This window comes from Puma concolor, chromosome A1, assembly GCF_028749965.1.
Source record: "Puma concolor isolate L17-30 chromosome A1, mPumCon1.1.hap2, whole genome shotgun sequence".
NCBI classification, from domain to species: domain Eukaryota; kingdom Metazoa; phylum Chordata; class Mammalia; order Carnivora; family Felidae; genus Puma; species Puma concolor.
This window is the reverse complement of record NC_141667.1, coordinates 208,619,903-208,691,991: the sequence shown is the minus strand read 5'-3', so window position 1 is coordinate 208,691,991 and position 72,089 is coordinate 208,619,903. Positions and strand designations below refer to the sequence as shown.

Here is a 72,089-nt window from a genome sequence, read left to right as displayed (position 1 = left end):
CTTTCAAAATGTTACTTGTGAGGGTAAAAGCCTTGGAAAACTCTCTCAGGATACAGTTAGATCTTACAAAATATAGCAAAGGATTTATATCACAACTGTCATGACTCATAATTTCAAGTATTCTCTACTATATCTTCTGTCCCATTTTCAAATACCACCATATAAGATTTTCTCTTTAGTCCTTTGATTATATTTAGCTGTATGTGAGTGGTAGAGAATAAGAGAGGATAAGTTAACCATCCCAATACGCAGCATATTATCTACTGCATTCTAATTCTATATTGATATGAAACTGAAAAAAATAACAAAACAACTAGATTTAGTAAAGCAAAATAGAGATTTTGGGAGGACTTCTCAGAAAAGCTAAAATGTTTGTTAGCTGGAAAAAATACCTAAATAAGCATGCATTCCCTCAGACAAAAAATCATATATTCAATATAGTATTTTATACAAACATATATTTATGGAACTATTGCTTGTGCCTATTCTCACAGAGAAAATTTGGGTTAAAAACAAAATCAGTTTAAAATCATCTTATTTCTTTGTATATTTTCAATTTATTTGATCCTGGGAACAGTAACCACACTACATCACAAGTATGAGTCATTAGGGAGAAAAAACGACTAGAAATGCAATAATGATAACAATGTTTCTCAATAATTAAGTTGCAGTTTACTACTAGAAGTCGAGAGACAGAAAAGGTCCAACATATTATCCACAGTGTTCATGATCAAAAACTATTTCACTGTTGCTAAAGAAGCTACATAAAAATGTTTCCTCTGCTGATATTGAGTGCAACTTTCTTTGCTTTTATTTTTCCTCTTTTTCTACGTGAACATAATGATTTTTTTTTTCTTGTGGCCAAATCATATTGAAAATGTTAGGAAATATTAGGAAGATGTTCATTATGTTTGGAATATGATTTAGATAAAGCATAGGTCTGAAGGCATAAATAGAATCCTCTGGGGGAGAGACTGAAGAAGACTTTAAATAAGTGAACTTCTCCAAAATAAGTGAAACTATATTACCTCTGAAGATGCCAATTTTGATGAAGAAATGTGGAAATGTGTGTCACATTCAGCTGGATTCCAAAAGTAGAAGAAACAAATTAATTTTTAATATAATCAACAAATGGTAGTCACAGTGGTAGATGTTGTGAAGGCTCAGCATTCATTTCTAACTGAGCTTCTTTTCTCTTAAGAAATTCCACATAGATGGGGCACCTCAGTCGGTTGAGTGACCGACTTCAGCTCAGGTCATGATCTCACGGTCTGTGAGTTCGAGCCCCACGTCGGGCTCTGTGCTGACAGCTCAGAGCCTGGAGCCTGTTTCAGATTCTGGGTCTCCCTCTCTCTGCCCCTCCCCCGTTCATGCTCTGTCTCTCTCTGTCTCAAAAATAAAGAAACGTTAAAAAAAATTAAAAAAAATAAAATGTAAATAACAGGGGCGCCTGGGTGGCTCGGTCGGTTAAGTGTCCGACTTTGGCTCAGGTCATGATCCCATGGTCCCTGAGTTCGAGCCCCACGTCGGGCTCTGTGCTGACTGCTCAGAGCCTGGAGCCTGTTTCAGATTCTGTATCTCCCTCTCTCTCTGACCCTCCCCCGTTCATGCTCTGTCTCTCTCTGTCTCAAAAATAAATAAATGTTTAAAAAAGAAAAGAAATTTCACATAGAGAACTGAAGATTGAGAAGAAGCATGAATGGGCTGGTTTGATGATGGACAACTATTATTCAGAGCAGGCAGGCCAGGTAGTCAAATGCATTTATCCTAATGAATGTAACAATCAAATCATTACCTTATTCTAATACTTCGTATTTCCCCAGACTTTTCTGGTGTATTATCTCTTCCCCTGCAAAGCTTAGGTTTACAACACGTTGATACAGGAGAAAAAGTCAGGGTGAATATTTTTTTCAATAGAAAAAGCTAAAGATGGACAAAAAAAACGAGTATTATTATATCGTTGAGTATTTTCCTAGATACAATTTTCTGATGAGGAGTAGAAGGTGCTTTTAATAGCAGGACTACATCTCTTGATGATTTCTTGATTCTAGAACCATTCAACTCAAATACGAAAAACCAGGAATGGGGATTCCTAAACAGCAGCATGTATAAAATTTAGGGATAATGATACTAGTTGTAAAACTTAAATTTTAAGTTCATGCCATTGTCAAAATATTTCAAATAGTTACATGAATAATATTAGATCAATCATAAATCTGTTTCAAAGCTTTGAAATGTTGAAATAGTGTAGACAGCACCATTTCAATGCACATAAGTAGAAAAAACCCTCTTCTTGCCCAGAAAGAAGTTCAAAATTCCATAACACTGAGATACTTCTTTCAGTTTGAGGAGTTTGCAAATTAAAGTCAAGAACTATGTACTCATCGTATAAAAACATATGGAATGAGAAAGAAAGGTCTCTTGTTTCTGATTTCTTTGAACATACACAACTTGTTGCAGTCATAATGACATCTTTGTTCTCCCAGGTAATTGAATTTTTTTTGACAAATTACACATAAAGTATAACATTATTTTAACATGCCTACGAGATGGAGTAATTTGTCAAATATGGTATCACGCAATGCACTCCTTGTAAAATATAGACTTTAAAATGTGTAGTACAGAGTAATAGAGAATGATAGTATTTTTGTGTGTATGAAAGAAAGTTTAAAATATTAAAACAGCATGGAACTCATGCCCATTGAGACAATTTAGACTTTGAACACACACACACACACACACACACACACACACACACACACAGGAAAAGTAACAATGAAACTTTGTGTTGTCCTTTATTTTCTTGTTTATTTTGCGTAAAGGATACAAAATATCAAACTATGAAGTCAATTATCTCTTAGGTTTTGCACAATTTTCTCTGAATATATAGCTTACATAGCTTACAGTATCCCTGTTATTTTGTTTATATTATCAACTGACAGAAGTAGAATTTCTGTTTATTTCCTTTAGCCAGGTACTGACAAAACATCCTATAATGTGGATACTTAGTATATAGCACTTGATAAGGAAGATAATGTTCCAATTTAAACTAGAATATAATGCATCCCATTCAGGATTTCCTATTTGCTTTCCTTTTCAAAGAATGACAGTGTTCTCTCACACACTTTATACACTCAGTATACACAGAAACTGTAACATATTCTGAATGATGTTACGGAAATTCAAAATTGTCTGCATAGGATACAGAATGTTATCAAAGTTAGAAAACTCACTGCTGTGCTGTACTCTACTCCGTAGTAGCTAGAAACAGAGACATAGCATTTTCTTCTCAGAGGCAGCCCAAAATGCCACAGATTCAAAGCAAGGAAATAAGATTTCTTTCAAGTATTTTAGAAGGGTTCTTTCCCTTCAAGTTACCATCTTCTGTTGCTAAGAAGGAAGACAGAGAACACCCAGCAGTCTTTCAAATTATACCAATGTTAAAAAAAAAAAAAGTCTCTAAGCTGAAATTAGGTATATCTGATTTTAGGTGATTGCATTCCCTGCATCTTTTCATTATAGGCAGAATCAAGGTCACAAAAAAATGAGTCAATCTTTTTATTGTCTTTTTTTATGCAATTTATTTTTTAACTTAATTTTAGTTAGTTAACATACAGTGTGACATTACTTTCAGGAGTAGAATTCAGTGGTTCACCACGTGCATACAACACCCAGTGCTCATCACAAATGTCCTCCCTAACACCTCTTACCCATTTAGGCCAGCTCCCACCTCTCCTCAACAACCCTCAGTTTGTTCTCTATCATTAAGAATCTCTTGTGGTTTGTTTCCTTCTCTTGTCTTCCCCTCTCCCCTTCCCATATGTTCATCTGTTTTGGCAAATGAGTCAGTCTTAAATGAGGAGCCATATAATTTGTCTTCAGGCTATTTTCTATGGTCAGTATTTGAATGTGACACCACGTTGAAAATAGCACAAATTTAGGCAAAGTTAGGAGACTCTTGTAGCAGTTATTTATTTACTATCCTATGGCTAATCAGCATATATCAATTTAGATAGATATGCACACTCTAGTATTTTTATAGAACAAGGACTGAGAGTGCCTGTGCTTTAATTTTTTAGATAAATTACTTCAAGTATTTTGCATATTTTTCTTTGATGCATACAATTGTAAAGTCTTAGCAAGTAGATGAGCTATTGGGTTTGATGTTTAAATATTATTTTTAATAAAATATCTGGATATTGAAATGGCATCTCAAATGCAGTTAAATTTACTTTCGTGTTTGAAAATTGTAAGTTAAATTTAATTCAAAATATATGTGCCTAAAATTTGTAGGTAATAAATTATTGATGTACTTTTTTATTACACCCAAATGACAACTTCTAATAAATGATAGCACTCTACAAAAGCCTAATAGTTTTTCTTTTATGGGAGATTTAATTAGTAGACTCTCAATTCAGTGATATACTGCCACCAAATCTGTTCTCTCACTGAATCTCTACAGGCCTCCTGGGTTCTACAGATGCACAGATTAATCTAGATCCTTCAGGGGAAATTGTGTAACAAAATTCCTCATTTCTGATTGAAGAATACCATGCAAACCGCTGCAAGTTTTTGTTTTTGGTCCTGATTATTGAAGCTATATGGTTAGTATTCTTGATGTGGACTCTAAAGGATTATACCCAAAAACCACCTAGTGATTATTCAAAAATCAGGAAGGATCTAGATTGACTGTGGTGATGGCTACAGAGCTGAAGAGGGGAAGGACATGATCATTACTTATGTGTTTCTCACTTTCGTATTTTCATGGGAAAGTACAGCTTAATGTCTGCAACTGAGACCTACTTTAGCTAGTAAAATGGAATTAGCTTTATTATGAAAGAAAAGCAGTTGAATGAGCCAGAGAACAAATTGTCCATATAATGTTTTATTATGTATTAGTGTATTTGGCTTTTGTAAAAATGCACACTATTATATATCATACACACACGTGTGTGTGTGTGTGTGTGTGTGTGTGTGTGTATTTTTCCTGAAACAAACTAGTAAATTGGTTGTGCATTATTAAAATGATCTGTGTGGCTCTTTCTACCCATTTATTTTTTCTGACCTCCTATCCCATAAATTTCAGTTGAATTTCATGATACTTAAGAGCCAACAAGGCCTTAATGACTTTATGAAGAGGCCTCTGTGCACCTGAAATGGAGGCTGGCTTTCAAGGACAAATCTTCATTTCTCTTTAGATTCAGGTTTTAACTTACTTAAAGCAAAGTTCAGGGGCCCAAGAAATTAAAGTTCACCCAAGCTCCTACATCTTATTGTAAGAGAACAGGAGATACTTTATCCTACCTCAGTGAGGAAACAGGATGCAGGAGAGAGAGGCTGATGTTGGTGATGGGCATAGGGAAATACAGAGGTAATTTTACCAATATATACTGTTTTGACTGGGGTTGGCTGAAATTTTAAGTATGTCAAGTCTTACAAAATTGGCATCACAGATAAAACATATGTTAAAGATAAACATATGTTAAAACATAACACACAGATAAAAAAAAAAAATGACCAAATAATCAGACTGTTTTTTTTCTGGAACCAAATCTTCTCTTTTCACTCAGCAATGTGTCTGTCCTATATATCCTTTATGGTCATAGGTTAAACACAGTGCCAAAGGTTACCCAGAATATGTCAGAGAGATAAATGTCCGTTTATAATGTCACTATAGGCTCACATGCTGTACCAGCCATTAAATATTTCTAATATTAACTTCACATTCAGATATAACTGACCTTTTATTAATAGCTTCATAGAACTCCATTTTATGGTTCTTCTTTATTTAAGCATGCCGAAATTACTGGCTCCATAGTTTTCCAGTATGGGAAATCCTATGTTAAACATCTTTATAGCATATCTTAGCATACTTGACTATTATCTTCTTGGGACAAATTTAACAAGTGGAGCTAGTGGCTCGAATTAATTTTGATACCTATTGTCAGAATGTGCTCCGAAAGAGTAGTTCTAATTTACATGGCTTCCAAGATTGTATGAGACTACCTCTTCTCCTTAATCTCTGGGAGGACTGAAAAGTAATATCTATTTTGATTTCACATTCCTCTTCTTTTTTTTTTTTTTCAAATTCTCAGTAATATATTTCTTTAATTTTCTTAAAATAAGTATGTGCTACTTTGAAAATCACACATGCACAAACGACTAAGAATTTTTGTTAAGAATAACTCCAATGTAGAACTGCTTCCTACCCATTCTGAATCGTAACAGACTTTGGAAATGATCAAAGCCCAAGCCATTGGCATTGATAATAAAATGGAGACATCCAAGATGCTCCAGTCTGACCAGACACATCCCAGAGCTGACCATAGAGCCACATCTCTAAATCTCAAGAAATTACTACACCAGGGTCCTCAACCAATTCTAGCCCCCCCGTACAGCCATCTGGTCAATGGTTGACAGCTTCCTCTAATGGCAACATTTACTCTCTTTACTGATAAGGACTGAAGAGAGATAAGACACTTTGAAAGACCAGCAGAAAATTTAGTTAAAAGGCAAGCCTGGATTTAATGAAAATGCACATTACAGGGAACCACTTTCATTCTCCTGGAAATTTGCTCCTAATGACCCGTAGTGAGTATTACTGTAAAAATAGAAGAAACTAGGCAGAGGCAAAACTTGGTAGTGAATTATTAAAATTCATTGTAAGGCCAGGATCACATTATGTTATGGTTTTCATTTCTGAACTTTAAAATATTTTTCTCCTTTGGCACAATTTTTGTACATTTTTATATTAGCTTGTTCATTTTTTTTCTTATGGATTTCTCTGGTAGTTAGAAGATGTTTACACTTGGGGGGGGGGTGTGGCTTGCTGTTAAGCTTATCTATCTCTTCCTACTTTGTGTCTTTTATGTTTATTCTTTAGGTTCACAGCAAAGTTGTGAGGAAAGTACTGGGAGTTCCCATATACCACCTGCCCCCACATATACATAAGTCTCCCCACTATTAAAAGCCCACGCCAGAGTAGTTCATTTGTTACAATCAATGAATCTACACTGAAATATCATTATCACCCAAAATCCAGTGTACCTTAGGGTTCACTCTTGATGTTTTACATTCTACGGATTTGGACAAATGTATATTGATATGTATCCATGACTGTAGTGTCATACAGAAGAGTATCAGTGCGCTAAGAATTCTCTGTGCTTTGCCTATCTATTCCTCCCTCCTCCTAACCCATGGCAACCACTGATCCTTTTACTGGCTCCATAGTTTTGCTTTTTTCATTGGGTGACATAATTGGAATCATACTGTATTGTCTTTTCAGCATGGCATCTTTCACTTAGTAATAATAATTCAAGGTTACTTCCGTGTCTTTTCATGACTTGATAATTCATCAATTTTTAATGTTGAATAATAATCAATTTTCCAGATATAGCACAGTTTACTTACAAATCATCTGCCGAGGGACATTTTGGTTTCCAAGTTTTGGCAACTTTGAAAAAACCAGACATAAGCATTAATGTGCAGTTTGTTGTGTGGTCATGTTGTTACCTCCTTTGGATATATCCCCAAGAGCATGATTGATGGGTCATACGGCAAGAGTATGTTTAGTTTTGTAAGAAACTGCTAAACTGTCTTCCAAAGTGGCTGTACCATTTTTGCATTTCTACCATGGGTAGATGGGAGTTCTTCTTTCACATCCTCACTGGCACGGAGTGTTGTCAGTGCCTTTTGTTTGGGGCAATTGTAATGGGTATGCAATGGTATACTACTGTTGTTTTAATTTATAATTTGCTAATGACCTACGATATTGAGTATCTTCTTGTCTGCTCTATATCTTCCTTGGTGAGGTGTCTAGGTCTTTTGCCCATTTTTTTTAACTGAGCTATTCCTTTTCTTATCATTGAGTTTTAAGAGTTCTTTGTATATTTCAGAAAACATTCCTCTATCATACATGTCTTTTGCAAATATTTTTCTCCCAACGTGTGGCTAGTCTTCTCATTCTCTTGACAGTGTCTTTTGCAGAGCGGAATTTTTAAATGCTAATGAAGTGCAGTTTATCAATTCTTTCTTTTATGGATCCTGACTTTGGTATTGTGGCTAACAAGTTTTGCGTATGTAAGTGGTCAAATCTATCATTTTGAAAAAAAGTCAGTCAGATCAGTCTCATCCTTTAATATGTCTTCTCTCCCAACCTCTGTAAAAAATATGCACATATATTTTCTTTAGCGTGTTACAAATACCAAACCATTAAACAAATCAGAAAAGAAAAAGTATGAAATTGTAGAATCAGAGTCAAAATATATTTCCAAGGAAATTCATGCAATATCTATATGTTTTAATTCACTAAAATAATCCTTATGGGGTGCCTATATATTTTGGTGCTAAGGATGTAAGTACAAATAAAATAAACCCCCTTTATTCACACAGTTTACAGTTAAGAGAATAAAAATAAAGTATGGTTAGCTAAACAGAGAGTACACGGTGGCGTGGGTTTGCGAGAAGCCCTCACTATTAAGATGAAAATGTAACGGAGATACGAAGGCAGTAGTCATAAACACATGTGGAGGATGAGTCTTCTCTGCAGAGGTACTTAAAGTTCATAGGCTATAGGAAAGATGTGTACTTGCTGTATTCACTGAAAAATAAGGAGGCTAATGTGAGGATAGTGGAAATTTAGTCAGAGATAAGGGGCGTTGGGGAAGATCCATTATGACCTTGTCTGTCTTTGTAAAGGTTTTGCATTTTACTTTGTTAGATAATAAGATATGGGAGTATTTTGGGGCAGAAGAGAGACATGGTTGAAGTTATATTTTTAAATGAGCACCCAGCTAATCATGTTGAGATTACATACGTGTGTGGTGGGGAGAAAGATGTCCTAAAAAGTACTAGAAGGAGTCTGGTATACATCCCAAGTAAGACCTCAATAATAACAGAGTTGTTAGGACAAAAATAAAGAACTGACCCCAAGATGTCAGTCAGACATAAATTTGTAAAGGCATTTATGTTGATTAAAATGAAAATACCTTTCATCCTTTGTATTTTTTCCTCTTATACATATCACTTGTGTAAAATAGAGTTGCTTTGCCTTTTCCTTTTCTTTTTGCCTTTTACCACCCTAAATGGATTCACCTGGTAGAGAACTTCCTTAAAATTGATTTAGGTCTTGGGGCACCTGGGTGACTCAGTTGGTTAAGCATCCGACTTCAGCTCAGGTCACGATCTTGCAGTTGGTGGGTTTGAGTCTTGTGTTGGGCTCTGTGCTGACAGCCCAGAGCCTGGAGCCTGCTTCAGATTCTGTGTCTCCCTCTCTCTCTCTCTGCCCCTCCCCCCACTCATACTCTACACTCTCTCTCTCTCTAAAATAAAATAAAATAAAATAAAAATAAAATAAAATAAAATAAAATAAATCATTAAAAAATTGATTTAGGTCTCCATCCAGACCTTTATATATTCACATCAGAAACTTTCAGGAGTAAAGTTACATAGAATTTTTGGGGTCTCCCATGAGCTACATGTCTTTACTGCACCATGTATATGACCTATATAGGAATGAAGAAAAGTTCATGGTGATGCGGAAGGAGTGGCAGGCCTGGGAAAGGGTGGGAAACGTGGAGATGAGGGAACCTGATGCACTCTGCAGCTCCAATTGCTATTTTTTCATTTTCTTCTCATGATGATTGCCAAACCCACTGCTCTGTGTATGTGGACTCAGAACCAGAAGCATGTCCTAATTCTCCTCAGAGAAGGATTACATTTCATATAATTCTGAATTATAACTTTTATTATTTTCTTCATAAATTTAATTTCCTTTTTTCTTCCTATAATATCCATGGTCAATTTAATTCTACAATGTTATTATTTTTTTCATAAAAGCACATTTCTTCTAATTTTGATAGTAACATGAAATAGAGGAGTGATATATACTAAGTGATAGTATAGAGTGAAATAGAGCAGTGATATATACTAAGTCTACTTGATGCAAGTAGAAACCTAGTTCTTGCTTACACCATGTTTATGCTGTGCCTGCATGCAAATGAATAGGTTCCCCATCAGAATGTGGAGCAAAGTTTATGGCACACATACATACGTGGTTCTAGAAACAGAAGAACACTGGATTGAAACTACAACATTAACAGCATAAAATTGCCAGTTTTCTTTTTTTTTTTTTTTAAATTTTTTTTCAACGTTTATTTATTTTTGGGACAGAGAGAGACAGAGCATGAACGGGGGAGGGGCAGAGAGAGAGGGAGACACAGAATCGGAAACAGGCTCCAGGCTCTGAGCCATCAGCCCAGAGCCTGACGCGGGGCTCGAACTCACGGACCGCGAGATCGTGACCTGGCTGAAGTCGGACGCTTAACCGACTGCGCCACCCAGGCGCCCCTAAAATTGCCAGTTTTCAAGGTTGGAATTATCTGATGAAAAGGCTGCTACTGAAATAATTAAATTATAATAGTTGAATGACTCTTGGATGATATTCTGACAGCATTTAAACCTATTGGTCTAGCTCATGAAAACAGGCAGAATATTGAATCTCTTTTGTTACTTTAAAGCATTCAGTATATTAAGTCAAACACACTTCATGGCATTTTAGTAACAGGAGCATGTGTTAAAATCGTAAGTATGTAAATCGTCATGGACATAAAAGTAAAGTAAATAAATGTTAATGTTTTCAGACAAGCAAAGGGAAAAGAGAAATTAACAACAGCAAAATGGCTATATTTAAGGTTACTATTTAAAAAGCACTTGTCAAATTTAAAGAGCTCACTAATTAAAAGAATTCTAAAAAAATTACTTGAAAATCTTATCATTAAATATCTCTAGCTTTCACTAGGTCCTTTTATTTATCTACATAGTTCCCTACTTTTATTCTCTCTCTCGTCTTAAAAATGTACAACTTAAATGAAGTGGAAACACTACTTCATTGACATAGACCTCAAAAATCTGAAAATTATATGAAATTGAATTGATAATTATAAGCAAATTTTTCTAATAAATACCAACAGAATCACATAATACTAGAGTTCAGTTTAAATATCAAAATTTCTGCATTGTGCTTCAAAAATTATATTAGTATTTCTTCTCGAGGACCTCAATGGGATGGGAATGAAAATACTTTTTTTTTTTTTTTTGCAAACAATCAGTGAGTGATTGATTATGCCTGTCCATACACATGTCTGATGGATTTAAAAGTGATAGTATCTCTAATTGCAAATCCAATACCTGATTAATGTTGTTCTGAAGTTTAGTGACCTTTTAAAATAGAAAAGTATTTCACATCAATCACTGCATTGTTACTCATCAGAATATCCATTTTCACTCATTTGGATATGTGCTGCTATTGGGCAATGTGCCATTACTCCTTAACAACTGAGGCTTAAACTACTAAATTGCTTTCATATAGGCAAAAAGAAATGCAGATGTAAGCCATGTAGACTCCTCTGATTCACAATATTCATTACAAGGAGAATGTTCCTTTGGCAAAGAGAAATCTGAGGAGAGCAGTCTATGATAGATTTTGGTTCACGGTGAGCTACAAACCACCCTAGACCTTAGCAACCTCTCTGGATAAAATAAAGAAAACCTCACAGGTGTATTAGTGATATGCACATAATAGGAATTCATTAACAATTGTGTATGAGCAACTATAAAACTGACATTTTATGCAACCATGCAAATTTATGCAGTGGTGTCAGAATAACAAACCTAAATTATACAGGTAGATGACTTAACTACAATGATTAATAAGCAGTTGCAAGCATTTAGGTTGTTTTTAAGTAAATGTTATGCAAATATGCTTGAATCAAAAATTAAAAGCTAAACAAACATGCTAAACTTTCAAGTAACTGCTAACATAAATGTTAATCTGACACAAATACTCTTTTGTTATTTATTTTACTTGTCAGACCCTCTGTGACCTACATTAAGGAAAAATCACTTGTGTGCTCACATATTACAAAGAGAATAAATCTACATAATTTTAGTTCTCATTTTTAAAATAAAGAATTAAAATGGAATATAACCAAAAAACCACAAGTTGAAACTACATATATATTCTAAAATTTTATTTTTATAACTCTATTGAGTTGTAATTGACATCCAGTAATTAAATAAAGTTTATGATTTGATGTTTTGCTATCTGTATACAATTATGAATCCAACATCAAAATGGTAAAGAACATATCCATCACCCTCAAAAGTTTCCTTATTACCGGTTTAATCTGTTTTGTCTGCCTCTTCCCACATCCCCCAACCTATCACCTTCCCTAGATAATCTGTAATCTACTTACTGTTACTAAAGATCAATTTGCATTGTATAGAATTTAAGACAAATGAAATTTATACAGGATGTACTTTTTTTAAAGTTCCTATAAATCTTTTTTCCCCAGTTTTTTTGAGGAATAAATGACATACATCACTGTATAAGTTAAGGCATAAATCATGATGGCTTGAATTACATGTATTATGAAATGATCACTACAGTAGGTTCAGCTAATGCCCATCTTCTCAAATAAATACAAAAAAAAATATTTTTTTTCCTTGTGGTGAGAACTCTTAACAACTTTCTAGGAGTGTTTCTATAGTTTCTATAAACAACTTTATAGCAGTGTTAGCTATAGTCCTCATGTTGCACATTATAATCCCTGATGCTTATTTATTTTATAACTGGAAGTTTGTACCTTCCTCAAATTCCTCCTCTCTTCCATCCCTCCACCTCTGGTAACTGCAAGTATGATCACTTTTTCTATAGGGTGGTTTTGTTTGTTTGTTTTTTTTAATTCTACCTATAAGTGAGATTATACAGTATTTGTTTTTCTCTGTCTCACATATTTCTCACTTATTTCACTTTGAGTAATTTCCAATATCCCATCCTCCAGGTTGCTGATTCTTTCTTCTGCATGGTTGAGTCTACCTTTGAAACTCTGTTGAATTCTTTGGTTTAGTTATTGTATTTTTCAACTCTAGGGTTTGTTTTTTTCTTTTTTTTTTCTTTTTTTTCTTTCATTCTTTTTCTTTCTTCCTTCCTTCCTTCCTTCCTTCCTTTCATTCCTTCTTTCTTTTTTTTTTATGGTAGTTGCTGTTTCCTTGTTAACTTCTTGTTTTGTTCATGCAATAACATAATAAATATTCTTTTTGTAGTATCTCAAGGAAATGTTACCAAAATTGATGAAAGGTGAGCTCTGAAGAAAGTCTCCACCAATTTCAGAGAAACAAATTATGTAACATATGTTTTCTGGCTTCAGTGGAATTCAGGTTGAATTCAGTAACATGAAATAATTAGAAAACGTATTATATATATATTTAGTTGGAATAATAAAAACATGTGTCAATTCAAAAATTATGCCTTAAACATATACAGTGATCTATATCATTTATTCCTCAAAAAAACTGGGAAAAAAGATTTATAGGAACTTACAAAAAAGTACATCCTGTATAATTTCATTTGTCTTAAATTCTATACAATGCAAACTGATCTTTAGTAACAGTAAGTAGATTACAGATTATCTGGGGAAAGTGATAGGTTGGGGGATGTGGGGAGAGGCAGACAAAATGGATTAAACAGGGTTTAAGGAAACTTTTGAGGGTGATGGATATGTTCTTTACCATTTTGATGTTGGATTCATAATTGTAAAATATAATGGATATATATAAAACGTGTGTGTGTGTGTGTGTGTGTGTATGTGTGTGACAAAGACATGTTCAAGAATATTCATTTATAATGGCCCCAAACTAGATGCAACCCAAAGCTTCTGCAATTGTGTGTGGATAATAATGTTATATCTTAAAACTGCATATTATAGTTCGATAGCAATGAACAGATGACTGCTACATGCACCAAAATAGAAGAACTTACATATATTAAGCAAAATAAGCCAAATACAAACATATTGTATGATTCCATTAGTGTAAGGTTTAAAAACAGGCAAAACTAATGCATAGTGATATAAGTCCAACTGAGAGGTAACTTTGGGAAGTGAAAAGAGGGGAGGGAGACTGGGAGAAGGTACTGGCAGGGGATATTGAGTGCTGATAATATCTCACTTTTGGGTCTGCATAGTAGTCATACAAATGCTGATTTTGAAATAAAATAATGAACCATACAATTTCTTCACTTTTATAAATGTATTCCCATAAAATATACTTTAAATAAATATCATTACCGATCTTCACCTCTTTGTCTCCTGTCATCACTGATATACTCTCTGCCTTACCCTTTCGTTACTTTTACCTTCTGTGAAAGGTATAGTGGTTTATGCTCTAGGAAAGAAGTCCAAATGTATAGAAGAGAGATGTGAAATCTTTTCCACTGAAAACAACAAAGTATCCATAAAAACTCCTTCCAACTTGCCTCTGTTATTCTTCTAAAGTAGAGATAAGAAACGATGGATGTAAAGGGGACCAGAGAGAAGACAAGAAGGGAGGGACACAAGAAAGAAAGAAAATGAAGGGAATGTCAAAGAGAATAGCTGTGAACTGAGGATTAGGACAATTAATGGAACTAAGAAAGCCCAAAGGACAAAGAAAATAAGAAAGGGAAGCCAGAAAATTTTCCATTCAGTCTTTTCACTAGTATTAAATACTGTTTATAATTTTGATCATTATACACATAGCTAAAAACTATAATGACTGCTGTTTTTCATTTTACAGGATGCCATGTAAGTAAATCTATAAGTAAATGTCTTCTTCAATTTCATAGGCCTTTGATAGGAATCCTTCCAGTGTCTCATTTTCAAGGTAAATCTCATGATACATTGTAAATTAAAATTTTCCCTTTGTTGGGATTTTTTACTTTCAAAGTTTTAATAAAATTATATGAAAACTTCTTATATCTGCATGAGTATAGACATATATCTCCTTATATTTAAAAGCTGTGTATTTCTAAAGTTTTTTTATCAGTGCATTAATAGCATCAGTTTGGGGACACCTGGGTGGCTCAATCAGTTAAGCATCTAACTCTTGAGTTTGGCTCAGGTTGTGATCTCACAGTCTGTGAGATCTCACAGTCTGTGAGATCTCACAGTCTGTGTCGGGCTCTGTGCTGATAGCATGTAGCCTGCTTGGGATACTATCTCTCCCTGTCTCTCTCTGCCCTTCCCCTGTTTTCTCTCTCTCTCTTTCTCAAAATTAATAAATATTTTTTAAAAGCTTCAGTTTTGAGTATGTTTTATGAAGAGTTGATATTTCTCTAAAATTTCAATAACACTGGCTTATATCTATATTACTAATTAAATATTTTAGGGAGAACTTTTAGGTTTTAAAATATACATGAGATTTATTGGGACACATTTGGAAATGTAAATGTATATATTCCAAAACATATTTAATACTTACTAGTAACTATACTCTCAACAACAAAAAGTACCATGCTTAGTAGAAAAAAATTTATTAAGTGAGGCAATTATATCTGTATTCTAGGATAAAACCGTTACCCGATATACGCAAAAACTTATCACATTGATTCTATGTGAATATTTCATTGATGCTGAGAAATGTATTTTTGCACATTTTAGTATTTGTAATAGTGGGATGCATCTGACAATTGTTGTCACAATTGTTATAGTCTTACAATCACTGTAAGACTGTTAGCAGTTATGACAGAGCTGTCATTACCTGCCATGTATGACCTTGGTCTGAGCTATTCATATTGTAATTACTTCAATCGAATCATATGCGTTATTGGAACTACACATGTCAAGTTTGATTACCATTTTAAATGTCTTTTAAAATGTCCAACTATGTCTCAGCATTGAAATACAAAATGGTATTGTGTATGCAGAGGCACAGAAGCAGAACCACAGGGCATAAATAAGACATTAGTGAAGCAAATATTCATCGTTGAAGGAATGTGGCTGCAATTTCAAATTTTCTTGAAAGCAACAAGCAAATACTTTATGGGACTTGAACAAGGAAGACACTCCCAAGTAGGGAAGCTATCTTATTTTATTTCTCTGAAATATGTAAAAGAATTTTCAATCACTGGCCATGGGAAAAAAATGAAACGAGAAATTATCAATTCCTAGAAAAATTTGGACTAAGGGAGGGAGAGACTACTGTGGGAAATTATATATTATTTAAGTTATCAGTTTGTAGAACTTCCAGATGATTTTGTGCACAGAGGCTTAAATTCCAGCAATAAGTAATTTTCTTGAGAAAAAACAAAACTATGAATATGGTAAAATCAAACACACTTATGTAATATCAGCATCTAAATTTGAAAAATGGGTTTCAGTGGCTTAGAAGAAAATTCTCTAGACAATAATTCAGTACTTATCTATAAAAGCTGGATAACCATGCTCTTGAGGGCAAAGAGTAATGCATTATGTAGAAACATGAAATTGTTGACCGTGATTGCAAAATTAATATACAAGATTTAGGCTATGAATGAGAGGGAATATTTAGCAATCTCTAATTTATCTTTCATGTATGCATTTTTGTTTATATGTGCCCTAAATTGATATATATGAAAAACATCTATTAAGTTTAAGGTAGCTCACTCAATGACTGTAATATTTCTGTCTAAAACAAAGTCAAAATTTTACAAAACACATCCACGAACCCTGCTAAAGAAGCATTTATTTGTGAAAGTTTGCAGAAACAGGAACAGTATCAGAAACATGGGTTTCCCTTGACCCATTGTATTTTAGGCCAGAATGCAGTGATTTTGGCAAGCGGAATGTCAGAATGTAGAAGAAAAGCTCTGATTGTGGTGTTTTTAGCTGCATAAAGAAACAGACATGTTCCTGAAAGAAGCAGATATTTAGCAACAGATGACATGGCAGCAATACAGGTCCTGTTCTTTTTTCTCTTTCTTTCTAATATTTATTTTATTATTTTTAAAGTGTATTTATTTATTTTGAGAGGGGGTAAGTAGAGGGACAGAGAGAGAGGGAGAAAGAATCTCAAGCAATCACGCTGTTAGCACGGAGCCCAATGTAGGGCTTGAACTCCAGAAACGTAAGATCATAATCTGAGCTGAAATCAAGGTTCAGACGCTTAACTGACTGGGACACTCAGGTGCCCCTGTTGTTTTAATTATATTTTACTTCAGTATAATTAACATACAGTGTTATATACAAGTTTCAGGTCTACAGTATAGTAATTCGACAATTTTACATATACTCAGTACTCTTTATGATTACTGTATAGTTACCCGTCACCAATTTCACCCACCCCCCACACACCACCCCTCTGGTAATCAACAGTTTTTTTCTCTATATTTCAGAGTCTGTTTTTGTTTCTCTCTTTTTTTTTCTTTGTTCGTTTCTTTTGTTTAGATTCCACATGACTGAAATTATATGGCATTTGTCTTTCTCTGACTTATTTTACTTAGTATTGTACGTTGTACATCCATCCATGTTGCTGCAAATGATAAAATTTCATTCTTTTTTTTATGGCTGAGTGATACTCCATTGCATATGTGTGCTTATTCATTTATCAATTAATGGGTACTTGAACTGCTTCCATAGTTTGGCTATTGTAAATATCGCTGCAATGAACATGGGGATGCAAATATCTTTTCAAATTAGTGTTTTCCTATTCTTTTGGAAAATACCCAGTAGTATAATTTCTGGATCATGTGGCAATCCTATTTTTAACTTTTTGAGGAACCTTCATACTGTTTTCTACAGTGGTGCACCAGTTTGCAGTCCCACCAGCTGTGGGAATTTTCAAAGGTGGCTTTTCCTCCCCAGCCAATACTTCTTGTTTATTATCTTACAGATTTTAGCCATTCTGACAGGTGTTAGGTGATATTTCATTGTGCTTTTGAATTTCATTTCTGTGATGATTAGCAATGTCGAGCATCTTTTCATGTGTCTGTTGGCCATCTGGATGTCTACTTTGGTCAAAATGTCCATGTCTTCTGCTCATTTTTAAACTGGATTGTTTTTAGTGTTGAGCTGCACAAATTCTTTGTATCTTATAGATACTAACACTTCATCAGATATGTCATTTACAAATATTTTCTCCCATTCAGTGGGCTCTCTTTTTGCTTCCTCAATTTTGGGTTATTGTTGTTGTTGTTGTTTGTTTGTTTGTTTGTTTGTGTTGCTGTGCAGAAGCTTTTTTATTTTGATATGGTTCCAATAGTGTATTTTTGCTTTTGTTTCCCTTGCCTTAGGAAACGTATATAGAAAAATGTTGCCACAGGTGATGTCAGAGATATTACTGCATGTCTTCTCTTCTATGATTTTTATGGTTTCAGGTCTCACATTTAGGTCCTTAATCCATTTTGAGTTTATTTGTGTATGATGTAAGAAAGTGGTCTGGTTTCATTCTTTGTCTGTAGCTGTCAAGTTTTCCTCACACCATTTGTTGAAGGGACTGTCTTTTTTCCCCTTGCATACTCTTGATTCCTTTGTTGGAGATTGAGGATATAGTTGTGGGTTTATTTCTGGATTTTTTTATTCTATTCTATTAATCTATATGTCTATTTTTGTGCCAGTACCAGACTGTTTAGATTATTATAGCTTTATAATATAACTTGAAGTCTAGAATTGTGATACCTCAAGTTTTGTTATTCTTTTTCAAGATTGCTTTGGCTTTTCAGGGTCTTTTGTGGTTCCATTCAAGTTTTAGGATTGTTTGTTCTAGTTCTGTGAAAAATCCTATTGGTATTTGGATAGGGATTGCATTAAATCTGTAGACTGCTTTGGGTAGTATGGGTATTTTAACAATATTTGTTTTTCCATCCATGAGCCTGAAATACTTTTCCATTTATTTGTGTCATCTTCAATTTCTTTCATCGATATTTTCTATTTTTTAGAGTACAGTCTTGCATCTGTTTGGTTAAGTTTATCCTGAGGTGTTTTACTGCTATTGGTGCAACTGAAAATGGGATTGTTTTCTTAATTTCTTTTCCTATCACTTCATAATTAGTGTATAAAAAATGTAATAACTTTCTGTACATTGATTTTGTATCCTGTGACTTTACTGAATTCATTTATCAGTTCTTGTAGTTTTTTGATAGTATTGTTAGGCTTTTCTACATAGCGTATCATATGCAAATAGTGAAACTTTTACTTCTTACTTACCAATTTGGATGCCTTGTATTCCTTTTTCTTGTGTGATTGCTGTGGCTGGGACTTCCAGTACTATGTTAAATAAAAGTGGTGAGGGTGGACATCCTTGTCTTGTTCCTGACCTTAGGGGAAAAGCTCTCAGTTTTTCTCCATTGCATATGTTAGCTGTGGGTGTTTCATATATGACTACTATTATGTTGAGATATGTTCCCTCTCAACCCTTGTTGAGGGTTTTCATCATGAATGGGTGTTGTCAAATGCTTTGTCTGCATCTATTGAAATGATCAGATGGTTTTATTCTTTCACTTGTTGATATTATATATAACACTGATTAATTCGCAAATATTGAGCCATTCTTCTAACTCAGGAATAAATCCCACTTGATTGTAGTGAATGATTTTTTAAATGTATTATTGGAATCAGGTTACTAATATTTTGTTGAGGGTTTTTGCATTTATGTTTTTTTTAGAGATATGGGCCTGTAGTTCTTTTTAGTAGTTTCTTCAATGGATTTTGATACCAGGTAATGCTAGCCTCACAGGATGAATTGGAAAGTTTTCCTTCTTCTTCTATTTGTTGAAATAAAAGGACAGCTTTGAGAAGGACAAGTATTATGTCTTCTTTAAATGTTCGGTAGAATTCACCTGTGAAGCCATCTGGTCTTGGATTTTTGTTCCTTGAGAGTTTTTTGAATACTGATTTCATTTCATTGCTGATAATCTGTCTGTTCAAATGACCTATTTCTTCCTGATTCAGCTTTGGGAGATTTTATGTTTCCAAAAATGTATCCATATATGCTAGGTTGTCCAATTTGTTGGCATTTAATTTTTTATAATATTCTCTTAAATCGTTTGTTTTCTCTGCTATTAATGGTTATTTCTCCTCTTTCAGTTCTGAATTTTATTTGAGTCCTGTCTCTTTCTGTCTCGGTCTCATCTCTCTTTCTGTTTCTTTCTATCTCTTTTTTATGAATCTGGCTTTCAAAGAACTAGTTCCTGGGGCACCTGAGTGGCTCAGTCAGTAAAGCATCTGACTTCAGCTCAGGTCATAATCTTGAAGTTTGTTAGTTCAAGTCCCACATCAGGCTCTGTGCAGACAGCTTGGAGTCTGGAGCCTGATTTAGATTCTGTGTCTTCCTCTCTCTCTGCCTCTCCCCATTTGTGTGCTCTCTCTCTGTCTCTCTCTCTGTCTCTCAAAAATAAATAAACATTAAAGTTAAAAAAAACTAGTTCCTGTTTTCATTGATTTTTTTTTTTCAGTTTCTATTTCATTTCTGTTCTACTCTTTATTATTTACTTCTTTTTAATGGTTTGGGGTGTTTAGTTCTTGTTTTTCCAGCTCTGGTAGGTATAAATTTAGGTTGTTTGAGATTTTTCTTACTTCTTGAGTTAAGCCTGTATTGCTATAAACTTCTCTCTTAGGAAACCTTTTGCTGTATCCCAGACATTTTGGACAATTGTATTTTCATTTTCATTTGTTCCAGGTTTTTTTTTTTTTATTTCCTCTTTGATCGATCAACCTCTTGGTTGACCTATTCATTATTTAGGAGCGTGTTAGTTACTCTCCATGTATTTGTGTTTTTTTCGGATTTTCTTGTGGTTGATTTCTAGTTTCATGGTATTGTGGTGGGAAAAGATGCATGGTGTGACTTCCATCTTTGTGCATTTGTTGAGACTTGTTTTGTGACCTAACATGTGATCTGTTCTGGAGAATGTTCCATGTGCACTTGAAAAAGAATATGTATTCCACTGTTTGGAAATAGAATATCCTGAATATATCTGTTAGATCCATTAAGTCCATTGTGTCATTCAAAGCCACAGTTTCCTTGTTGGTTTTCTGTTTGGATTATGTATCTATTGATGTAAGTGCAGTGTTAAGGTCCTCTACTATTATTGTATTACTATTGATTACTTCCTTTATGTTTGCTAATAGCTGCTTTATGCATTTGCCTGCTCCTATGTTATATGTATAAATATTTATAATTGTTATATATTCTTGTTGGATTATTCCCTTTAAGATATTATAGGGTCCTTTTTTGTCTCTTGTTAGAGTATTTAATGTCTATTTTATCTTATAAAAGTATTGCCACCCTACCTTTGTTTTCACTTAAATTTGCTTGGTAAATGTATTTCTAGACCTTCACTCTCAATCTGCATGCGTCTTTAGGTCTGAAACGAGTCCCTCGTAGGCAGCATATAGATGGGTCTTACTTTCTTATCCATTCCTTTGCCCTATGTGTTTTGATTGGAAAATTTAGTCCATTTATATTCAAAGTAATTATGGGTAGATATGTACTTATTGTCATTTTTAAATTTGTTTTACAGTTGTTTTTGTACTTCTTCTCTCTTCCTTTTTTCTCTCAGTCCCTTCTTTCACATTTTTATTTGTGGTTACTATTTATATATAACATCATATGCATATAGCAGTCTATATTAAATTGATGGTCCCTTAAGTTTGAACCCATTCTAAAAAGCATTAAATTCTTACTCCCTCACCCTTCCCCCACCCCCACACACATTTTTTAGGTATATGGTGTCCTACTTTACTTCTTTTTATTTTGTGAATCCCTTGACTAATATTACTGTTTCTGTGCTTCCTGCTTTTCTTACTCTTACTTATGGTCTTTCCTTTCCATTCAAAGAGTCCCCTTTAACATTTCTTGTATGGCTTATTTAGTGGTGATGGATTTCTTTAACTTTTTTTTAAAGTTTATTTATTTTGAGAGAGAGTGTGGATAGGAGAGTGGAAGAGAAAGAGGGAGAGAGAGAGAATCCCAAGTAGGCTCCATGTTACCAGTGCAGAAACAAATGCAGGGCTTGAACTCATAAAAATGCAAGATCATGACCTGAGATGAAATCAAGAGTCAGGTGCTTAACAGAATGAGCCACCCAGGAATGCTGGATTCCTTTAACTTTTATCTGGAAAACTGTTTATCTCTCTTTGTATTCTGAATGATAGCCTTTCTGGATAGTCTTGTCTGCAGGTTTTTTTTTTGTTCTTTGTTGTTTTTGTTTGTTTTATTTCAGCACTTTGAATATATCATGGCATTCTCAGCCTGCAAAGTTTCTGCAGAAAAATCAGCTAATAGTCCCTTACAACGTTTACCTTGTATGTAACTGTTTTCTTTTGCTTCTCTTAAAATTCTCTCTTTATCAGTACTTCATGCCATTTTAATTACTATATATCTTGGTGTGGACCTCCTTGGATTGATTTTGTTGGGAGTATCTCTTTGCCTCCTAGACTTGGATTTCTCCCCCGCCTCTCCCAGATTTAGAAAGTTGTCAGCTATTATTTCTTCAAATAAATAATCTGTTCCCTTTTATCTCTTCTCCTTCTGCAAATGTTATTACACTTGATGGTGTCATTGAATTCCCTTAATCTATTCTCATATTTTATTATTCTTTTTTCTTTATATTGTTCATTGCTTGATTACTTTCCATTACTCTGTCCTCCAGGTTGCTGATTAGTTCTTCTACTTCCTCTAGTCTACTATTTATTCCCTCTGGTGTATTTTTTTTATTTTTTTAATGTTTATTTCATTTAAAAGAGAGAGAGAGAAACACAGCAGGAGTGAGGCAGGGGCAGAGAGAGAGGGAGACACAGAATCTGAAGCAGGTTCCAGGTTCTGAGCTGTCAACACAGAGCCCAATGCAGGGCTTGAACCCACGAACTGTAAGATCATGACCTGAGTTGAAGTTGGTCGCTTAGCCAACTGAACCACCCAGGCGCCCCCCCCCCCCCCCCGCCAACTAGTGTATTGTTAATTTCACTTATTGAGTTATTCATCTTTGTTGTTTTTTTTTTTTTTTTATGTTCTCTATCCCTTTGTTGAGGTTCTCACTAGATCCTCCACTCTTTTCTCAAGTCTAGTGAGTATTTTTGTGAACATTAACTTTTCTATCAGGGTATTACTTGTCTGTGTTTCACCTAGTTCTCTTGCTGTGATTTTGTCCTGTTCTTTCATTTGGGACATCCTCCTGTGTCTCATACTGTCTAACTCTTTGTCTCTGTTAGGAAAGTCAGCTACTTCTCCTTCTGTTGAAAGTAGTGGCCTAATAAAGACAAGGTCCTATGGTACTCTGTAGTCCAGTGTCCCCAGTTCACCAGAACATGATGCTTCAGGGATGTCTCCTATGTGTGTTATGTGTGCCCTGTTGTTGTGGCTGAGTTTTGCTTGCCTCAGTCCAGTCATCTGCCATGGCTCTCTTTGTCTGTTGTGGGCAGGTTTTGTCTGATATTACTCAAGCTCAAGGTGGCCTTGTATTTTTAGTGAGACAGTCTGGGGCTGGCTTGGGCTTGAGTTGGATCAGAGCAGGCATTTGACAGAACTATGATCACACCAAACTGCAGGATGCTTTCTTAGTGCCCTTTTCATTGGTTGATGGGGCCTACAGTCAGGCTTGACTATAGTCCCATTGCTGGGACTATAGTTGGGCTCTGTGTGTGGTTATCTTCCCCTCTCCCCTAGGCAGGAGTCAGTTTTCAGTGGTGCTGGGCTTTGTGATTGCTTTTTGCACAATGCCAAGCTCGTGGCGTTGCTTTGCATGGACTCCTGCCAGAGACGTGTTGTATTGAGCAACTCTGCAGGAAAGCACAGGGTCAGGTCATATGATGTTAATGTTTGCAAAGGTCTGCTATTGGAGGAGACCTGGAGTTACTTTGGAGAACTCCTGAGATGGTGGGTTGTCAAGAAAATGTATGGGCAGGGGACACTATTAGCAAGCAGGATGGAGAGTATTCACACTAGTTCCAGTGTTGTATCTAGGCTGGGGGCTGGGAGAGGGAAATGGCTCTTTTGTTTTGGAGAAACCTAAAGATCCCTGCCTCTCTTGCAAATGTTCTGACATTAGCAAATAAATCTCTTTGCCATATACCCCAGGCATTTTTCAAACTGCTGTTACTATGCTGTCTCACAGTGGAGTTATTTGATATGCTATCTTTTTAAGGGTGGATACTCAGTTTCCTATGGCCCTCTGGCTCTCCCGGATCCAAGCCTGCTGATTTTTATATTTCTAGGTGTTAAGCCCCGCTAACTGTATGAACTCACAAAATTAGAGGCTTCTGGTTTTCAAAGCTAAATGTTATGACAATTTTTCTTTCCAGTGTGGGCCCCCAATGCCCGTGGTGCTTGATATGAAGTCTGCTCCTTTATGTCCTCTCTGTTTGCAGTGTTCCTCCCTCCTGGTTCAGTTTGGTTCCCAACGTCTCTGCCTTTCCTACTGTTTTCAATGTGGCTTCTCTATTTGGCTGTGGAGCGTCTGTTCTGCCAGTCTTCAGGTGGGTTATTTTCTGGATTATTTATACTGATTGTGTGTTATCTAGGTGTATCTATATGTTGAGGTAAGCTTAGTAGAATCCCTCAACTCTGCCATCTTCCCTGGAGGTAGACCCAACACAGGTCCAGTTCTATATTGAAATCTCAGTATTAATAGTTTGAGGAATATTGGTTTCTCCCCAGCATGAAAGGGAGGCATAGGCCTGATACCTATGACTTGGGATTGTAACAGGAAAGATTGTCATAAAATAACAAGATTGTCATAAGGATTCACGAGGAAAAAGAAAGAATTGGGTTATAGTTTAATTTGCATTATTCTTCTCATACATAGTAAATTTATAGAAAGGATCATTATATGATTAAATGTATCTTAGAATTAATAAAATTATCCATTTTGTTTCTCCATTGAAAAAAGGTGATAGTCATATGGCTTTTGTTTCTAATATTGATTTATACTCACAGATATATCTGCAGTATGCTAAACTTGTACCATAAAATAATAAGAGATATTAGGGAGAATATATAACACTCTTTTTCCCTTCATATATTACTGCATACATACAATAAATGATAGAATTTGAGCAATCCTTGGGTATCTCTTGGTTATCTTGGCATGTAAACTTTTAAATAAAATATGGCATGACTGGAATCTACCACTAATAACATTAAATGTAACATTTATTAAATTATTGTATACACTATTTATCTCATGTTTCCATCCTATGCTCTTTATGAGCTGTCTAGTAGAATGTTTTATTCCTTTCATCATTTTAAAGTAATTTTATTACATTATATTGACATCCTTAAATCTGGTAATAAAGTCCTTACAGTAATGTAATATGATTCTGTAATGTTTCCTTTCTGATAATAAATAAAGATATGTTTAATAAGGTATGCCTAAGTAAAATCATATATATTACATTTTTATCAGTGAAACAGTGTCATTTTAGGAGCCAGGATCAAAGATGTGCTGGAAATATAAGTGATGTAATTTCTGGGTTTTCACCTAAGCTGAAATACTGCATGAAAGAATATATTCTCTTTGAAATTACCATTATTGCTTCAAATAAATGGTAACTGAGAATGTCTGAATACTTTTCTCAAAATTATGGCTTTAGCTATGGTATGATACACTGTTGGTCAGATGAGAGGGCTATAGAACTTTTTAAGCATCCAGTAGTCTATTGAATTTGGATATAATATAAATCCTTTAAAGTTTAGTACATTCTTTTAAATTTAAACAGAGGAAGTCTTTCCATACTACCCAGCCATATGCAGTGTTAATATTTTGGTGCTCTTTCTTGCTAACTTACCAGATCCAATTTGATTATTCATTATTGTCGAGTTCTTTTGGTAGATATCAATAATATCAATAATCTCACATAATTAAAGGTAGGTTAGGACATATTTCCTTTTCCTCACAACTGAGACACCAGGTGTTTTATTACAGTAAAAACAAATCTCATATTAAATTCTTCCACAAAAGCAGGTATTGACAATTTGACACAAAAAATAACCATGTCACTTTATCTTGGAGGTTTGATAGAAACACAGCTATCTACTCTGACAAGCTATCTAGAGTTGACTGTAGGCAGATATGATAATACTGTATTTTAGGATTCAAGTAATATTCTAGTCTGGCCATTGATAGAATTATCTCCTCTGTTCATGATAAAATGTGGACTTCTTCAGAGTTCTAGGACTGTGACACAACCCCAAAGGGTGAGAACAGTTCAGTATTACATATTTTCTACCATGCTCAGTTTTTAAAACTTTGCAACTTACACCAACTGTTTGAAAGAGGACTTCACATGGATATCAGTGATCAGTTTCATACTTTTACAAAGTTATGATCTTTGTCAAGTCTTAATCACACCATCAACAGGTTTATAATGGGAAAATCTGAATGTCAATCTAAGTTTATTTGATGAAATATTGCTGAAAACCTTCTTCAATAACATGTTTATCCACGTTAGGTTAGACCAGCACTTGCAGTATGCTAGGTTAGGAAAACTGACTCCACTGGGTACAAAAGGACTTGGGTTACTGTATCAATGTGGCCTTTATTTAAATAGGTAAGTTCCTAGGAAACCCCAAAAGACAAATTAATAAAAAAATAAGAAGGAAGAGATGGGGGAGAAGGGGGGCCTGTCAGATTAAGGGGCACTGAACCAAGAAGCAGTGGAGTTTGAGAAGCCAGCAGCTCCAGGTTCCACATCAATGGCCCCATTGACCAAAGTTGGGAAGAGGGGTCCTGGTCTTCGGCTTCTACACTGGGTCCTGTTTTGACAACAAACATGTCTCAGCCTGTCAGAAATAGAAAGGTCATTGATTATTCAGTTTCAGGAATCTGATGATGCTGATTAAGATTATGGAAGAGATTTAGACACTCCAGCTAAGAAAATTCAGTCATCTTCCTGAGAAGTTAAAATTAAGAGGCGATCTTGAATGAATTCCTAAGAAGACAGTGAGAACTCAGAAGAAAAAGATGTGGAGACCAAGAAGGATGATTCTCACTCAGCAGAGGACAGTGTGAAGATGCAAAAGAAGGTCACAAAAGTGTGTTCCAGCAATGGCAGGCAGGCTCTAAAGTAGCTTCCAAACACATAGGCTCATAGAAGATGTGGGCAGTGGAGAAGAACAAGAAGTGGAGGATGAGGCACCATTCCATAAGAAAGATTCTGGCTGAGATGATTTCCTAATAGAAGACAATAATGAAAGTGACTATGGCAGTTCAAAAAATAAAAACAGGGGTGCCTGGGTGGATCAGTTGGTTATGGGCCTGAATCTTGATTTTGACTCAGGTCATGATCTCACAGTTGGTTGGATTGAGCCCTGTGTTGAACTCTGTGCTGGCAGCATGGAGGAGCCTGCTCGGGATTCTCTCCCTCCCTCTCTCTCTCTGCCCCTCCCTTGCTCATGCTCTCTCTCTCTCTCTCAAAATGAATAAATAGACTTTAAAGTTATTTAAAAATAGAAAAGAAAAAAACCAAAAAGATGACTAAAAAGTCCAAACCTGAGAGAAAAGTAAAGCAAATTCCCAAACTGAGGCTAAAGGCTGTAGTGACACCAATCCCCGTGAAAGAAAGGCAAAGGGAAGAAGGCTCTCTCCAACAGCTTCAAAGGACATCAAAGGAAAAGCGGTTCCCAAAGAGGAGGAACCAGAAAGCTCTCCAGAAAAGAAACCTTCTGCAAGCCCTCCACCTGAGAAATTTGGAGTTGAAGGATCTGAAGATGAAGCACAGTGTGGGCAGCATTAAAAAAGTGATGATGGTTTGGGGAGAGATTTTATCTGAAAAAAAAAGAGAAAAAAGAAAAAGGGGGAGAAAAACAAAACCTACTTAAGATAGAACATGGTTTTGGTTATAGCTTGACACATGGGCTTTCAATGTTTTTCCTTTTTCTTGAAACTAACATTTTCTTTTTCTTTCTTTTCTTTAAAGAAAACTCTTGTATGTTTAACTTACCTTTTATCTATTGGTCCTCTCTTTGCCATCATGTCCTTCCCATCTCTTCCCAATGGAAGCCATGTCCAAGGAATCACTGGATTGACTGCTTCATCTTTTTATTTTTAGTGGAAGGTATACCACAGTTGTAAAGCAGTAAGATTTGAAATGAACACTATGGAAATTTTGCTTTTTTTCTAAATGGTAGCAAGTTGAACAATAATCAAAAAATGTAGAAGTGTTTTAGTTAAAAATGATTGCTTCTTTCTCTACCTGGACTTAAAAATATCGCTTGTCATCTAATACAAGTTTATACCTATATACACAGTATAAATGTCTAAAAAAAACACAGAAAAAAAAACCAAAAAACTTCCACTGATGAAGCAGGTAGGAGATAAAGATGAATTCTGAATTATTACTAAAAGTATTCATATTTTTTTTATCTTGGGGGCAGGGCAGGGAATGGTGTTATCTGACCTGTTTGAGAGTGTTTTTGTTTTGCTTTGTTTTTAATTTCATCACTTGTTAGTCCCAAGAGACCCAGAACCAGAGCTGCCCAAAACCATCCTTTTATCTTGATACAGTCTTTAAGGAACTTAAAAAAAAAAAAATAGTCAAGGGCCACCAAAACTTAAATCACTCTTAGTTTCCTAATTCATTGTCTAATGGTTCCTGTTTTTACTTTTTTTTTTAATTTTTTTTTTTTAAATTTCTGAGAGACTGAGGAGACAGAGCATGAGCAGGGAAGGGCAGAAAGAGAAAGGAAGACACAGAATCCAAAGCAGGCTCCAGGCTCTGAGCTGTCAGCACAAAGCCCAATGCGGGGCTCAAACCCATGAACCATGAGATCATGACCTGATCCAAAGTTGGACGCTTAACTGACTGTACCACCCAGGCAAGCCTCTGTTTTTAAATATATATATATGTGTGTGTGTGTGTGTGTGTGTGTATATATATATATATATATATTCTAATTCTTGGATAAAATTTTACCAAGTATCAAAAATAAATACATACATAAAAAAAAACCCAAAAACCAAAAAGCAAACCTAGAATTTAAATGGCAAGATCTAGACACCAGAGTGGATTTCTTTTTAACTGACAATGTTTAGGTTTTAAGCAAATAAAGTACCAATCAATGTGAAACTTAACAACAAAAACGTATTGATAAAACTAAATGATTTTATATACAAGACAGTCTTATGACATAATACCCTAAAGGTTTCTGAAGATGATTGTCTGCTAGGAATGAGGACTATGTTTTTTTTTTATCTAAAGAATTCCTCAATCCAATTAAAAGAGCATTACTGTAATCACTGTAGATGGAGAAAAGTTGCTTTGTTGCGGAAGGATGAAAAACAAGAGAATATCAGGGTTATAGTATGACCAATTCACATACAACAATTCATCCATTGAAAAATTGCGAAAAGAAAAAAAAATGTTCCGAGTCAAGAATGGTAGATCTGGATGAATTGAATTTCGTCAATTCATATGATGATAGATTTGGTAAGGGCTATGACTAGGTTATTTTCGGATATTGAAGAGAGTTTAAATAGCAATCTGAAACAAAGAAAAGAAACAATTCATACTTTCATTCCCAAGTAGCTACAGTGATATGTTAAATCACTTTAATAAAATAATAATTTTTTTATTCTTTACATTTTTATTTTTTAGAGTACAGTTGACACATGATGTTACATTAGTTCCAGGTGTACAATATAGCAATTTGGCAAGTTTATATATTATGCTGTGTTTATATTTTTTTAATGCTTATTTACTTTTGAGAGACAGACAGAGACAGAGTATGAGTGGGGGAGGGGCAGAGAGAGAGGGAGACAGAATCCCAAGCAGGCTCCAGGCTCTGAACTGCCAGCACAGAGCCTGATGCAGGGCTCGAACCCATGAACCGTGAGATCATGACCTGAGCTGAAAGTCAGACCCTCAGCCAACTGAGACACCCAGGTGCCCCCATTATGCTGTGTTTATAAGTGTAGCTTCCATCTATCTTGATACATTACTATTAATATCATCGCTTATATTCCTTCTGCTGTGCCTTTTATTCTCATGATTTATTCATTCCATAACTGGAAGCTTGTATCACCCACTCCCATTCACCCATTTTGCTGAACTCCCCAACTCCCTTCCCCTCTGGCAATCATCAGTTCTGTGTTGTTTTTTTTTTTTTTAATGTTTATTTACTTTTAACAGAGAGAGCGAGTGGGGGAGGGACAAGAGAGAGGGAGACACAGAATTGGAAGCAGGCTCCAGGCTCTGAGCTGTCAGCACAGAGCCTGACCCGGGGCTCGAACTCACGAACTGTGAGATTGTGACCTGAGCTGAAGTCGGACACTCAACTGACTGAGCCACCCAGGTGTCCCTATTCTCTGTTTTTTGAAGTCTGATTCTGTTTTGTTTTGGTTCAGCTTACGAGTGAAATAATATGGGATTTGTCTTTTTGCACCTAAATTATTTCACTTAGCATAATACCATCTAGGTCCATTCACGTTGTCTCATATGTCTCATATGTCATGATCTCATACTTTTTATGGCTGCATAATATTCTAAATATGTATGTATATTTATATTTGTACATTATATATTTTGCTATATATGCATATTTATTTATACACACGTACATACATACATATGTACACCACAACTTCTTTATCCATTCATCTGTTGATGGACACTTAAGTTGTTTCCAATCTTGGCTACCATAAATAATGCTGCAATAAACATAGGGGTGCATATATACTTTTGAATTAGTGTTTTTTATTCTTTTTAAATATATTTATTTTTGAGACAGAGAGAGAGAACACAAGGGGGAAGGGACAGAAAGAAAGAGACAGAATCCCAAGCATGCTTTTTACTGTGAATGCAGAGCCCCATACAGGGCTCAGACCCATGAACTGCAAGATCATGACCTGAGCTGAAACCAAGGGTCAGATGCTTAACCAAGTGAGTCCCCAGGTGCTCCTAGTATTTTTGTATTCTTTGGGCATATATCCAGTAGTGCACTTACTGGATCATGTATGTGGTAGTTCTATTTTTAATTTTTTCAAGACACTCCATACTGTTTTCCATAGAGCTATATCCATCAAAGTGTACAAGGGTTCATCTCTTCACATCCTCACCAGTATTTGTTATATATTATCTTCTGACTTTAGCCATCCTGACAGGTATAAGGTGATGTTTCACTATGCTTTTGACTTTCATTTCCCTGATAATTAATGATGTTGACCATCTTTTCATGTGTCTTGTCTATCTGTATGGTTTCAATGGAAAAAATGTCTACTCAGGTCATCTGACCATTTTTTAATCAGATTGTTTTTTTGGTATTGGGTCATATAAGTTCTGTTTATATTTTGACTATAACCCCTTATTAGATATATCATCCACAGAGATCTTCTCCTATTCAATAGGTTGCCTTTTTCTTTTTCTGGTGGTTTTCTTGTTGCACAAAAGCTTTTTATTTTGATGCAGTCCCAATAGTTTATTTTTGCTTTTGTTTCCCTTACCTTAGGAGACATATCTAGAAAAATGTTACTATGGCTGATGTCAGAGAAATTACTTTGTGTTCTCTCCTAGGATTTTTATGGTTTCAGGTCTCACATTTAGAGTTTATTTTTGTGTATGGTGTTAAAAGGTGGACCAGTGTCATTCTTTTACTTGTCCAGTTTTCCCAGTACCAAATATTGAATATGCTTTTCCTTCATTGTATATTCTTGCCCCTTTTTCATAAATTTATCTTATAATCATGGATTTATTTCTGAGCTCTCTATTCTGTTATTGTGATCTATGTATCTATTTTTGTGCCAGTACCATACTGTTTTGATTACTATAGCTTTGTGGTATATATTGAAATCTGGAATTGTGATAGCTCCAGTTTTGTTCTTCTTTCTCTACATTGCTTTGGTTATTTGGGATCTTTAGTGGTTCCATGCAAATTCTAGGATTATTTTTTCTAGTTTTGTGAAAAATGCAATTGGTGTTTTGATAGGGATTGCATTGAATCTGTAGATTTTGGGGTTAATATGGACATTTGAACAATGAAAATGATTTTATAATTCTATAAGTGGTCTATCACAAAGCAGAAACAAGGAAAATTATGTTGAAAAATTATGATTTCTAGGTAAGAGTTTTAGAGGAAACCTAAGTAAAGAACTGATCATTATCATTCCTATGGAGTACAAAGTGCATCCCATAGAGATGAATAGCTCTGCACAATCAGCAGAAGTTCTACTTTAGAGATGAAAGCTAATCAATGTAGATGAAATTTTAGATCTCTTAAAAATCACTACATCTCAACTTCTAATGTGATCATTAACTTAGATAAGAGTCATCAAGTGGCATTGGCAATTGTTGGATGGGAAAAGGGAGGGATGTTAGATATTCATGTGATGCTAAGTTATGTTTTATTAACAAAAGGAAAAACAGTACATGAGGAAGGAATCAAACTGTCACCATTTAATAAATTGGCCAATCTCACCATTATTCATATTGGGGTGACCAAATATAACTTAACATTTAATGCAAAATTAAGCATTAATTATCATATACAATTAAATAATATAATTTTAAGAAAGTTTAACTTTGAATCTAATAAATCCCTTGTTTTTACTTCCCAATTTACAAGAATTATAGGGAATTGGGGTAATTCAATCTTCACCAAAATAGAACAGTCAGTCACATCTGCTCCCTTCAACAACTAAGAATATTGTTAACAAAAAGCACTGTTAAAAATGTAGAGTCTGGAAGCATCGAACAATCAAATGTGATTAGTCCTAAATTAGATCTCGATACTGAAAATGAGCTGTAAAGATAATTTGGGGGAAAAGTGTTAGGCTAGAATATTTAATGAATTATTATTAAATCACCAGAAAGCTTGTGAGAATGTATTTCTCACCATATAAAGGGATGTTTACATTTTCTACAGAATCATACTGAAATATTTAGGGGGGTAAAACTATATTTCTAATTTTCTCTTCCGAAATGTTAAAATTAACTATAGATACATGTGGAAGTAAATTAGTTTCAGTGTACAAATTAGAGTTATATAGTTCATATTTGAAATAAACTTAAGAGAAGATATATACTCAAGGCATTTTTAGTTAGCATTGAAAGACTTGAATCAGTGATATTTCAACTATCTTTATCTCTGACCAGCAGTATAGAATTTCTTAATTAACATAATTCACATTATACATTTTTTCTCAATTTAAATGGTGTTCAAGCCATGTGGTTTGAAGGAAAATATTGCTCAAGCACCCTTATCTTCCATGGATAATATTTAAAAGCTCTAAGAATCAGAAGCTGGCCCTTCAGAATGATGCCCTGGGCCTAGACCCCCATCCAGTCCTAAATGTTTAGCTTACATTTTAATCTTACTGCATGAAAATCTTCTTAGTGGCTACAGTATGCCTGTAGGATATTGTCATAATAATCTCAAATAAACCTTCCATACAAGGTTCTTTTCAGTGTGATACAGTGGCAGAGTTGGGGCTTTATCAAATTAAAGGTTGTATGGTAGTTTTGTTTGTTCATTTTTGCCTTCTTGCTAAATCCATTTTGTTCTGTGTCAAAACCTCACTCTATATTTGCTTCCAGTTGATAGCAGATTTAAGTAGGGGGAGAGAAAATATTTTTACCCTTCACTTCTCTTTACTTAATTTTATTGATATCTGACCAAAGAAAGTAATAAATGTAATTATCAAAATTGGCTTAACTCAGTTTGCATTAGTCTCAGACCATAAATGTGATTTATTTCCTGTTATTCCCTTCATATTTTAGTGCTGTAAAGTTTCCAGGTCTTTGTTAGTCAAATCTCCTACAGTCTTGCCTTACTATTATAACAATATATTTTTGTTAGAGAAGCTTTCTTTAAATGATCCAGTTATAGCTTATTACTTTTTTTCTAACATAACAAAGACTTGCTTCCCTCATTGTTTCAGAGCTATATACTCTGAAATAAAATCTAAAAGTAAACACTAGTAAAAATACTAATTCTACGTGTTATCTACACAGCACAAGGTAGGGCTATATTATTTATTAAATCCAATGAAAGACATGGAAGGTAGGCTTCTTAATTACTTGTGACTATGACAGTGATTAAAGTATATTAGATGGAAAGTCTGTGGATGAAAAAATATGAGAAAGATATCTATGAAATATGTATTTGTAAACTCTAGCCTAACTTTTAAAGTAGAAAAAAGTATTCAACCTTAACAAGAGTCAGGTATATATCAGTATTGTCTTTTGGAAAAAGATTATTCCATCTGTTAACTTAAATATGAAGGATGTGAGTAATTAGTTCCAATGTTAGTTCAGATTCTGTGCTTTAAGAGAAAGGGGTGTTAGTAAGCCGATGTCAAGACTGCATTTGCAATGTGTAGCCAGTGCCATAGAGTCAGCTCAGTCAGTTAAGCCTAATCTTGATAGTAATTCCTTCATTCCCAGGAAAATAAATCGTACTTCTGGGAATCACACCTCATTTTCAGCCAATGTTGAGTGACTATTAGGGTTGTGTATCATTTTTTTTCAGACTGAATAAAATTTTTCTTCCTAATTAATCATCTAAATGAATGCCCAGGTTTCTTCCCCTTCGGTTCTGAATATGAATCAATTTCAAATAGAAGCATAATGAGAAAGAGGGCAAATAAAGTTTTGCCTTGGAAAAAAAGTGACGTACAAAGGGTCAAAATCATCAACACTGTCCTCATTAGGAGCATTTGCATAAATGAAGGCTAAATACTTTTTAGACTAAAAGGAGAAGTTTGCTATTCCTTCCCTTAGCCTGTTTTGCTTTGTGAATTCTAATTATTAAAAAATTAAATCCTCACTTATTCATATGCAGAGATAACTATTGTTAGTCTTCTAGATTACTTTCTGATTTGTGACAATTGCAAGAGTACTAATATTTGTGGTATAATTTATGGTCACCTTTCTATTTGTCTAAAAGAAATCCAAAATTAGCAACATTTATGCCCTAATCAGACTTATCATTCACAGGATTTGATCCTGAGAAATGTCTAGTGATCTTTCCCATTTCCATCCAAAAAACTAGGACTATTAGAAAGAATTAACATTCCAAATAGTGTTACCTTGATATTGGATTTCAGTTCATATTTTTATTAGTATAATTTTTTCTACCATTCTTGGAAGTAAGGAAGGAAGTTTCTACTTAACATTAATGAAGATTTTGACGAAGATGAGGTTCAGACTGGTTACATCTTTGTTAGTGGCAATTATAAGACCTCAACTTAGAATTTTTGTTTCCTACCTAGTATATTTTTAATTAGAATATAATGTCTTAAACTTGATGTATTTTGGCCTAATAATTAACCTGAATCCAAATCTAAGAGAACTTATAAAAAACTGTCATTATTGAACATCCATTAAGGCCAAACACTCTTTATGAATTATACTTCATCCTATTGATAATTGATCAAATTGTTACTGCTAACTTCATTTTGCAATAAGCATATATATTTATTCTTCCAGAGATTACTCAAATATTTTTCCTTAAACTTAAAAATATCAATTTCAATGTGAAAATGGAAAAACTAAAGTTTAGCAAAGTTGTGACTCACCCAAGTTTACATGGCTGGGAGGTTGTAGCATTACAACATGAGTGGTGTTCCAGATTTGAGAACTTATGTGTATAATGAAAACAACAATGGTGATGCTATGGTAGTTTAATGAATCCAGTGTCTATGAGACAATGATACCAGTGACATTAAAAAATGTTGCCAATTTGGAGGATGTTGATGAACAGACAAATTAGGTGACATTAGAAGGGATGATGCTTGTTCAGATATATTTTGGATTTGGTGGTCACTTTGTCTACATTGAAACATGAGCTTGGCCACCTGTCTCCTTTCTGACCATGAAGAAATTACTGAAGCCTTAATTTTCTTAGTTTAAAAATGGGTAAAGTAACAATAGCTCATGGGATGTTGCTGTTAGGGTTTGCATAGGTTAACTCATGTAATCTTACCACTACCCAATGAGGCAATTTTACAAGTGGTTAGAAAAGGAAATCTTGAGAAATTTAGTTAATAAATTTGGTCATTCTGCCACAGCAAGTATGTGAACAAATTTGGATTTATACCTGACACAAAGTTCATGTTCTTTCCACTGGGCCACATGGTTTTCCTAATAGCATATTTAATAAAACACAATATCTCTAATGATACATTTGTAGAATCTTTGAATGAAATTTCAATGCTGATCATTTTTAGCCCACTATATAAAAACAGAAATTACTCTGCCAGAAAGCAATGTGTAACCAATTCAAGTGATACTGATGGTTTTTAGAAATTGTGCACAAAAGCCTTTTCACAAAATGGTTGATTTTCCCCAATACACACATCTGGCTATCTCACAGCCTTTTTAAATAAAGAAACATAATTTTCAGAAATGTAGGTTTACAAAGCATGGTGGTCATGAACTCTTCTCTGTATTTCAAAACTGGGCAGCTAGACACAGAGCTTCTTTGGGCGATTGGCCCAGTAAATCATGTCACAAATATAGAACTGGCCGAGAGTACTGAGTGCCAAACTAAACTCCTAATGTTCTATTTCAATCCAGCAGATTCTATTGTGGCTGATTTTGGAAGAAGGATAGTTTGGCTTACTGCCATATTTCTCACTCAACCCTGCATTGGAGGCAAAGAGCCAGACTTTGAGAGAAATCTGTGAGCATTTTTATTCCTTTCTCCTATATAATTACATATATTAATTGAACCCCACTGATAGTTGGGAAAACAATTCAACAATGGGATCCTACTGTCTTTTGACTATGTGAGGTCAAGATGGAAACTGGTTCACATTTTGAATAATTTATGGCCAATTGATTTTAATAATCTATGGGGAATATGATTGAGGAGGCAACTGGTTCCCTAAATTTAAGTGGGAAGCAACACAACTAAAAAGGCAATAGTAGCAAATTGTCCTCAAAATAGTGTACAACAGGACCAGAAATTCCAAAAGTAACTAAAAGTTTATCTACATATAGCCTTTAGGTCTAAATGTAAGAGTAGAGCCTAAACTGAAGTAGATGCATTGGTAGTTGGTGGCATAGTCAAACAGAAATGTGATGTGAAAACACAAATACCTGCGCGGTCAGCATAGATACAATAATTCATTTTGAGTACGTGTATAGAATCATGTACAGATACAGTTTGCTTAGGTCACATCTCTAAGTTACCATTGTCTCTAAATTTAATAATTACAGCACACCAAAATAAAGTAGAACCAACGCATAAGCAAAAGTTTAATTATTCTAATGTCTTATCACTCACTTCTTAATCGCTCTCAATTTGTGTTTCAAATTACATAACTGAAAAGTATCTTTCAGCTTTTACAAATGGAATCATGTTATAAAGAGTGATATTTTTCTTATTACCAAAGCTCTGTTTTGCTGAATTTTAGATTATTTCAAAGGTGATGAAGGATTGAGGAACTGGAACAGTAAGTAGTATCATCAGACAACTATAGGACTGAAGGGGATGACATTATTAGGATGATCCTATATTGTTCATAAAAGCCAAGGATATCCTCAGAAATTTCCAGAAATTTCTGAATCTAGAAATTTCTGAATCTAGAAATAAGTACCATCATCTTTAGATCGTTTGATGTATTTAATAATCTCAAATTATGAGAAAATATAGTTGTATCAAAGGGATTTGAATTTAGTTCAATTTTTTTATCAAATAAATGATATTAGCATCCATTGCAAACAATATGCCCATTTAAAGATAATATTTAAAATATAGGTCCTATTACTTGTGGCCAACAGGGATAGCTTTCCCAAACTAGTCTATTGTGTAAGTCTGTGTATGTAGTTGCTGACTTTTTTGCTGTTAAGTTTAACTAGGGTGCCTTAATTTAAATTAAAAATTTAAATCTCAAGCGCTTCTTTTATACCTACCTACATATTTATTTATCATTTTCTATTCATAAGGTTAGTTTTCAACTTGAGCCAGACTCCTAAAACTCAGGTAATTTTTTTTCCTGAAAATTCTTCTTTTTATTATTTTGAATTAAAAAAAAAATCAGGACTTCTCTATTCAATTAAGCCTCATGTGTTATGTAAGGCTGCTTTACTTACTTGTATATTTTGTGATGATTTTATCCAGGCTTGATAACTGACAAGAAAAAGAGAAATCAAGGTATTCCAAAAATCTAAGTGGGTTCAGGACTAATATACAGCAGAGTTGACGGTGAAGGTTTTTTGTTGTTGTTGTTGAGCAATGAGTATATGCTAACACTGATTTTTAAAAAAAGTAATCAAGGGTATTGAAATATAGTTTACTTCCTTCATGTGAGTCACCCTGAAAGGGAAAAAGAATATTCTATTTGGAATAAGGGGTTTTGGATATGGTGGCATCTGAAGTATTCTGGCATTTAGCTGGAATTAACAAGTAGAAGGAGATTAACAGCAAAAGTATGAGTTTCCAGAAGAACTTATTGAGGAAACAGGGTAATTTCCAAAAGATACTTTGGGGGAGACTAAGCAAGTATATGGAAATAATAAGTATATTTAGGAAACCTTAATTTAAAAAAAAATTTTTTTTCAACGTTTTTTATTTTATTTTTGGGACAGAGAGAAACAGAGCATGAACGGGGGAGGGGCAGAGAGAGAGGGAGATACAGCATCGGAAACAGGCTCCAAGCTCCGAGCCATCAGCCCAGAGCCCGACGCGGGGCTCGAACTCACGGACCGCGAGATCGTGACCTGGCTGAAGTCGGACGCTTAACCGACTGCGCCACCCAGGCGCCCCTGGAAACCTTAATTTTAGCAGCAAAGGGATCAAAGTTCTTAAAAGCCAATCAGGGAGTAATAGAAAAATTTACTATTTATGGACAAGAGGTTTTGAGTATTGAGGGAGCTTTGATTTATGTTGAAGAAAAACAGTTGTGACAAATGACTAGAAATGATACATCACCAGATAAATTGTTCCTTTAAACATCACTATTAGGTGATGTGTGATTATGATTCTACTCTTACATCATGATATACCAGATGAAGTATGACAAATATATCCTTTTTTTATCAACCTTCACCTAATATTAATGAGCTACAATTTTATAAATATCCAGCTCCAGCTTGCTATTGTAAGAAAAAAAATAGAGTTGCAAAGGTTAAAGATGTGTTTAAAATATGAATAAGGAGAATTTCCTACTAGCAAATATATTTTATAGTAATTTCTTCAAGAAATAATAAACACATTATATAAAAATTTTCAAAGTAGCAACGAGCTATGCTAATGGCCAGCACACTGAACAAAGTACAGAACTGGTGAAGAAAAGAGGGACAATATAATAATCTTTAATTTCATTGTTCATTTTACTTTGTTTGTAAGGATTCAATAACTCACACATTTAAATGCTAACATGTTATAAAACAGACCTAATATTTTTAAAGCTTTCCCTTAAAAGAATTATCCCACCTTTAAATTATAAAGGATGAGAGGAGATTCTACATTCATTTAAAATTATACATCTGAAACATCACACGATATTGCATTTATTTTCATCCATGTCATCATTATTCTCTCTTGGAGTCTTTCATTTTCTATATATTTTGGTTTGGTTAATTGGCAGTTTACCAACTGTCTGCATTCTACGCTTTCACCAGCTCTATAAACACCCCTATTTGGAGATAGCATCATATAATGTTCACTTACAAATGTCATAAAATAAATGGCTACATTGTGCATTGCAAGGAGCATACATGGGGTTTAGTGGTTTTAAAGCCAAAGTTATTTGTGCTCCCCATGCTGTGCAAAGGGATGTTTCAAAATCTGAGAAAAGAGCTTACTTAAAAAAAAAAAAAGATAAAATTCTTAAATGATGGTACTGGTTTTTATGGATTCTTGAAAAGAATGGTATGACATGCTTGTAAATGTTCCTGAGGCAAATATGAGGAGGTCTGTACCTAAAGTATAAAATTGAGGAATAAGCTGTTTCTAGCCTATCAAACCCAAGATTCTACAGAATATATAAATCTCATGTGCAATATATAACCTGTTTTTCATCCAAGCAAAGTAAGCCCCTGATTCTTTCTAGCTCAGATGCCATTTATATCTACTAAACAAATAGTTGGGAGGAGGGGTATGGAAGAGAATCTTAAGGCTCAGAATATGGACAAAATAGATTGTGTTATATATTCTGATGACAAAAGTGTTGTCTCTTGCATGTTTATTTCTTTATAAAATTGTTTTTAATAGTATATTCTTGTCTTGTAACCATCTTAGGTGATTATCAGTGTCAAATACGTTGCTTTTGAGTTTTATTGAACTAGCTGTAAGTCAGAAAAACAAAAGAGCTCATTATGCTTTTCTATTATAAATACACAATCTATAATAGACTAACGGGTAAAAATGATCTATCATTTTATATTTTACAGCATCTCAGTCTTGGTGTAGTTTGAGTATTCTCTTCATACTTTCTGGATTAGTGGCTTTTTTTGCATACTGTAGAGACAGTTAAAATACCAACTACCTTTATCTTTTTTCTATCAGCACATCACTGACATAATTTACCTGTACCGATTACTATTTTCTTACTCTCATCCCTAAGGCACAGAATGGGGAGAAATAGTACAAGAAAAATTTTTATTTCTGTAATCTGTGTGTATATTTTAACATACGAAGTATACGTGATTGTTCAGTAGTATCAGGGACTGAAATTTCACTTTTGTTTTCCTTTTCTTGCTCAGAAAATACTTAATATTTGGGACAGGTGTCTATTATGGCCCAAACTCTTTGTATAATAAAACTGGTAGCAAAATATTATTTCATATATGGAGATAATATACATGTCCATGCCAACATTTTTGTATGTGCATGATGCAGTTAGCATATGTTTGTGTTCATTTTTTCTTCAAGTTTATAGTATCACACACACAAAATCCTGGTTTAACAGGGAAGACAAATGCAAACATACGGTCATACCTTGTATTACTAAGTTTGGCTTTAATGTGCTTCACAGATACTGCATTTTTTACAAATTGAATGTTTGTGACAACCCTGCACTGAACAAGTCTATCAGCGCCATTTTTCCAACAGCATTTGCTCATTTAATTTTGTGTGTCGCAATTTGGTAATTATCACAATATTTCAAACTTTTCATTATTATTATATTTGTGATGTTGATCTGTGATTATGACTCACTGAAAGATCAGAGAATGATTAACATTTTTTAGCAAAGAGTATTTTTAAATTGAGGTATGTAAATTTTTTGACAATACTATTGAACACTTAATAGACTGCAGTAGGGTATAAACATAACTTTCTAAACACTGGAAACCAAAAAAATTATTTGACCCATTTTACTGCAGCAGTCTGGAACTAAGCCCACACTATCTCTAAGGTATGCCTGTAATATATAGTGAATGCAATACTGATTTTAGAGAAGCTTCTAAATTTCCTAGAGTAGTCAGGAAAGAAAAGGAAGGAAAAATTGATGAATTGTTGAGAATCTACAGAATATGTTGTTTTATAATGTCCAATTACTATTACCAGTATTATATAAGTGAAAGTGACAAAAGAGAATGATATTGATTCATTTATCATTTCATTTTTAAAAACACTTTATTTAAAAAAAATATCCTTCTTAGGAGAATTCCAGGGAACATGGCAGAGTAGAAGGATCTTAAGTTTATCATATCCCATGGATACACCAAGGTCTCACCCATATCAGTGTAAATAACCCAGAAAATGACCCACCCAAGACTGACAGAACTGACTCCTACAGTTAATGTAGAGAAGTGGCCACATAGAAAAGGGTAGGAAGGTTGGAAATGTGGTCAGGAGCCAAAGGGACCTGTGAGTCTGTCTGTGGGAAGAAGGGAGAGGGAGGGACACGAAAAGCACAGAGAAGGGAGAAGAGCAGAGCTCATATCAGGCATTCTAGGCATCAGGAATCCACACCAGGAAGACAAATCCCTATAACATTTGGCTTTGAAAAACAGAGGGGCTTAACTTTGTGGGTTGTTACAATCATTGGACTTAACACCTGAAACTTTAAAAATCAGTGGACTAGGCTTGGAAAGAGTCAAAGGGTGATAGGAAATTGAGTCCCTGCCCTTACACAGGCAGCAAAACAAATGACCCTAGATTCAGCCTAGAAGCAGTATGGGTGATAAGCTTAGGAATCCCTCCAGCTTACACCAATAGGTTAACAAGGCATAAAGAAATACAAAACCATAAAATGCTCACACCTCAGTTTGGGTAAACCAGATTGGCACCCCGAGAATAGGGAGGTGTAAAGGCCCCCAGAATAGAGAGAGGCAAAGACCTAAAATAGGAACGGCACAAATGTGCCCGATACATAGGTATATGAAATGAATAAGATTAGATATTCAGGGTGGAAGCACCCCCAATTTAGTATTATAGCAGTAAAGCTGCTTTCACAGGAGGATAGGGCCAAGTTAGGTAAATTGGGGAATTGGACTATGGACCCCTGTGCTGCAGGCAAGCAGCCAAGAGCAGAGACAGTTAACAAAAGAAAAGGTGGCGTATTAACCCTGAGGTTATTTCCCCTGTCTTATCCCCTAGGTTAGCTAAGTTAAACAGTCAAGGCGCCTCCTGTCTGCCGTTAACAAACATCTACCCATCTGACCGGCACCAGGATTTTGTTTTATATTCACCCAAACCCCAACTATCTTCAAAACTCCCCTTTTTCCTCATGTCACCAAGTTAATGTTCACAGTTTGTCTCCTTGTGCACACCCATCACGTTTGTAAGCCTTCTGATCTGAACAAATACAGGGCAAGGATGCTTATTCGGGGCTCTTGTCTTTTCCAGGACATGACCCATCTCTCACTTTCAATCCTGCGTCCTGCTCTTTTGCTAGACAAGAGAGAACTTTAGACCCAGAGTCTACCACAAAGCAGTAATTTGAAAAATGCCTGAGGCATATGGGAAAGAGATTTACTTACTAATGGCAGAACTAATGCTGCAAGGGCAGGGATCTTCAAGAGAAGAGTGGATGAGTGATATTTCCCTCCCTGATTCCCCAGCCTTGATATGTGGACACCTGTGGGAACCAGTATAAAGAATGTCCACTTGGCTGGCTAACAGTGTGCCCTGTCCATGTGCTCTTCTGCAGACCCTCCCTCTCTAAACTGCCCCTCAGCAGGAGTTCTCTAAAGGTGCTACAGATCCCCTCCCACAAGCAGAACAGCACAAACCTTGCTAACACTATGTACCTAAACCTGCCCTCTCTTGCTGACTGCCCCTGACATCCTGCTTTTGGCAGTAGTCCATTCAAAGTGATGCCATAAGCTTGGCAGTGTGCAAGCAGCCCTAATATGGGCCAGCACCACTTTGAAGTGACTCCATTGCCCTGGGGAGAAAGGAAAATAACCACACACAGCAGCTGACTATGGCTCAGGAATAGGCTGGGGGCAGGCATCTATATGACTGCATGCCCCACCCCCTAATGGAAGATTCTCAGGGAACAACACAGGGAGAGTACCTTGCAGTTCTATGTGACCACAACTATAGTAATTACCTGATCTGTCCCACTTCAAGCCCAACGTGGCCCAGACTAGCCCATTAATAATACAGGGACAAAACCCTGCCCACAACAGGCAGAGAGTTATTGGACATGACTGGACCAAAGACAAACAGAGGTTAGCCCCAACTGTAGGGGACACACAACATACCTCAGAGACATCCCTCAAGTGCCAGGTTCTGTTGAATAGGGGACATTGCACTGCAGAGCAAAAGGACCTCTTCTGCATAAGGCCACTACTTCCAAGAGCAAAAGATATAGTTGAGTTTCCTAACACATAGACACAAAGAGTAAGACAAAATGAGAAGATATAGGAATATATGCCAAGTGAAAGAACAGGACAAAATCACAGCAAGAGAAGTGAACAGAATGGAAATGAGTAATATGCCTGATAGAGAATTTAAAGTAATGGTCAGAAAGATACTCACTGGACTTGGAAGAAGAGTGGAGGAGCTAAGTGAGACCCTCAACAAAGAGGTAAAGAACCAAGCATAGGTAAAGAACTCAACAACTAAAATTAAAAATATACTGGAGGGAAATAAATAATGGACTAGAGGAAGCAGAAGAATGGATCAATGACCTGGAGGACAGAGTAAGAGAAAGAAATCAAGCTGAACAGGAAAAAGGAAAAAAAAAAAAGAATAACAAAATATGAGAATAGATTAAGGGAAGTCATGGACACAATAAAGCATAATAACATTCACATTATAAGGATCCCAGAAGAAGAGAGCAAAAAGGAAGAAGAAAATTAATTTGAAGAAATAATGGCTCAAAGTTTCCCAAATCTGGAAAAGGAAACAGAAATTCAGATTCAGGAAGCACAGCCCCCAATAAAATCAACCCAATCAAGTCCACATCAAGACACATAGTAATGAAAATGGCATGATAATGGGATGAAGAGAAAAATTGAAAACCAGCAACAAAAATGAGATAGTCTTACAGGGTTTCCCTTGTATATAACTACCAGCTGATTTTTCAGCAGAAACTTTTTAGGTCAGAGTGACAGGATATATTAAAAGTGCTGAAAGAAAAAAAATCTTCAGCCTAGAATACTCTATCCAGCAAGGCTATAATTGAGAATAGAAAGAGAGAGAAAGAGTTTCTCAAACAAAAATTAGAGGAATTCATGACCACTAACCCAGCTTTACAAGAAACATTAAAGGGGACTCTCTGAACGGAAAGGAAAGACCATAAACAAGAGTAAGAAAAGTAGGAAGCACAAAAACAGTAACATTACATATATCTACAAAACTCAAAGGATTCACAAAATAAAAGGATGTAAGGTATGACCCCATATACTAACGTGTGGGTAGAAGAAGAGTAATACTATAGTGCTTTTATTTTATTTTTTTATTTTTTTAACGTTTATTTATTTTTGAGACAGAGAGAGATAGAGCATGAACGGGGGAGGGTCAGAGAGAGAGGGAGACACAGAATCCGAAACAGGCTCCAGGTTCTGAGCTGTCAGCACAGAGCCCGACGCAGGGCTCGAACCCACGAACTGCGAGATCGTGACCTGAGCTGAAGTCGGACGCTTAGCCGACTGAGCCACCCAGGCGCCCCACTTTAGTGCTGTTAGAATGGGTTCAAACTTAAGCAACCATCAACTTAATACACACTGTTATATGCATGTGTTAAATATAAAAATAGTAATGACATATCAAAAACAGTAATAGATATACTTGGATTTCTTTCTCTTGTGCATATCACTAAAGAAAGCCAGCAAACTGTGACAGGAGAGAAAAAAAAGAAAGGAACAAAGAACAAGTACAAAAAACAACTGTAAAACAAGTAAGGAAATGGCAATAAGTCCATATCTATTCATAATTACTTTGAATGTAAATGGACTAAGGCTTCAGTTAAAAGACAAAGGGTGAGGGGCGCCTGGGTGGCGCAGTCGGTTAAGCGTCCGACTTCAGCCAGGTCACGATCTCGAGGTCCGTGAGTTCGAGCCCCGCGTCAGGCTCTGGGCTGATGGCTCGGAGCTTGGAGCCTGTTTCCGATGCTGTGTCTCCCTCTCTCTCTGCCCCTCCCCCGTTCATGCTCTGTTTCTCTCTGTCCCAAAAAAAAAAAAAAAAAGTTGAAAAAAAAAAAGAAAAAAAAAAAAGGGTGATAGAATGGATAAAAAAGGAAAACCAATCTCTATGCTGCCAACGAGAAACTCATTTCAGACCTAACAACACATGAAGGTTGAAAGTGAAGGCACAGAGAAAGATTTACCATGCAAATGGAAGTGCAAATAAAGCTGTGGTAGCAATATACATATCAGACAAAATAGACTTTAAAACAAAGACTGTAACAAAAGGACACTACAAAATCATGAGTGGAATAATCCAACAAGATGTAATAATTGTAAACATTTATGAACCAAACATGGAGGCACCCAAATACACAAGACAACTATTAACAAATATATAAAGGGAGTAATCAATAGTAATACAGTAATAGCAGGGGACTTAAACATCCTACTTGCATCAATGCATAGATCATTCAAAAACAAAATAAACCAGGAAAGAATGGCTTTAAATGACCCATTAGACAAAATGGATCTAACAAGTATATTCAGAATATCCCATCCTAAAACAGCATAATAATATATTCATTTCAAGTGCACATTCAAGTGTACGTGGGACATTCTCCAGAACAGATCACATGTTAGGCCACAAAACAATTCTCAACAAATTCAAAAAGATGGAAGTTGTACCATACATCTTTTCTGACCCCAACACTATGAAACCAGAAATCAACTGCAAGAAGAAATCTAAAAATAACACAAATACATGGAGGTTAAATAACATGTTACTAAACAATAAATGGGCCAACCAGGAAATCAAAGAAGAAAGAAAGAAAAATACATAGAAAAAAATGAAAACACAACAGTCCAAAATCTCTGGAGTGTAGAAGTGGATCTAAAAGTGTGGATTATAGCAATATAGGTCTGCCTCAAGAAGCAAAAAAATGAAACAACAAAACAAAAACAACCTAACCTTACAGCTAAATTAGCTAAAGGAAAAAGAACAAACAAAACCCCAAACCAGTGAAGGGAGGAAATAATAAAGGTTAGAGAAATAGAAACTAAAAAAAATAGAGCAGATAAATGAAACCAGAAACTAGTTCTTTGAAAAGCTCAACAATATTGATAAACCTATAGCCAGACACACAAAGAGACAGAGGGTGGTGGAGGGAGAGGGAGGACTTGAATAAATAAAATCAGAAATGAAAGAAGAGAAATAACAATTGACACCACAGAAATACAAAGGACTGTAAGAGAATACTATGAAAAATTATATGCCAAAAAATGGACAACCTAGAAGAAATGGATAAATTCCGAGAAACACATTATTTACCAAAACTGAAGAAAGAAGAAATAGACAAGTTGAACAGACTTATGACCATCAGTGAAATTGAATCAGTGATCAAAAAAACTCCCAATAAACACAATTCCAGGACCAGATGCTTTCACAGATGAATTATATCAAATATTTAAAGAAGACTTAATACCCATTCTTCTCAAATTATTCCAAAATTAGAAGAGGAAGGAAAACATCCCAATTCATTCTATGAGGCCACCATTACCCTGCTACCGAAACCAAATAAAGATGCACAGGAAATAAAACTACATGCCAATGTCTCTGATGAACACAGATGCACAAATCCTCACCAAAATATTAAAAAATTGAACCCGACAATTAAAAAAAATCATTCACCACAATCAAATGGGATTTGTTCCTGGGCTGCAAGAGTGGTTCATTATTCTCAAATCAATCAACATAATACATTGTATCAATAATAGGTTGGAAACCATACAATCATTTCAATAGATGCAGAAAGAATATTTGACAAAATACAACATCCATTCATGATAAAAACTCTCAACAAAGTGGAGTTAGAGGGAACCTACCTTACCATCATGATAAAGGCCATCATGAAAAACCCACAGTTAACATCATACTCAATGGGAAAAAACTGAGAGCTTTTTACCTAAGGTCAGGAATAAGACATGGATGTCCTCTCTCACCACTTTTATTCAACATAGTACCATATGTCCTAGCTACAGGACTTAGACAAGAAAAAGTCATAAAAGGCATCAACATTAGTAAGGAAGAAGTAAAACTGTCATTATCTGCAGATGATATGATACAATATAAAGAAAACCCTAAAGACTCCACCAAACAACTGCTAGAACTGATAAATTAAATCAGTAAGGTCACAGGATACAAAATCAATGTACAGTGTATTTCTATACACTAATAATGAAGCAGCAGAAAGAGAAATTAAGAAAAATATTCCATTTAAAATTATACCAAAAATCATAAAATATCTAGAAATAAACTTAATGAAGTAGGTAAAAGACCTGTACTCTGGAAAAGTATAAAACATCAACAAAAGAAATTGAAGACAGTACAAATGGAAAGATATTCCATGCTCATAGATTGGAAGAAGAAATATTGGTGCAATGTCCACACTACTGAATGCAGTCTACAGATTAGATGTAATGACTATCAAAAATACCAAAATTATTTTTCACAGAACTAAAACAAATATTCCTAAAACTTGTTTTGAACCAGAAAAGACTCTGAATAGTCAAAGCAATCTTGGAAAGGAAAAACAAAATTGGAGATATCACAATTCTAGACATCTACATCTAGACTACTACAAAGCTGTAGTAATCTAAACAATATATTACTGGAACAAAAATAGACACAGATCAGTGGAACAGAATAGAAAGCCTAGAAATAATCCACAAGCTTATGGGCATTTAATCTTCAACAAAGGAGGAAAGAATATGCAATGGAAATTATAGTGTCTTCAACAAAACTGGACAGCTACATGCAAAAGAATGAAAGTGGAACACTTTGTTATACCATACACAGATATAAACTCAAAATAGATTAATGACCTAAATGTGTGACCTGAAACCAGAAAAATGCTGAAAGAGAACACAGGCAGTAATTTCTTTGACATCAGCCACAGCAATATCTTTCTAGATATGTCTCCTAAAGCAAGGGAAGCAAAAGCAAACATAAACTGTTAGTATAACATCAAAATAAAAAGTTTCTACATGGCAAAGGAAACAATCAAGAAAACTAAAGGAAGACCTATAGAATAGAAGAAAATATTTGCAAATGGCATATCTGATAAAGGCTTAGTATCCAAAATATATAAAGATCTTACACAACTCAACACCTAAAATAAATAAATTATCCACTTAAAAAATGGGCAGAAGACATGAACAGACATTTTTTGAAAGAAGACATACAGATGGAAAACAGACACATGAAAAGATGCTCAACATCACTCATCATCAGGGAAATGTAAATCAATACCCCAATCAGATATCACCTCACCTGTCAGAATGACTAAAATCGAAAACTGACAAAACAAGTGTTGGTAAGAATGTAGAGAAAAGAACCTTTGTGCAGTGATGGTGGGAATGCAAACTGGTGCAGCCACTGTGGAAGACGGTAGGGAGGTCCTCAAAATATTAAAAATAAAACTACCATATGAGCTAGTACTCTCACTTTTGGGTATTTGCCCAAGGAATACAAAAACCCTAATTCAAAGGAATATATGCACCCCTATGTTTATTGAAGCATTATTGACAATAGTCAAATTATGGAAGCAGCCTGAGTGTTCATCAATAGCTAAATAAAGAAATGTATATTTATATAATGGAATACTATTCAGCCATAAAAAAGAATAAAATCTTTCCATTTGCAAGATGGATATAGAATACAATGGTAAGCAAAATAAGCCAATCAGAGAAAGACAAATATATGGTTTCACTCAAATGTGTAATTTAAGAAACAAAGGAAAAAAAGAAAAATATAAAAACCAAGAAACAGACTTGACTATAGAGAACAGATGGTTACCAATGGCAGTATGGGTAAAATAGGTGAAGGGGATTAATAGTACACTTATCTCAATGAGCACTTGATGCAATTGATGAATCACTATATCATACACCTGTGACCACTATAACACTTTGTTAACTACACTGGAATTAAGATAAATTTTTTAAAAAAATAACGACAATAAAAACAAGTAAAAATTATATCCAGAACTATCCTATTTAAATAACAAAAATACATTCATATTTAAATTGTCTTATAATGCAGTTTTATTCCAGTGATCTGCACAAATGGGAAAAAAAAATCAGGCTTTTTGAATGTTGAAACAATGTTTTAAAAATTCTTTTGCAGGGACGCCTGGGTGACTCAGTTAAGTGTCCGACTTTGGCTCAGATCATGATATCATGGTTTGTGAGTTCAAGCCCCACATCAGGCTCTATGCTGACAGCTCAGAGCCTGGAGCCTGCTTCAGATTCTGTGTCTCCCTCTCTGTCTGCCCACTCCCTGGCTCGTGCTCTGTCTTTCTTAAAAATAAACCAAAATTTAAAAAAAATTTTAATATATAAAAATTATTTTACATATACACTTTATAGGGACAATGAAGCTTTAGCAATTTCTAGATAGGAGATATGAATTAGCCATTTTATATTGTGAGTCTAATTATGATTTGGGGAGATATCATAAGCTCATGTTTGTAATTAAATTAATAAATGCCACAGGTCCACTTTTTTGTTTGCTTCTAAATTAGTCTCTCCTTAATATGTATACACAAAATATATCAAGGCTTGCACATGTGTTATTAGGGGATCTTTCTTTCACTCATTGATAGTTTGGCTTTTCACAGAAAGATTGAAAGACAGAGACAGCACTCCAGTGTGAGCACATAGTACCTTCTAGTTGATGGGGTTTTATGCAATTAAATATTTAGTTTTATGCTTCATATCTAGTTTTAAGCACGATCATAACATATTTACCTTTAAAATGCCTACTTGTTTTAAATTATTATGAAACCAGAGAGATCTTTGCTCATTCAGATTGTTTCGCAGGGCAAATAACTATAGCCCACTGGAATGATTGCTTAGAAAGTCATCTAGTGATTTTAACAATGTTAACACACACAAAAAAAGACATTAAAAATTCAATTGGCATTTAGAAAAATTTTGCTTTGGGCACATTTGGCAACAGTTGTCCAGGATATCAAAGCAATGCCAGTCAAAAGGCAATTTATAAAGAGAGAGAAAGAAGAAAAAACAAAACAAAACAAAACAAAAAACAATGACAATTTATCAAAGACAATAAAAAAAAATCAGTAAGTGAGGTATACTATTCTTTGTTCTCTCTTATTTCTATTTCAGCTTGTAGTCCTGTGAAACAAGTTTATTTAAAAGCCATTCACTTTCAGTGAATTGAATTCACTCTGCTATTCATGAGAAAAGTGGACATAGATTCAAATACACTTTGTGTTGAATTTTCTCTACATGGAGTCGGTGGAATTTTTTTTTCCTACAATTAAGTTAACATGTTCTCTGATGCCAAATACACTTTTATATTCACTTTTGTAAATAGCTTAAAGAACATTTGGATACTACATATTTCTATAATATCATAATAATTAGATTTAATGTATTATCAGAGTGCGAGTATTTGAAGTTAATGGCATTTTAATGTTCTTTATATTCTCAGTGTGAATCTCAATTACAACAATTTTTACCTCCTGGGACCACTAAGAATCCCTAATTTCAATCTTTGCTCCTCTGAACTCTGGCAACAAGATGTAGAGCTTCTAGAAATTGCACCCCTAAAAATGTCTACTCTTCTGATCACATGGAGAGAACATTATTGTGTCCACCAATTTTGAATATATGGTCTTATATTGTTTGGAAAAATACGAAATTGTCCCAGAGCATCAGACTCTGGTTGCTTTCTCTTTCCTTTATGTTCAGTATCAAAAGATAAGTAGAAATAGTAATAACAATAAAAGAATTAGGCAGAGATTGACCTTGTGGCTGATTTATGTAAGTACTTCACCTTTCAATTTAACTTACAAATATCTCCTGTTCAAATGTATTTCAAAAAATGCTATCAAAAGAGAGGGTTTTAGGATAGTTAATGGTCATTCTTGTTTTCAAAGATCTCTTACTCTAATAGTAAAAGGAAATTAAAAACAAAAGTATGATAGATGATATTAGTATTCCAATGCGTTCCTTCTCTGTTCACAGATCAAGCATCTCCTCCCATTGTCATGTGCAGGCAGAAAATATTTCCCCACCTCAGTTTCAGGCCTGGTCTTATGACTTTCATGGATCAATATGAGAAATGACAATGTACCAATTTTGAGCTGAGGCTTTAAAAAGAACCCATGTTTCTTACTTCATGTTCTTTTCACATGCCATCAAGAACATTTTCCACAAAAAGGGCTTAGTCTTAGAGTCAGTATCAGAAGGAGAAGAAAATACGGAACAATTTCAATTCATTTTCAACTACTAATAAGTAATGTAGTCTGGAAATAAATGTTCTTTTGCGATACACTGAGATTTTGTTTTGTTAATGAAATAAAGCTGAGTAATACAATATTGTTATTGTTACAATACAATGTTCACGTCTATTCATATTGGAACATTCTGAAAGACAGAATGCCTGTGTTTGTTTTTTCTTTCTTTCTTTCTTTCTTTCTTTCTTTCTTTCTTTCTTTCTTTCTTTCTTTTTGTATTTTGTATTTTGAAGTAACTTAAAATGGCATTAATAGATGTCTGGAAACAAAATAACTGAATCTTTAGTCATCAAATATTCAGAAAATTGAAACAATCCATATAATTGTATCTCATAGGATTGTCAATAATTTTTTATGCTGGATCATAATTTGTTCTCTGCTATACAAAATGAAGGAGAGTTTAAGTTACATATTTATCTCATTAATTTATATATATTATTATGTATTTTAAAATTGGATTCTGATAAATTTGGTATTGACCTTCCTTTTTTGACAATTTGTGATATTGAGTATCATAATTTCTTTAATATAAAGCACATAATATATTTGAAAATATCAATGGGCAGTAATAATATCAACAGAAGAGCACACTAAATATTATGTCATGTTTCCTAAAAACAATTTTAGTCACATAATTAAAATCTTCTAATTGTGATTTAAGAAGAAATGCAGTTGCCTGTGTTTTTGGTGTCACTGTTGAGAAATCAATGCCAAAGCCAATGTTATGAAGATTTTTCACTGTGTTTTCTTCTAGGATAGTTATAGTTTCAAGTGTTACATTTAAGTATTTAATCCATTTTGAGTTGAGTCTTGTGCATGGTGTAAAAAAGGCCCAAATTCATTCTTTAATATATGAATATCTAGTGCTCATACCACTAAAGAGAGTATCTTTCCCCCCAGTGTGGATTTTTGAGACGAGTTTCAAATATCAGTTGACTATGTATGTGAGGCTTTATTTCTGGAGTCTCTATTCTGTTCCATTACTCTATATACTATCTTCATGTCCAGTAGCATACTATTTAAATTACTGGAGCTTTGTAATATATTTTGAAATTAGGAAGTGTGGTGCTTTAGCTTTTTCTTTCTTATTTTTCAACTATTTGGGGTGTCCTCTGAGATTCCATATAAATTTTAGGATTTTTTTTTCTATTTCTTTAAAGAATGCAATTAGGATTTTGATAGCAATTGCATTGAACTTGTAGATTGCAAAAACAAAAATAAGAAATTGAGACTATAATATCAAACTAAAAATCTTACACACAGAAAGAAATAACAGAATAAAAAGGCCACCTTCAGATTGGGAGAATATATTTGTAATCCTTGTATCTGATGGATTAGTATCTAAAATATATAAGGAATTCCTACATCAATATCAAAATAACAACCTGATTAAAAATGGACAAAGGACTTGGAAAATCATTTCAAATGGCCAACAGATACATGAGAAAACATTTCATATCACTAATCATCAGAAAAATGCAAATCAAAAGCACAATATCACCTCATACCTGTCAGGATGGACATTACCAAAGTAGGCCAATATAGCAAGTGTTCCTAAGGATGTGGAGAAAGCAGCAATTCTATACACTGTTGGTAAGAGTGTAGAATGGCATAGCCACTATAGACAACAGTACAGAGTTTCTTCAAAATTTAAAAACAGAACTACATTATGATCCAACAATCCCACTTCTGGGTATTTTTCCAAAAACAATTAAAATCAGGATCTTCACTCCCATGTACACTGCAGCATTTTCCCCAATAACCAGCTGGTGGAAACAGGTTCCATCAATTCAAGGCTATCCATTAAATGTCCATCAACAGAAGGATAGATGAAAAAAATGTGTCACATACATAAGAGAGAATATGATGCAGCCTTAAAAAAGAAATTCTGCAATATGCAATAACATGGATGAATCTGGAGCACATTATGATATGTGAAATAAGCCAGTCACAGAATGACAAATACTATACTACTCCACTTATATAGGGTATCTAAAGTAATATCACTCATAGAAGCAGAGAATAGAATGGAGTTACCAGGGGCTGGAATAGGGAGAATGAGGAGTTACTATTCATTGAATATAAAGTACCAGTTATGTAGCACCAATAGATTCTAGAGATCTGCTGTACAACATTAGGCCTATAGTTAATAATGTATACTTAAAATTTTGTTAAGATAAATCTCATTTAATTTTTCTTACTACAATAAATAAAATTAAAAAAAAGAAATGCAATAAGTGTTAATTTATTATTTAAAGTTTCACTCCCTTGTGGCATAATTGAGAGTATCACCACTATAGAGTTTCTCTTAACTGTCAAGCTGAGTTCCTGGAGCACCATGTTTTGGACAGGTTAAAGAGCAATTTGTTAAGTTTTGTTTGTTTGGGATTTGTTTTTGTTTTTGTTTTTTGTGTTTACTGACTGAACTACCCAGGCTCCTCTGGTTAGTTGCATTTTTAAATTTTGCAAACAAGTTACAATCATTTAAATGCATTTAAATTAGTATATCTATTGTGTAACTGACTCAAGCAATTATATAACAATAAAATGTCTGTAATTATATTTATTCATTTATTTTATGTCTTATATATATATTTTTTTAACGTTTATTTATTTTTTTGGGACAGAGAGAGACAGAGCATGAACGGGGAGGGGCAGAGAGAGAGGGAGACACAGAATCAGAAACAGGCTCCAGGCTCTGAGCCATCAGCCCAGAGCCCGACGCGGGGCTCGAACTCACGGACCACGAGATCGTGACCTGGCTGAAGTCGGCCGCTTAACCGACTGCGCCACCCAGGCGCCCCTGTTTTATGTCTTATATTTTCAAACAATTACATACATTTTACTTTATAATTTTTCTATTCTGATAAGGTTTTATTTGCTGCAAATTAATGCTTTCCTAAGTAGAGTATTATTTCCAAATTATAAACATAATGTGAATTAGAATAGTACCTGTTTCGCTTAATACTATAACCCTAGTACCTAAACAGTGCCCAGCTGTCATCAAATGGACACTAGTGGAAGAAAGAAAAGAAGGGTGGAAGGAATGTAAGGAAGAGCCAAGGTGATTTCACTCATATGTGGAATTTAAAAAATAAAACAGATGAACATATGGGAAGGAAGGAAAAAAGAGAGAGAGGAAAGCAAACCATAAGAGACTCTTAACAGAGACTCTTAACTAAGAGTCTTAAACTGAGGATGGATGGAGGGATGTGGGTGGGGGATGGGCTAAATGGGGGATGGGTATTAGGAGAACATTTGTTATAATGAGCACTGGGTGTTATATGTAAGTGATGAATCACTAAATTCTACTCCTGAAACCAATATTACACTACATGTTAACTAACTAGAATTTAAATAAAGTTTTGAAACAAAGAGCCAAGGTAGACATTGGATTGTTAGACACTAAACTCAATAGATATACTTCTAATTATTTACTCAAAATACAACTAAGAATAGAGACAATTTATAGTCCTCAACATTAGTTTCCATTGCTAGGTTTCTCCATGACCTGCATAATATTAGGAACTTTTTATTTACATTATAGATCCTAATTCAGGGGGAAATATATAGATTAGCAGTCAAACACAAAATACAATAAGTCTTCCATTTCTTCCTTAGCTCCCCTACCCATCTCATTAATTCCCTACCTCCCACTTCTATGTTCTATGTGTTTGCCTCCTTTACATAAAGAACTTACTATGGAGGGGGATTTACAGAATAACATATCACCTCAAGTAAGGAAGCAGTGGATCTTTCATGAGAAGTACTTCTTGGCAGTGGTGCAAGGGATAGCAGGATTATGGGAGGGATGGAGTAGAAGGGGAGGGATATATTATAATTGACATCATTTATAACTGTCAGCATATGGTAATAATTGAAAGCATATGAATTTTAGATTCTCTACTGCTCCCATACTCTTTTGCTACACATGTTAAGATAGTCTATTTTATCACAGAGGGACAAGTTTTCCTTTAGTTAAGAAAGGTTACATATTCTATTCTCTTTCATAATCATATATAGATACCTGCTTATACCATCCTCCACTTACTACTTATCTAGGAAAGATATTAAAGAACATCAGGTCATGTTCAAGCACTACCATCACAATGGTCCCACGTACTTTGTTCAGTGGGTCTAGTAGGGATCTCATGCTTTACTATAGATATTTTTTTATATAGATATGCTATCTATTGGCTCTCTAAAAAAATGGGCATTTTTAGAAGTTTGTATAGCAAATCCTTGTATTTTTATCTCTGGTATATTTATTATTCACCTCTAGGTTTGTTATATCCCCTTTTAATACTCACCTAACCACACAAGAGTATTTAATCACAATTTAAACTGAATGATCATAGTAACTTGAGACTTATTTACTAATAAATATGTGCAAACTTACATCTAAAATCATGTTTTAATGTGTAAACTAGTATTTCCTAGTCCATACTTGTATCTGTGACTTAACATTTAAAATACTCAAAATTACCCAAGGCAAGACACAAATGAGGCTAGTGTTTATATATATCAGGGAGACGAACATATGCCAAGATCATTATAAACTACCACACACTGACATCTTGTCATTTGCCTAAAAGAGGAGCTTGTTCTTTTACCTCACTTTGTAATAAGCTTTAACATTTTTTACTTACTTAGAAAGTGCAGAATGTTGTATATCACAATATCTATTATCTAATGAGATATGTAAGGAATTGGGATAGTTGCCATTAAATAAGGGGACATAAGGTTTAAAATGTTAGATAGATAAAGGCATATACCATAAAAATCAGAAAATAAAAACAGAGTAAAATCCACTGAAATACAGGAGCTTTCACTTTAGGAACACATTTAACTATATTTAAAAATAAAAAGAAATAGTAATAAATTCAAATAAACAAGTAGAAGTGACTGAAACCATAAGAGTAGAGCTATTTTTCGTGATCAATAATTTAGCATCAACTTAAAAAGTAGTTGTGCTTGATTCATAGTTGATCTAAATTCAGCAGGTCAAATTTCTTTCTTTCTTTTTTTAAATATCATGTAGTATAAAGTCATATATTACTAAAAATAAGGAAAATCCCACACAAACAATGCTGGTGTCAGTAAAATCGGAAAATGGATTGGATAGTGTACTGGGTTGACTAGTGTCTCCGAAAATTCATGACCACCTGAAAATCAGAAATAGAAAATAGGGTCTTTGCAAGGGTACCTGGTTAAAATGAGGTATCAAACTGAATTCAGTAGCACATTAAGACAATCATACGCCAAAATCAAATGGGATTTATCCAAGGGATGAAAGAATGGTCAACATACATGAATCAATCGATGTAATAAAATACACCAACAAAATTTTAAAACCACACGATCATAGGTGAACAGAAAGTATATGACAAAGTTTGACACCCATTCATAATTAAAATTCTCAGGACACCTGGGTGGCTTAGTCACTTATGCAGCTGACTTTGACTCAGGTCATGATCTTACGGTTCGTGAGTTTGAACCCTGCATCAGGCTTTCTGCTGCCAGCAGAAAGCCCACTTTAGACCCTTTGTGCCCCTCTCTTTCTTCCCCTCCCCCACTCATGCTTTATCTCTCCCTCTCAAAATAAGTTAAAGATTTAAAAATAATTTCTCGGGGCGCCTGGGTGGCTCAGTCGGTTGAGCGTCCGACTTTGCTCAGGTCACGATCTCACGGTCCGTGAGTTCGAGCCCCGCATCAGGCTCTGTGCTGACAGCTCAGAGCCTGGAGCCTGCTTCAGATTCTGTGTCTCCCTCTCTCTCTGGCCCTCCCCCTGTTCATGCTCTGTCTCTCTCTGTCTCAAAAATAAATAAATGTTAAAAAAAATTTTAAAAAAATAAATAAATAAAAATAATTTCTCAACAAAATAGGGCAGAAGGAACTTGCCTCAAAACAATAAAGTTCATGTACGAAAAACCCCTAGGTAACATCATTATCAATGAAACAAAAACCAAAAACTGGAAGCTTTACCTTTAAGATCTAGTACATGGCAAGGAATCGCACTCTAACAACTTCTTGTCAACATAGTACTAGAAATCCTAGCCAGGAAATTAGACAAGAAAAATAAATAAGAGGCATTCTAATCAGAAGGAAGTAAAATGATCTGTTTGCAGAGACATGATCAAATATGTAGAAAATCCTCAAGACTCAACAAAAATTTGTTACAACTAATAAACCAATTCAGTAAAGTTGCAAGCTATAAAATTAACACAGCAAAATGTGTTACATGTTTATGCACAAAGAATGAATTATCCAAAAAAAAAATAGAAATTAAGAAATGAAGAGGAATAAAAAGGATAAAATATTCTGGAATAAACATAACCAAAGAGGTAAAAGATTTGTACATCGACATTATAAATCACTGATGAAAGAAATTTAAAAAAACAAATGAATGACAAGATAGCTTGTGTTCATGGATTGGAAGACTCAGTATTACAAGAATGTTCAAACTACCCAAAGTGATCTACAGATTCAATACAATGCCTATCAATATCCCAATGGTATTCTTGGCAGAAATAGAAAACGCAATTTGAAAATTTGTGTGGAACCACAAAAGATACCAAATAGTCAAAGCAATCTTAAGCAAGAACAACAAAGGTAGAGGCATCATACTTCCTGACTTAAAAAATATATTCCACAACTACAGTAATCAAAGCAAGGTGGTACTGGCATAAAAGCAGACAAATAGACTAAAAGAGAAATGGAAAAATCAATTCTGAGACTCAGAATTAATCTATATCTAAATTGTTTTGTGTCCTAATACTTTGTTACCAAGACAACATCATGTGCATTGTGATTTAACAGGAACACCTCTGTGCTGCTTTGACAAGGAGAGGGGTTTAGAGGTGTTACACAGGACATGTATGACAATCAAGCTGCTGCCAATGGATAGAACATTTTGTATTTGGATCTCTAAAAACAACAATAACAACAACAACAAAACCTAATATATAGATCAATACTATAAAGAGCCCAGAAGTAAATCTATGCATATTTGGTCAACTGATCTTCAACAAGGGTGCCAAAAGTGCACAAAGCAGAAAAATAAAAATCAATTCTAAGTGGACTAAATATTTAAACATAAGACCAGATACAATAAAGAGCAGAAGAAAATGTAGGGAAAAATCTTGACACTGGTCTTAGCAATGATTTCATGGATATGACATTGAAAATACAGGTAGCAAATGCAAAAATAAACAAATCAGATTGCATCAATTAAAAAGCTCTGCATAACGAAGGAAGCAATCAACAAAATAAAAAAGCAGCCTATGAAATGGGAGAAAATGTGTGCAAATCATGTCTCTGATAAGAGGTTAATATCCAAAATATATAAAGAACTCCTATAATGCCTTAGAAAAATAACAACCTGATTAAAAAGTGGGCAAAGGACCTGATTAAATGTATCTCCAAGAAGACATGAAAATGGCCAGTAAGTATATTAGAGATATCTGATGTATATATATATCAGATATATATATATATATATATATATATATATATATATATATATATATATTACACACACACAAATCACCACTATAATGAGATATCACCTCATACCCATTCGAATGCTATTACCAGAGACAATAGATAACAAGTGTTGGTGAGGATGTGGAGAAAAGGAACACTTGTACGCTACTGGTGGGAATATAAATTGGTACAGCCATTATGGGAAATAGTATGGCAGCTCCTCAAAATGTTAAAAATACAACTACCTTATGTTTTAGGAATTTCACATCCAGGTATATATCCAAAGGGAATGAAATCAGTTTCTCAAAGAGATATCTGCACTCTCATGTTTATTTCAGTATTATTCATAATAACCAGAAGATAGAAACAACCTAAGTGTCTACTGACAGATGAACAGATAAAGAAAATGTGGTATACTCACACAAAAACAGACATCTAGATCAATGGAACAGAATAGAAAACCCAGAAATAAACCCATTACTATATTTCAACAAAGCAGGAAAGAATATCCAATGGAAAAAAGACAGTCTCTTCAACAAATGGTGTTGGGAAAACTGGACGACTTTCCTATACCATACACAAAAATAAATTCAGATGGATGAAAGACCTAAATGTAGACAGGAAACCATCAAAATCCTAGAACAGAACATGGCAAGTAACGTCTTTGACCTCAGCCATAACATCTTCTTACTAGATAGGTTTCCTAAGGCAAGGGAAACAAAAGCAAAAGTAAACTATTGGGATTAAATCAAAATAAAAACCTGCACAATGAAGGAAACAACAAAACTAAAAACAACTGAATGGGAGAAAATATTTGCAAATTACCTATCTGATAAAGCGTTAGTATCCAGAATAAATAAATAATTTATAAAACTGAACACCCCAAAAACAAATAATCCAGTTATAAAATGAGCAGAAGACATGAATGGACATTTTTCCAAGGAAGACTTCCAGATGGCTTACACACATGAAAAGGTCCTCAACATCACTTACCATAGGGAAATTTAAATCAAAACTACAATTAGATACCACCTTACACCAGTCAGAATGGCTAAAATTAACACAGGAAACAGCAGGATTGGTGAAGATTTAAAGAAAGTGGAACCCTTATGCACTATTGATAAAAATGCAAATTGGCACAGCCACTCTGGAAAATAGTATAGAGGCTCCTCAAAAAGTTAAAAATAGAACTATCTTATGATCCAGTAATTGCATTACTAGGTATTTACCCAAAGGATACAAAAATGCTGATTTGAAGGGATCCATGAATTCTGATGTTTATAGCAGCATTGTCAATAGCCAAGTTACGGAAAGATCCCAAATGTCCATCAGTTGCTGAATGGCTAACACACACACACACACACACACACACACACACACACACACAGGAATATTACTCAGCCATAGAAAGAATGGAATCTTGCATTTACAATGACATAGATGGAGCTAAAGAGTATTATTCTGGGGCACCTGGGTAGATCAGTTGGTTGAGTGACTGACTCTTGATTTCAACTCAGGTCATGATCTCATGGTTGTGAGATCAAGCTCTGTGTCAGGCTCCATGCTGGGTGTGGAGCCTGTTTAAGATTCTCTCTCTCCCTCTTCTTCTACCCCTCCCCTGCTCATGCTCTTTCAAAAAATAAAAAAGACTATTAGGCTAACTGAAATAAGTGAGTCAGAGAAAGACAAACACTATATGATTTCACTCATATGGGGAATTTAAAAAATAAAACAAATGAACATAGTGAGGAAGAAAGAAGCAAACTAGGTAACAGTCTCTTAACTATAGAGAACAAACTTAGGGTTGCTGGAGGGGGAGTTGGGGAGGGGCATGGGTTATATATGTAATGGGTATTAAGGAAGGCACTTGTTATGATGAGCACTGGGGCACTGGGTGTTGTATATGTGATGAATCACTAAATTCCACACATGAAATTAATATTACACTGTATGTTAACTAACTGGAATTTAAATAAAAACTTGAAAATAAGGAGAAAACAAAAAAGAAGATGTGGTATACACACACACACACACACACACACACACAATGGAATATTATTCAGCCATGCATGAAAAATCAGGAAATCCTGTCATTTGTAGCAACACGGGTAAATCTGGTAGACATTATGTTAAATAAAATAAGCACAGATAGACAAATAATGTATAACCTCATTTGTAAGTGAAATCTAAAATGTTCAAACTCTTAGAAAGTGTACAATAGTGGTTGCCGGAAGTTGGAGGAAGTGGGAAATAGGGAGATACTGGTCAAGGGGTGCAAAGTATGAGTGATGAAAGATTAATAAATTCTGGAGATTTAATATATACCAGTGTGACTATAGTTAATTATAGTTAACAATACAGTACTATATACTTGAAATTTGTTTAGAGGGTAGATCTTAAGTGTTCTTACCTGAAAAGAGAGAAAGAGAGAGAGAGAGAGAAAAGAAAGCAAAGGTGGTGATGCATGTATTAATTAGCTTGATTGTCATGATTATTTCATGTTTACATATATCAAATGATCAAAGTTGTACTTCTTAAATACATAATTTTAATTATGAATTACACCTCCAAAAAGTTAGGCTATACTTCTTATGTATTTAGTTATATAAACTTTTAATACAGTACACATATGTATGTATGTGTACGTAATCAAGATTCAAATAATTTAGTAAAAACTAGTGCTGTATGTTAACACACATTGAACAGGTTTTGAAAACTCACTGGTAAATCTAAATTGCTTGGTAAGTGATTTCTTATGAAATTTTATTGCATAATGACATGTGCAGTCCAAAGGAGGAAAAATGACTTAAGTTTAAATGAATAATGAAAGGTGTAAGAGAATACAGAAGATGTTGAATAGAAGATAAGAAACTTTACAAATGTTTACTCAAAGATTAGCAGGAAAAATCAAGGCTCTAGGAAGACATAAAACAAACCAACAAATCTTAATGAGGCACCATTTTCAAATATTGAATTTTTAAATAAGTGGCATTTAAAAATTACAAAGAAGTTTGAGGAAAGGAGAAATGGTTAAGTAAGATCTTGTATAATGTGGATGATACAACCAGTTCACAACTTCAACTTCAAAACAGAACAAAGACAAACTGATGCCTTTCATTTTTTATTTCCTTTAGGACATAATGGGCAGTAATGTGCTCCTGGGGTAGCTATGCTAAAATTAATGCTCTGTAGAAAGTCAAAGGATAAAATATGAATAGAGATCAATTTTACATTCCAAAATATATATAAAAAACTTTCATCTGTGCTAGATTTTCATTACCTTCAAATCCTGGGGTCAAGGGGGAAGCCCCTTTTAAACTTGATAAATATTTTTCTAGGATGATCTTCCTTAATTCAGAATGTTCATTCACAGAATGACTAACTGTATTAAACATATTCTATTGGATGACTGAACCAAATTCCAAATTCATTTAGAATTACATGTAGAGTTTGTCTGTTGAGCGTGCAATCATATATACCATTATTTAGAGGATTTACTCATAATAGAGAAAGAGACATATGTCAGCAAAAGACTAACAAAGTCTTTATAATACAGTATCTTGTGTGAATATAGTTTATATAGATTACAATTTCCTATTCATAAATATGGAATATGAAAATAAATTACAAACCACAAATATAACAAAATAAGCATTGCAAGAAAGAAAGCAAATATAAATGTTTGATTTGTGCATACTACAGATTTTATACAATTTCATTATCATATAAATAGCTCACATATATAATCTTTCAAGCATTAATTCTGATAAATGCAACAGTAAAAATTAAGATTAATAGAGTCTGCTTTGAAAGGTTTGCTACAAGTTATATCTACAGCCTCTTTCAGCATGGTTACATTGTGCTCTGAGAAAGTTTGTGTATTCTATTAGTGATTTACAATAACTGCTAACTTGTGTTTTTATAGACAGTTAAACTATGTAAAATTGCTTTTGTTATTCTTAACTTTTAATGACTAGATTTTTGTAAGTTATGAGTCTTTACAAATGTGCTGAGCATAGGAAAATAAATTAGAAAGTGGTTTGAATATTTAAAAGTAATAATTAAAAAACACATAATTATTCATAAACACTAGACTGAAATCTGTAGCTGGCCAGTCATATTTTCTTTGTTATTATAAACATTAGTCATTATTTTGATCTTATTAAATAAGTCATTTATTAATTTGATGAACATTTATCAAGTATCTGTCACACACTAGTCAGTCATTGAACTACACAGAGGAATACAAGAAAACTATAATATATTCACCAAACTCAGGAGATTTACTGCCTACTTGGAAAAACATGTATTAGGAAAAATTGCAATAGATTATTATATTTTTTTTCAACGTTTTTTATTTATTTTTGGGACAGAGAGAGACAGAGCATGAACGGGGGAGGGGCAGAGAGAGAGGGAGACACAGAATCGGAAACAGGCTCCAGGCTCTGAGCCATCAGCCCAGAGCCCGACGCGGGGCTCGAACTCACGGACCGCGAGATCGTGACCTGGCTGAAGTCGGACGCTTAACCGACTGCGCCACCCAGGCGCCCCGTGCAATAGATTATTATAAATGCTGTGGTGAAAGCAAGTTGGTGGTGATATGGGAACTTACTAACATAACCTGGAAGTCAGGAAAGACCTCAAATAAAAACAACCTTTGATTTGATCCTTGACATATGAGTTAAAGTCAGGTTGACTTGGATGTGGACAGGGATTCTGAGAATTGGGAACCCACACGTATAAGTATGAGTGTTGCAAGAGAACATGGTATATATCTGGAACTTGAGACACTTATGCATGCTCATATATTGAATGCTTGAGAGGATACAACAAGAAATATGACTTAGACACCAATGAAGATAATCTAAAGGTTTTAAGTCAGGCTAAAAGAATGGTACTTAATATTGAAAGCAAAGAGAGACATTTAAGTTTTAAGTAGAGAACAAAGTTTTATTATATATGCAATCAGAAAATCAATCTGAGGAAATGTACTGGCTATTATTTCTTCAAATGTTTTCTCTACCCCTTTCCCTTGGTCTTTTCCTCTAGGATTGAAATTATACATATATTAGACACTTGATATTGTATTAGAGCTCTTGAATGTGTGTGTGTGTGTGTGTGTGTGTGTGTGTGTGTGTGTGTGTTTACACTCCGCCCTCCCACCCCTCCTCCCTCTCATTCTCTCTCTGTGTTTTACTTTGGGTAATTTCTAACTACCCAACTTTAAGCTCAATGATTTTATCTTCATTCTCTCAAGTCTATTGATGTTCCTATTGAAGTTATTCTTTCATATCTAACAATTTGTCATTATTTCTGACATTTCCATTGAACTATTTCATCTCTGCTGAAATTTCCTGTAATGGTTAATTTTAAGTGTCAAATTGACTGGGTGCCCAGCTATTTGGTTCAACATTATTCTGAATGTGTCTGTGAGGGAGTTTCTGGATGAGATTAGCATTCGCATTAACTGAGTAAATCAGATGGCCCTACCCAGGAGGTATGGTTTACTCTAACCTAGAGGAGGCTTGAGTAGAACAAAAATCTCTGAGTAAGAAAGAATGCATTCTCTTTGTCTGATTGTTTTGGAGCTGAGACATCTGTCTTCTCTTGCTTTAAACACTGGAACCTACACCATTGGCTCTCCTGGGTCTCCAGTAAACCAAATGCAAATCTTGGGACGTTTCAGCCTCCCTAATCACATGAGCCAATTCTTTATAATAAATCTCTTTATATAAAATGTTTTATATAAAACATTAGTATATACTTATATATAAAAGGATGTATTATAACCGATATACCTATTGGTTCTGTTTCTCTAGAAAACCTGGACTAAAATCCTCTATATTCATACCTGTTGCACATCTTTCCAACAACACGCTTGAATATTTTTATCACGGTTATTTTAAAGTGTCCCATATGATAGTTTCAATATCTAAGTCATTTACAAATCTGGTTCTGTTTATTGCTTTGTCTCTTTTATAATAGGTTTGGGTCCTTTTGCTTGTGTGTGTATTCTTAAATTTTTAATAGAATGTTAGTTGTTTTGTGTAGTCAAGCAGTAAAGACTGAGGTATGCAGTAATCTCAGCTATTTCAGACTGACACTAGGCCACTTGACTTTCAGCATTCTTTGTGATTCACCTGATTAATTGTTTTGAGAACACTCAGATACTTTTCCTATCCTCCATCACAGTTGAGGCAATTCTTACCTTCCATCTTTCTCAGATTCATCTTTCTTAAATTTTAGGTTATATATTTGTTTGGGGATCTCAGTTTTCTGGTAGACTCAAAGAAAGCTACGATATTTTAGCTTAATCAGTGTTTACTCATTTTTTGGTGTGATAAAGGTATGATTTGCAGTTCTATACAACCTAAGGGAAATGGGGAGTTTTCATAACTTAAAAAAAATCCCCAATATCACAGATTTACTCCACAAATTCAGTTTTCTTGCTTTGTGGTAAATGAAGGTTCCCAATACACCTGTGAGGTTGACCTCCTGGTCTCAATGTTCCAATTTTGCAGCAAAGTTTTATCTATTGGTACAGACCTACTTACAGAATATGATTCCGTTCCATTTTTAACCCAGAGAAATGCTTATCTTGTTTTTGGTATGACTTTCATTTTAAAATGTGTTTAAAAATATTTTTATCTAAATTGATATGTAATTCTTGGGAGAGAAGGAAGTGTTTACCTTGTTTTCTTACACTCTCTTCTTGACATTTGGACATTTAAAAATCTTCTTTTAATGTTTATTTTTGAGAGACAGAGACAGAGACAGAGAGCAAGCAGGGGAGGGGCAGAGAGAAAGGGAGACACAGAATCCTTAGCAGGCTCCAGGCTCTGAGCTGTCAGCACATAACCCCATGTGCGGTGGAACTCACCAACCTCAAGATCATGACTTGAGCCAAAGTCAGACACCCAACCGACTGAGCCATCCAGGTGCCCTGACATTTGGGCATTTTCCAATAGCATTCTCCTTAGCCTCTAAGCAGAATTCACCACGTTTTCCCATTCTTCCTTCTTTGAAAAAAAATCTCTCTTGCCTTAGATCTCTCTCTCTCTCCTTTCCTTCCTCCCTCTCCCCTTCTTCTATGTCTTCCCTCTCTTACCCACTCTCTGTCTCTCTTTCTCCTTTTTCCCCCTCTGTCTTTCTCATTCTCCCTCACTTTCACTCTACCTCTTCTCTGGGTTATATTGTCTTTCTAATACATTCAAATACATATAAACTAGGACCTCCAACTAATATATCTGGAGCCCCAAACTCTCCTCTATTTCCAGTTAAGTACTAGATATTTCTACTCATATATCTCAATGGACTTTAGACAACATATATACCAAGTGTAGTTTTTTTTTTTTTTATATTTCCCATAAATCTTCTCTTTCTTCAAACTTCCCAGTCTGTACATGGTGATGCCACTCAGCTGCGTGTTGAGAATAGAGTGAGGGTTGCTTTGGTGCCTTTTTCCATCCACCACCTGGCAATTACCAGGTTATGTTGACTTAAATTTAAAATCTATTTCAAATCTGTGTAGTTTTATCTGTTGCAACTGTGACTTCTCTAATTCAAGCCATAATTCTGTCCTGCTGGCAGTCTCCTGTCTCTTCACTTTCCAACCTAGCCTTTCCCCCTTCCCCTCTCCTGAAGCTAAATTTTATTCTCAAAATGGAAATAAAAGCATATTATTTTCCTACTTGAAAGTCTTCACGGGCCCCCTAAATAAGCATGTGGCAAAATTCAAATTCCTTAATTTTTTGCCAACAAGTCATGTTCGTGTTGGAGTTTCCTTAATCTCAGTTCTACCTCCCTTGCTTATTTCCAGCCATTTTGGTGGACTTTCAGAACACTGAATCCATTCAGCACTTGTATCATCTGTGGACATGCAAGCACATGATGCTTGCTCTAACTGCCTCTGCCCCTTCACTGACTCTTTGTTGACACTTTCTATTTAGGCTTCAGGTCTTACCTTATATACACTTTTTTTTTTTTTTTTTTTTGCAAGCTTTCCATCAACCACAATACAAAGTTGGTATTGTGGTATAATTTCTCACATTGTGCTATATATTTTCCATAGATAAATGATCACAGGCCATAATTCTTTGTGTATTTTATTATTTGCTCAATGCCTTTTCCTCCTTATACTGTAGGCTTTTCCAGATCAAGACTCACATCTATTTCATCACTTCTCTATCCTCAGTTCTTACAACAGGCATGGAATGTAAGCAATTTTTAATAAATATTTTTTGACTGAGTGAATGAATTTTTACAAGTGTAGTATTATGTGTTGGCCTAAGTCAACAAATTCAAAAGCATTAAGTCCACTCCTTTAAAAATCTGAAATTTTCTACAATGTTACCAAAACAGGGAAACCGCTTAGTGATTTATGATATACGGCTTTAAGGGACCAAAAAGGCTTTATTGTTATATAATCACTTTAGAACAGTAATATAAAAATTATGTATATAATTTATAAACATTGCATATTGTTTATACATGTTGTATAAACAAACATCCTTCTAACCTTCCCCTGTTGCCTTGCCCTTTTCCCAGTGCTTGTTATTTTACTTAATATTCTCCTATTTTGTTGTCATTGCTGTTCCTATATATCAAATTTTATGTTATGTTAAGCTACACCACTAGGAACACATCCATTAAGTTCTATCCTCTCTTGACAGGGTAAGTAGTCAATAAATAAATTCATTTATATTTCAGTGAGTATAACAGCATTACTTCAAATTTTTAAGGGTAGAATACCATATAATTGGATAATGAAAGTGTGCTTTTCCAAATCAAAGCTGTTGTAGTGCAAAAGTAAAGGCTGAGTCTATTTACACAATAGTACTTTAAGAGACATATCTCCACCTTAACTTCTCTGTTGGTCTTCAGTATTTTAAAATGCATCTCATATAAAGAGTCCTCTAAGGGGAAATGGCAATAAATCTTTAATACATTCTTAGCCAAATTTCCAGTCGCAATGACAAATATTTTGATACAAAAGTATCACTGATAAATTATATTAAAAATAAATAAACTTATTATTAAAAGGCTTGCCTCTTTTTCCAGAACATAGTGTTCATATTTGAGTTTGTCAGGAATTAAATAGCCATGCATTTTTAATGAAGAATGGATAAAGATAACGATCATTTGAGAGTTATTGACACATCCATATCCATAGGATCGTGTCTTATTAAACTATTCCTGCTCTCTTAATAGGGTTTATACATTCAGTATTAATAATAGATGAGCATTTTAAATTCATTTCTATTGTTAAATCCTATTTGTACTCCTGCAGGAACATTATTAAAACTGGTTTTATAAAACTTGTTTCTCAAGATGCATATGTATAAGAGTTACTGTTCTTAAAAAAAGTTCTATGTGACTAAAATTTCCAAATCATTATAAATAAATTATTCATTTGTTAACTGCCAGAAATAACTGTTTTTCTTGCACTGTTCTCCTTGAAGGTGGCCTCAGAAATGATATACTTATCATTATCCAAGAAGTACATATTGTTTACTAATCTGTTAGAAAGAGACATTACTCACCTTGCATGCTGATCCTTACTGAAATGCTAATCTAATTTAACTTCCAGGTCTGAGGTAATCTTTATTTTGCATAAATGAGCTGAAAAATTTACAGTTTGCCAATAGAATGCAAGCAATTTAAAGCTTCAACCTCTGCTTGCACATTTTGATTCCCAGACACAGAGACAATGGAGGAGTAACCCTGAATCAGTTTGTTCATAAAGTTAAGGTAAAAATATCATAAATTGTTGAATGATACATGTGTCTGTCATATCCACAATTTTGAAAATAAGAAACATGTCTTCTTCTCAAACAGTACTTTGACAGTGAAATGAAATACAAATAGAAAGAGTTACTTCTCTGACTTAAATGTTGAATTAAGTAGACCCCAAATCCTTTGTGTTTATTCTGCCAAAATCAAAATGCATTTTCTGCAGCCATGTTTTCCAGATATTTGGCTTCATAAACCAGAAACGATGGAAGCAACTGGGAACTGTGGGTTGTCGTAACGCTGGCAAAATTTATTTTTGCCAAGACAGGGCATAAAATGAAAACAAGTCCCAAACAAAACAAAAGCAGTAAAATGAAACACAAATTCACCATCCACCATTCACTGAATAGATGTCTACAGAGCACCCATTTTCATGCTGTGTGTGCAGCCCTCCACTAGGACAACAGAGAGAAAATGAACTAAATCATCACCTCCCCTGCCTTTATGGATTTTATAGTGAGAGACACAGACATACCCAAATATTCAAAGAAATAAATATATATTATAAAACACAATATGCACTGTTTGGGAAAATACAGACAGTATTACAAAAGGATGCATCTTAGGTTGAAGATCCAGAGAACATCTCTGAGAAAACAGCATTTAAGTTTAAGCCTTAAGGATAAGAGTCAGTCAAATATATTAGAGGAAAAGAAAATTCCAAGAGGAGGGAATAATATGTGCATAGCGAAAGGATACATTTTATTAAAAATTTACTATTTTAAAATTTTCATCCTAAGTGCTCCTGGGTGGCTCAGTCAGTTCAACGTCCAATTTCGGCTCAGGTCATAATCTCATGGTTTGTGGGTTCGAGCCCCACATTAGGCTCTGTGCTGACAGCTCAGAGACTGGAGCCTGCTTCAGATTCTGTGTCTCCCTCTCCCTCTGCTCCCCTCCCCCCCCCCACCCGCTCGTACAGTGTCTCTCTCAAAAATAAACATTAAGGGGCGCTTGGGTGGCCCAGTCAAGCAGGCTGAGCTTGCTTCAGCTCAGGTCATAATCTCCTGGTTTGTGAGTTCGAGCCCCGCATGGGGCTCTGTGTTGACAGTTTAGAGCCTAGAGCCTGCTTCGGACTCCGTGTCTCTCTCTTTTCCTCTCCCCTATTCCCTCTCTCTCTCAAAAATAAACATAAAAACAATTTTTAAAATTAAATAAAAAATAAACATTAAAAAAATGAAAAATTTCATCCTATTATTCAAAAGCTTTACAAGTTGGCTTGGAGGTTCGAAAGCAGGCACAATAGACATGGCCTCTGCCCTTATGAAATTTATAAGCTAGTGAGGGAAAGACCATTAAAACTGCTATTAAGGAGTACGGATCAATGAGAGTGAAGGTTTGAGGTGCTAAACCCAATCTCATCTGTAGGCTGAAACATGGAAGAAGCCTCAGAGGAAGTGGCATGCCCAAATGAATTACAGATTGAATTAGAAGAAATGGGGAGAGGCATCAACAGAACTTGTAGTGAGGCTGGAAAAATAAATAGCAGTTTACCTCTTCAAGGGTTTTTTCAGTTAAGTGAGTGATTCGACACTTGTAGGGCTTCAGCAGGAGAGTGACATGACTTGATTTACGTTTTACATAAACTTTGTTTTACATAAAGACTCTGAATACATATGGTGACTGAATATCTTGAAAAGAAAAACATCTAAATGTAGGGAAAGCAGTTAAAAGGCTATTTTCTAGGTATTCAGTGATAGTTGTCTGCAGTAAAAGATGTCAGAGCAAACCAAAAGAAATTGAAAGATTCGAAGGAAGTTTAGCAGTAGTGTTGACAAGAATTAGTGATTTATTCAGCGGAGGTAAGGTTAAATTAAGTCAAAACCCCCCTTTTTTTCCTGCATAATATATAAAATGTGTATTTATAACAAAAAAACAATACTATCTATGCTTTCTGAAACTATAATTATTCAGTTATTTGAGTTTCTGTGTTGACATTTATTTACAATGAGGGTGTGTTAATTTCTGGACTTCATAATCTGGCAAAATTTGTTCAAAATGTCGGTTACTCAATTGATTACATTTTCTTACTAAGTAACCCCAAACAGCAATTTGCAGGACTTTTTTAGTAATAACTATAGGTAAGGTGTCCTTTCTACTTCTTTTTTAAAGGCAAAATTCTAGAAAATTCCAATTTTATTAATTTATTCATTCTCCATGTGTGCCAAAGTGCCAGTGTGGAAAATTAATAATGTAAATCATATTGTTTTTGACTTTCCACCTTCCATTTTCCCCATAATATATACATTCTACTTGAGGTATCTTTGTGGTTAATAACTTTGTGGATAGTAGCAAAACACATACTAAAAAAGTTAATGTCAAGGGAAGAACATAGGCTCCCAGGATCATTGATGTTCAGACTATAGCTTTAAGAAATGAGATCTAGTCAACTGGCCTCATCTGTACTATCCGGGTTCTCAGGAATGAACTGAGACCTTGAATGCATGCAGGGATATATAACAGTAAATATCTCCAATTCACACAGAATATAATTCCTCTCTCCAAGGCTTCTGTTTGAGTCTTGGTTTTTCTCTCCATTTCCCAAACTTGGACTAGTCCTCAAATCTGAATTCCCTATAGGACAGTAGAGTGGATGTTGATTCTTGGAGTTGATCTCTGCTTATATTATGCCTGTGGGTGTCGCTCATGCTGCCATTTCAAAGGAGCTTCTCTGGAGCTAAGATTCTCGTGTCTATCACTACCCATAATTCATTTATGTATAGCATGTGTAATATATACGTAAGAGACATACATACGTATACATAATAGAATATACACTGATGTTATTCTTATTTTGAACAAACTGTTATCAGATAAATTAAGAAAAGAAAAATAAAAGCTTCTGGTTGACCTTCATTTATTTCTTCTTCAATGCTCTTCCTTTCTTTATGTAGATCCAAATTTCTGACCTGTATTATTTTCCTTCTCTCTATACAACTTTTAACATTTTTTTTTTCTTTTTTGCGAAGCCCATCTATTGGCCATATAATTTCCATGGTAGAGAATTCTAAGTTTGGTGTTTTTTGTTTTGTGTTTTTTTCTCAACATTTTAAATATTTCACTACACCCTCTTCTTGCTTACTTGCTTTCTGGAGACACGTTGGATGTAATTTTGATCTTTGTTCTTTTTGTTTGTTTGTTTGTTTGTTTCGTTTTTTTATCTCTGGCTTCTTTCAGGAGTTTTCCCTAATCTTTGATTGTCTGTGTTTTGAAAATGATATGCTGAGGTATCATTTGGTTG

General features: G+C 34.6%; 1 pseudogene; it reads left to right on the top strand.

Moving 5' to 3' along the window:
* Positions 1–26,558: 26,558 nt before the first annotated feature.
* On the top strand, positions 26,559–27,521 carry LOC112860806 (nuclear ubiquitous casein and cyclin-dependent kinase substrate 1 pseudogene; annotated as a pseudogene).
* Positions 27,522–72,089: the final 44,568 nt, after the last annotated feature.